Source organism: Pomacea canaliculata, linkage group LG9 (genome assembly GCF_003073045.1).
Source record: "Pomacea canaliculata isolate SZHN2017 linkage group LG9, ASM307304v1, whole genome shotgun sequence".
Classification (NCBI taxonomy): domain Eukaryota; kingdom Metazoa; phylum Mollusca; class Gastropoda; order Architaenioglossa; family Ampullariidae; genus Pomacea; species Pomacea canaliculata.
Genome location: NC_037598.1, coordinates 8,361,287 through 8,419,341, shown reverse-complemented (window position 1 = coordinate 8,419,341; position 58,055 = coordinate 8,361,287). Strand labels below are relative to the sequence as shown.

The 58,055-nt window shown below is 40.0% G+C and overlaps 4 protein-coding genes across 6 annotated transcripts in view; 1 reads left to right on the top strand and 3 right to left on the bottom strand.

Moving 5' to 3' along the window:
- LOC112571885 (protein Wnt-7b-like) overlaps positions 1–12,662 on the bottom strand; it is an 84,529-nt gene extending 71,867 nt beyond the window's left edge. The window contains exon 1 of the mRNA XM_025251235.1: positions 11,492–12,662. Coding sequence (XP_025107020.1) covers positions 11,492–11,580 — 89 coding nt within the window. The 5' untranslated portion in view covers positions 11,581–12,662. The remainder of the gene's footprint in view (positions 1–11,491) is intronic.
- Positions 12,663–27,576: 14,914 nt separating this feature from the next.
- On the bottom strand, positions 27,577–33,738 carry LOC112572134 (ataxin-10-like). The gene is made up of 8 exons (XM_025251688.1): positions 33,549–33,738; positions 32,313–32,472; positions 31,885–32,084; positions 30,978–31,156; positions 30,527–30,604; positions 29,653–29,857; positions 28,397–28,502; positions 27,577–27,665 (listed from the first exon to the last, which is right to left on the bottom strand). The coding sequence occupies exons 4-8, from the start codon at positions 31,001–31,003 to the stop codon at positions 27,577–27,579; spliced, it is 504 nt and encodes a 167-aa protein (XP_025107473.1). The 5' UTR covers positions 31,004–31,156; positions 31,885–32,084; positions 32,313–32,472; positions 33,549–33,738.
- A 29-nt stretch (positions 33,739–33,767) lies between these two features.
- On the top strand, positions 33,768–37,842 carry LOC112572112 (3-hydroxyacyl-CoA dehydrogenase type-2-like). The gene is given in 6 exon segments (XM_025251645.1): positions 33,768–33,899; positions 34,877–35,041; positions 35,520–35,684; positions 36,431–36,587; positions 36,590–36,667; positions 37,070–37,842. Coding segments are annotated over 6 exon segments (780 nt in total). The 5' UTR covers positions 33,768–33,875; the 3' UTR covers positions 37,261–37,842.
- Positions 37,843–41,377: 3,535 nt separating this feature from the next.
- Positions 41,378–57,771, bottom strand: LOC112572776 (fibulin-1-like). 3 transcript variants are annotated; one of them, XM_025252646.1, is made up of 17 exons: positions 57,551–57,769; positions 55,706–55,953; positions 53,863–54,134; positions 53,290–53,431; positions 51,061–51,276; positions 50,065–50,184; positions 49,370–49,564; positions 48,614–48,745; positions 47,161–47,301; positions 46,408–46,596; positions 45,898–46,035; positions 45,516–45,641; positions 45,009–45,134; positions 44,642–44,761; positions 43,935–44,075; positions 43,402–43,543; positions 41,378–42,464 (listed from the first exon to the last, which is right to left on the bottom strand). In XM_025252646.1, the coding sequence occupies exons 2-17, from the start codon at positions 55,779–55,781 to the stop codon at positions 42,074–42,076; spliced, it is 2,667 nt and encodes an 888-aa protein (XP_025108431.1). In that variant the 5' UTR covers positions 55,782–55,953; positions 57,551–57,769; the 3' UTR covers positions 41,378–42,073. The 3 variants fall into 3 exon arrangements, with proteins under 3 accessions (XP_025108431.1, XP_025108433.1, XP_025108432.1); XM_025252648.1 differs by lacking the exon at positions 51,061–51,276 and having other exon boundaries at positions 57,551–57,771; XM_025252647.1 differs by lacking the exon at positions 48,614–48,745 and having other exon boundaries at positions 57,551–57,766.
- Between the last annotated feature and the right edge of the window lie 284 nt (positions 57,772–58,055).

The following is a 58,055-nucleotide window of genomic DNA, read 5'->3' as shown; positions in this document are numbered from 1 at the left end:
TTTATGGAAAATTACCGCCACGCGCCCTGGCTGGTAGTGGACTGGGGTGTGGAGTGAACTCTGCTCACTCCTGCTCTTACAGGTGTGTGTGTGAGTTTGTTCTGGGATCTTCTGTTACAACAACAGTCAAAGTAGTCGTCAGACACTCTGTACACACCAGACTGTATCTACACACCAAACTCGTGTGTATACACTAAACAAAAAGTTTGCAGGAAGGAAAGGGTGAGCGTAGTGAAAGGAGGAAAGTGGTGTACATATAATGGAGGGAAGAGTTCTTCAAGGGAGACAAAAAATGAGAATGAAAGAGGAGATGAACCAGAAAGAGAGAGAGAGAACAAGAAACAGAGAAAGAAAGATTGATTAAGACCCCTTTTTTTACTCAGTGCATGTTATCGCCGAAACACAATTTTGAAAGGAAAATAGCCGTAGCTGCAAATTGCTGGAAGCATAGACACAAATCAGCCACGCACTATCATCCACTTTTCGCAGTTTGCAGAATTTTTTTTTTTTCATTTCTTCAAAAAAAAAAAAAAACTGCTGCTATCATCGCACAGGCAGACATGCAAGATCAAGTAACTCCTAATTATCGAGCAGATCATGGCGGCGGCTCTGGCACTGAGGTTGGCGAGAAGCAAGCACTTAGTTACAATCGCAGCCCACTCCTTGTCTGGAGAATTCCACAAGGTGCCTAACTCTCTCCACTATGATTAGACAAAACTTCAACCGCTGCTCCCACCAGTCATCACTCGTCTGCCCTGGACTCGCCCACAGCGAGTTTCTGAACTCAGTAACATACAACGGCGAGTGAAACAAAAGGGAGAGGGGTCCAACAGCTTTTCATATTAACTTACCAACCTCCACAACGAATTTACTTTTTCCCAGGGTATTCAGTAGTGACTGAAGGTACTCGGAACTCTCCTACCCCTTCCCACTTAAGTGAAATGAGGTTTGATGCATATCCACCCCAATTTATCTTCAGGGGTTTTCCGTAATTATTATAGATATTATCAAAATTACAGAAATTGCGGCTATGCCCAAAACATCAATCACTGAACCGAGATTGCAGGTTTTTCACCTGGACAACATGTTTTGGGGGAATCACGACAGAGAAAACAAGGACTTGGAGATGTATAGCTCTTTTCTACTTACATCCAGTCACATTTAGATTATCTAAAAAGAGGCAAGGTGAGCAAAAAGATATTATCATTAATAATGTACAAGAAGGTTAACAGAACAAATTATATTAATTACGTCTATGAAAATGAGTGGAAAATGAAAAGAAAGAATACAGAACTAAAACGATATTTTGTTTCTGTGTATACCAGGATGAGGGAGGAGTGAGGAGATGAAGGTGAATATGACACTGAACCCTAATTTTAGCAACTCTTGGAGATATCGTGCCATTAGAAAATTAAACAGAGCGAAACTCGCAAATGAACTTCTAATTAACCTTCCCGCAAATATATAATCAGGAGAAGTGACAGTCTGTAAGCCCGCGGAATGGAAGTGATGGCAGATGCTGAAGCAGTGGTGTTACTGGAAGATGTGTGTGTGTTGCTGTGCACGCTTATCTTCGGAGGGAAGGAGATAGTTGTGGGGGACCAGAGAGAGAGAAGGAAAGAAGCAAAACGCAAAGAAAATGTTGTCTAATGTGGCTCCTTGCCTCACTCCTCGTAACACTGTCACGAAATTTCATTTGTTCATCGTATGATTTTTTTTACAAATGGAAAACAATTTTTTTTTAAATTTTTTTTATTTTTTTATTTTTTTTAATTAAGCATTGACGACAAAAGCCATGTTTTAAAGTCATGCTGATAGAAGAAAGCAAATCATTATTATTGTTGTTGCTGTTGTTGTTTTGCTTGCAGGTCCTTTCAATAGGCTGGAAAATAACAGGAAGCTATAGGTCAAGCAATGGGTCACGTGATATTACTCCGTGTCATGGCGTCGTCCACGCCGTCGCCGTTAGTTTCGTAGACCGGAAGTGTTGGGTCGGGTTTACCCAGGATTGACTCCACTTGCTTCTGGTGCTGGAGATAAAGGGACGCTAGCATGATGGAGCCTCGCCGCAAGTGCGCAAACACTCAACAGGATCCGGCACAAAGGTGAAACAAACTCCGAGCTTGACGAAAGCCCGGATTGACAAGCTCTCACGTTCGCCTCCTTTTCATCCCGTCGTCAAAGTAGCAAAACTAATCGCCTGCAATTCCGTGTTTGAAAACGAAACCCTTCTACCCCTCAAACACACACACACCCACCCCACCGACTCCCACATCCCCGGTGCAGCCGCTGCAGGACCCGGATGCCAGACGCAAGGCGATGCAAAAGCAATTTAGCGAGCGCAGGGTCCTTCACGCTCCTTGGCTACAGTTTCTCCACCAGGAACTGAGATGAGGATGTTTGACAGGACGAGAAGAACGTTTGTTTAATGGACTCTGGGGTTTGTTGAATGGACTCCGATGTTTGTTTGATGAACTCCGAGGACTAGAAAGTGAGGATCGTAATATCGACGAGAAAGTGAGCAACTGGTCATGAAAGGCGCGTGCAATGAAAGGGAACATGTCCGAAGAGAATGTACGGAAAGAAGGTCTGTGACAACCTGTAGTGATATGGAGCTGTGGAAGTACCCAGATGACTGGGTTTGCTGACATTCATCAGATGATCGGGATTGCGGACGTTCATCACATTACTGGTAATGATGAAGTACCTCAGATAATCGGTGGTAACTGGTATGAGGTGTCGCTTTTTTCTTTTGAAAAATTTTCACAATATTGACGCAGTCTCCTATTCATCGGTTACCCCACTCCCACCACCACCGACCACCGACCACCACGCCATCCAAAATCGCCATACTGCTGGTACTTGGATTATGCTGATGCTCATCATCATCATCATCATCATCATCATCATCATCATCATCATCATGATCGTCATCACCATGATCATCATGAGTGATTTAAGAAATGAGCGAGACATTACAGTGTTAAAGCAAGCCCTAAATTATGATTCAGTGGCCCCCTTGTCCAAGTCTGATAAAACTAATTCGTGCCGCCGTTCAGTCTACAGACAGTTTTACAACCCTCGTTGCTTAATGTGTCCTGCCATACCCACAGTACCCGGGGTACTTTTATCAGAGGAGTCGCGAACAAGGCTGTAGAAGAAGACACCGGACATCGGGATACCCGAAAGTGAATACCCCTTTGTGGAATCTTGCTGTTTCATAAGGACGAAAACACTTTTTCTGATGAATTAAGATTTCAGGATTTAAGTCCAAAATACGGGTGTGTTTGTAGTCAACAATCGTCAATAAAGTACTCAGATATTCCAAGCAGCCCCTTAAGAAATTTTTATCAAAGACCTATCACCTATATTTTTCAGGCAGGATCAGCCTCCATCCTTTGTCTTTGCCCACCAAGTATCCATCTGTAAGAGGAACTGGACGAAGGAAATAAACAGAGGTTCATTGCTTGTGAGTTCTTGATTGACAAAAAGATGGAACTCGCATATTAAATATTGAGAAGCATTGTCCAAATTTAACAAAATGCTATAACCACAGGGCATACAATTAACAAATGAACTATAATTACCAATTATTATTTAAGAAAAAAAAATAGTCGTTGGTTTTTCAACATTATTTCTGAAAAACAAACCAGATAAAAATCTTGTTGTCACTAGACAAGCACATCAGCAAAACCAGACCTGGTTATCAAACAGCCATGGGAGCACAATCCTTGTGGCAGATACAATCTATGTGCAAGCAACACTGCATGGACTTAAGCTCTTATCGACATCTCAGGTGAAGGCAGGTGAGTCAGGCCCAATACTCCTCTGATCTTTGACCGAAATGTTTACAAACTGTCCCCCGGCAGGGGAAAAAATCTCGTTTTCTTTCATCCTAACTTCCACTCCTACCTGCGGATCGCTTACAACAACATTTCCTGTCGGGTATGGACCACGTGACCTAGTACACACAAGAAGTTGATAACACATTTGAGGGCTTAAAAATAAGAGAGAAATTTAAAAAAAAGACAGATCTTGGGTAGGAAGTAAGGCGGGGAGAATTTTAACATTTCATACAGTATCCATGTTGAGAAGCAAGAAGGTTCTCCCTTTCTGCTGTCAGGGAGACAGAGATGATAGAAGATCAAAGAAAGGAAAGAGTCATAGAAGATAGATAAAAATACAAAAAATACTCAGCAATGAACAGTTTTAAGAGTACAAAAAGAGGTGAAGAATGGAAGCTGAAGGACAAAACGGAGATAATGAGGAGGAAGAGAGGCGAGTTTAAAGAAATCGTCAAACAAATTAATAAATAAAAATATTTAGTCCTCATAAATGACCACATGGATTAAAGTAAAGAGGAAACTGCTGAAGAAGACATTTAAAGGAGACAGTTAATGCATGTGTATATAGGTAAAACAAACGCGGAAAAGTAAAGGAAGAAATTGATAAAGAACGTAGGTGTCATAAGAAAAGTCAAAGAAAAAAAATGAATGAATTTCCTTGAAACGACGATCACATGCACTGTAAAGATTTCAAATTGTTCAAAATTCTCAAAATCATAGTTCAAAACACACGAGGACGAAAAAATAACGAAACGAAAGCTAAAAAAACAAAGGGCAGGTTACTCAACATTCTGCCATCGACATTTTTAGTATTTCCTTTCGACGACTAATTTTTTGCCGAAGGCAACCATGAAAATTCGTTCTGAACAGCAGGGGAGACCATTCACGTAGTTCTGAACAGGAAATAACCGCCCACCAAATTCACGTCTGCTCTTTATAGCTCCAATCGAATTGCACGTGAATCGCTGCCAACAAAGTGCGCCACCTGCCGACAGAGACTGGCCGAGGTATGGAGACCCACGCGGGGGGTTCGAGACCCACGCGGGGTACCACAAGGCAAAAAGGAAGCGCGGTCTCGAGGACATGCATCTACCTGGCGGCCATGGTCCAGGCCCATGCATTCCAAGTTTTAAAAATAAAAACAAGAACACCCGATCCTTCAGGGGAGTGTATTAAACATTTTATGTCTTTTTCATCAAAGGATTTCGCGCAATAAAGTTTGTAAGTGGTCTTCTTCCACATCGCAGATGTCTTGGCTACCCCTACTGCCCCCCTGTCTCTCCCTCCCTCTATCTCTCACACACAAACATCAGTCGCAAGCGAAGAAAGCATCACATAGGTTGTTTTTACACATAACAGAGAAACAGGGAGAGGCTTTCGTCTCTCTTGTCTAACCCTCGGAGGTTCAAAGCGAACACGAGGGTCTTGTAACTTGTGTGAGAGAGAGAGATCTTATCACTGATTGTTTCTCGCTCCTTGCTTTAACAGACCTGTGCCTGGGGGACCCAGGGATCTACACCAGCCCCTTCCTGGGCTGGCTTATAGTTTTAATGCACAGAGAGCTTGTTTGTGCAACCACAAAGGTAGGGCTTAATCCATAGGTGTACCCTGAGGGCGGATGTCATTCTACAGGGTAATACCAGCTTTGACCAGACTACCACAGTCCAGTCTACTCTTCAAGAGACCACGTGTGTGAAAATACCAGTCGTGCATGTTTAATTACAGTTCCAACGTTTCCAGACTAAATTGCACTCAGCAGAGGCACACGTGTAACTGCTTGGCAAACAAATAAACCTTAAGAAGGAGAAATATTACTTTTTAATACCTTTAATGTAATCTCTACAAGATTTATATATGCTTCCGCTTTGAAGAAAAGTATTTTACCACCTGCTTATAATACTTTTTTAATAGTTTGATTGATTTATTGATTACCTATCAAATAAAAAAATTCAGTATCAAAACGATCAAATAAATAACTGAACAATTGCAAACAAACAAACGCAGCAGTTAATGAAGATCAAACAAAGCAATGGCAACAAAACTAATTCAGAACAAACAAGTAAAAGAAAGAATAAACAAAGAATAAAGAAAGAAATATGACAAAAGTGTATTATGAAAGTATTTTAAAACGCAGATGGAACGCTCCATCCATCTGTGACTGTGGCAAGTACGAGAACTCAACTTTCAAATGTCGTTTATAAGACCACGAACTTGTATTACTGGACTGCTGGTAGACGATTTTTTCCAGTTAACTACTAAAACGAGGCAAGAGACTACAAAGCTTCCGGTTTAGTCACATTCTTTGTTTAGGCTCGCCGAGACTAACAGCAGAGAACTTCGCAAGAGGCTAAGCGTTGGTCTCGGCAGACAGACAGCAGTCCACTTACACAATCGTGATAAGACGGATCGAACTCGTCCTCAAGGCTCATTGATCCACAAATTTTGCTGGGAAGGAAAAATGGAGAGAGAGAGAGAAATCGGTAGGTGAGAGATGAGAAACACATGTTCAAACCCCTTTTTCAAAGCGACTGTGAGTGTGCTTTAAATACAGACAGGGTTCATTTTTTGTAAAAACTCTTAGACCTTCATGTCATGATGGAGTCTACAACCAATGAAACAACCGGAAGTGGATGATATTTAAACATAGCTTGAGACACAGATTTCATTTCTTTTGTTTAAAGCTGAAAATCTTGCGAAAGGACAAGGACTATAAGCTATAGTATGTGTACAGTTTATCTCTCCCTCGTGTGTGTCACTCGCGCCGGTTCTGAAGAGAAAAGTATCCAAAGCAGCTCGCCTCTCGTTTCATGAAAAGTCGGAATGTTCAGCAAAAGAAAAGAAAACAAAACAAGTCGGCCGTTGTCAGCACGGCGAGTGCAAACAAGTGCGGGCAGCCAATGTTTTGCCAGCCTTTCAAGACTTTCGCTCCAGCGATCGGTTTTACAATCGTTCTCAACATGGCCCCCACTGTACCTCCCGCGTTCTGGGTCAGCCGCCATGTCTGGCACAGCAACACACATCCACACATCGCATGCTGCAGTTCTCACCAGACATCGGGGTACGTCGCTACGGGTGCTAAATTTAGCGCTAAGTTCTTCCTGTACCCGCTAAACACCGGCGGCAAGCGACTACTTCCGGCTGTAGAGGAAGCTGAGGTTAGAAAGTTTTCATTGGGGAAACTCCCGTGCATCTTTTGATCCTCCCGCGCCGTAAAACTTTCTCGTAGTCCCTTTAGAGCCTTCACCCTGGAAAATACTTAATGAACACAAAGTATCTGCTCGAAACCAGAAAAGACAAGATGAGTGCTGGGAAGAAATAAGCAAAGTGGGGAAGAGACGACGAAGAAGAAGAATGAACGCGAAAAATGCGTCAACTGGTTCTTTTTCTTTCTTGATTTTTTTCTTTATTACTTTATTTTCTGTCTTTCGTTTTTATTTTTATTTTTTATTATTTGTTTTTTGTTTTTTGTTGTTGTTGTTGTTTTGTTTTTTTTTTTTTTGCCTTTGATTCTTTTACCCTAGTATTACAACCTTTGGACATGTCCCAGTGACAGCTTGTGGCATGTTTGCTTCAAGAAGGTGGAGCATATGATGCTAAGCACTGTTTCAAACTGCTACTTGTGTAGACTGGTCGCTTTCAATGGAACCTGTCCAAACTTACTTTTGTGTTTGTGTGCTAGTCTCTCCTAAACAAACACAAGTTTATCAGTAAGTCTCCATGTTTGGCCACGCTTGACCAGTGTCCGGAAAGTAAAACTAACCGCCCGATGGTAAACTGTTTCTTTGAGAGAGACAAAGAAAACAATGGAAGGTAAGTGGAAAAACAGTAAAATGTTTACGACTTTGATCGGAGTCTGGAGGAGTTTGGAAGACGGCTGTCCACATTCTTCGAGTTCAGGTGTTGCAAGTTTTTCGTTTATTGAAAATAGAAGTGTATACTTTTCTCATGTATAAAAAAATTATTGTTACAAATGCACTGTTTACAGAAGAAGTCGTGCTACAAATTTCTTGTTTACAGGAAGAGGTGCGTTACAAAGCTATTGTTTACAGAAGCAGGTCTACTACAAGTTTGTTGTTTTGAGGGAGAGGAGTGCTACAAGTTGTTTTTCGTGTTCTCGTGGAAAGACGAGGGCTCGTTCGTGCTGCGAACTCTCGTTAGACATGGAGAGGTTCGAAGCAATTAACGCAGGCAAGACTTTCCGACTCATTTGCCTTTCACCGTTCCCTCTAAATGTCGAGCTAAATCTTTTTGCTTGAGGAACAGCGCCATTTATCTCTTCCTAAAACTGGGGAGGTCTGAACAGACTTGCTGGTTGCTGGGAAGTTGCGGCAATACGCCTCCTCCCTCTCTTTCCTTCTCTGCCTGCGTGAGAGAAAGATGGAGAGAAAGAGAGGAGAGGAGACAGTTGTTGACGAGTAACTATTGTCTGTCCGATGGTGTGCTTGACTGACCGCGAGTCGAATGTTCACTGGAGGTGGATGATGGTGAGTGTCACATCCAGTCATGGACTGAAAAGTCAGACCACACTACACATTATTTTCCTTTTATTTTGTTCTGTTGTAAATAATGTGCTCATTAAAACATTCTTCTTTCTTTCATATTTAATTGTTCTCAAGTTTTCGCAATAACGCTCTTTCTGCCTTGATAAGTTTGTGAAATATATTTTTAAATTAACGGTATAATTATTATTTTAGTCTTTTACAGTCCGCTTTTCTAGAATCTGAATATTATTAATTCTTAATGACCGGTGCCGCATTTTGCATCGCTACTCATTTTTCAGCTTTCTTCTCGTATGCCACCTCCTCTTTCTCTTTTACTCTTTCCTTCTCTCCTTCTTTATTTCTCTCTCTTTCTTTTTTTCTGTGTCTCCTTTTGTCGTTCTGTCTTTTTCTTTCTTTTTATTATTTTTTCTTTCTACTTTCTCACTTTCTCCGTTTCTCTTTCTTTCTATCTCGCTCTCTTTCTTCCTTTTTCTCTTTCTTTCTCCCGTGCTCTCCTCTAGTAAAAATAATGTTTTCAAACAAACTAGCTAAAAATGAAATAACAGGGTTCGGTTAGAGACAGAGAGATATATACTGACATAGTTCTAAAATTTTCCTCATTTTATAGCTATAAAACATCAAAATCCGTTTTGATAACTTTCGTTACAAAAATGCAAAAAAAGTAGCCGATTGAAAACTTGGAAAATGTTATCAAAAAGAAAAGAAAGAAGGAAACACAGGAATGTAATTTCTAAAACGAAAACATTGAAATGTGGACGAGCGAGAGAGAGAAAGCTAGAGCTGTGGCACTCTAAAGGCATTCAACCAATCACGTGTTCACGCAGGCGGCCATGTCTGACGGCAGCAACAGTATGTTGCTGTCATGTCTGCGAGCGTTTCTGGAATTTTCCGCGGACAAAAGTGGCGCGTGGATTGACAGGACGGCTTGTCCGTCTTATTCTACCTTCTAGTTACCTCCCTGTACACACAATGTTGTCGGTGTCGCAGCCAATGCACGTGCGCGCGTGTGAATGAAAATGTGTGTGTGCGCGTGCGCGTGAGTTTGCGCAGTAGGGAGCATAACTGTAGGTTGTCTTTCTGTTCTCAACCCAACCCAGACTCACAGCACTAGAAAATAAAAATAGAGCTTCGTCATTTGCACGCTGCTTCGCTCGCCATCTTTGCACATCCACGCCAAGTGGGACGAGTGGGGCAGGGAGCGAATTCTCAAGATAATGACCTTTAGGGGCTGTTCCTGTTCTGACTATCATTTGTAACTGCGCACAATGTGTCTGGACCTTGTGTCGCGCAGTCAACGCCAACCCTCGGTGGCAGACGCCTTCAGTCCTCCTTAGAAGTCTTCTGTTCCTCGAGGCCAATTCTCGTCCCCTCACGGAATCCCTATCTGCAATACGGTTTTGTACTTTTATCTGTAGTCGGGAGGTCTCCCCTATTGTATCCTGGACGCTGTAGCCTGACCAGGAGGTCCTTGGTTCAAGCCTTAACCCTACCTTGGACCGGAGAGGAAAAAAAATACACCTGCTCTCTTAGTTGCAACTGGTACCCGGTGGAAGACAGTAGAAGGCTGGGACCCGTCCTCCACGCGCCATGTTCTTGAGATGATGAACCACTTGCAGTTCACTGCTTGTGTCAACTCAAAGGATAGACAGATCGCAGATACACATCGTTCCTAGTTCGTCATTGTGGAATTGTTCGTCTACACTTAGTGTCGAGATCAAAGGTCAAGTAAATTAGTAGAAAACGACAATCGTCGTGTTAATAATTACAACAACAACAACAACAACAACTTTAAAGTCAAATGGAGGGAACAACGCAACTCAACAGCAACAACAATTCCTGTTGTAGTGACAATTCATCTGCCACATTTTGCTTACACTGTGAAATATACAGGTGTCGAATAATGTGGGTTCGTGGGGCAGGGTGGGGTGGGGATAGCACAGTGGGGTAGACAAATATTTTTAGCCAATATTTGCGGCTAATGCACACGTAATTAGTCGACTGGCGGAAACACGAGTGCTTCAAATATTTCTTGCGAGCATGACACCCCTCGCGATGCCTTCTTCCTGCTGCGGCCAGTCCAAACCTTCTTCCAGGTGTTCCCAAGAACAGGTAAGCAAGGAGCATCATGAACTCCCACATCTACCTGCGTATTTCAAGCTCCAGTTTCGTACCTGCCGCGCATGCGCACTACGCCATGGCTGCAGCAGTAAACAACTCGTTGAAGCTGCTGGAAACGGACTCACTGTCAACAGCTCGGCATTCATCGAGAATAAACAAATGATGTAGAGGAACTGTTCATGAGTAACACGACATTATATTCTGGCAAAAAAACAAAAATCACGGTTTGGTTGACTTTGGGTAGATTGTGACTGGGACACACCTGTGGGGAACTGCATCCACTTGATTTGCTCACAGCAGGCTGTAAGGTGACATCGCTGCTTCAATTCCTTCTCGGATTTTTTTTTTTAAAGGTGGAGGGAGGTTCTCTGTTTCACATCTTGCTATTTTCCAGCTCACTAACCAATAAACACAGAGCTAAGAAAATTCGCAAACTTTGTTTATTATACATATTTCTTTGGGGAATAAGCTACACTAATTAGACACTGACCTGGAAGCTTTAACTGTAATTCGTTGTAATTTTATTATGTAAAAATTAAATAACTCTCAAAATAAAAAATGAAAGAAAATTAAACCCACAATGTAAAAGCAATTGTATAGAGTAATAAATGAGACTTCCCAGATTAACTGGTGTTGCTCGGCGGCCTGAGTGATCATATCCACGGTAAAGAACGCATACGTTCATAGGAAACTACTGAGAACACTGAACATAACATATGGATGTAATTCAATAAAAAATTACAAGTGGACTGAAAACTTTGGATTCTTGATCAAGAGACATGCTTTATGTGCCAGGGAGCTCGGCGAACGCACACACACACACACTAGAAGACATCTTTAGTCTGTTAATAAAGCTTGAAAACGTTTGATTAATATCACATGTTATCTACAGCAGACAAACTACATGAGCCGAGTGTAATTTGACATGTTGGTGGGAGAGGAGACAGAAAAGCGAGCACTTACTCAACAAGACAGTCCACAGACATTTTTTCCAACGATTATTTAAAAACACACAGACTGCCATACCTCGATCCAGTTAGTCCCGGGGAGCCGACGATGCTGGTGATGGCAATGAGGTACACGCAGGCCCAGTAGTATTCCCACACGATCAGCATTGTCCTCCTTTAGTCCCACTCCTTCGTCTCCTCCTGCCCCATTTCACAGCCCAGATGTAGTTCGAGTCCGAACCCACTCATCAACGGTTTGGGCAGAGGTCAACGAGGGGTCACAGGAAGCAACACGCGCTGTTGGCGAGGAGGCGGAGAGTGGTGTGCTGCAGTCCATAGATGCTCAGGAGCTCGCTGTATGCTGCCCCCAGCTGCACGAGGCTGACCAAGAGGTCTGTGAGGGTGAGTCGGCTGCTGCTGTTGCTGTTGCTGTTGCTTCTGTTGCTCACGCACGACGAAGACGCTGATGCAAAGTGTAGACAGTAGCGGACCTACAAGACAAGCGGGGCAAGAGGATTCGACACTTCAGAAACTGATGGAGGAAAAAAAAAAGTGGTGAGCATAGCATCCTCTGTGTGTGTGCGTGTATGTGTGTGAATAAGAACTGAAATAGAAGCGGACAGGGATAAGGGGAGAAGGGAGAGAGAGAAGGAGAGAGAAAGAGAGAAAGAGAAGGTAGGTCAGATCGTCGCCTCCTGCCACTTCCGTATTATCCACGACGACAAGACTGGAGAGACCCTGGCACTCTCATCATCAGCTGATACACGCACTCATGTTTCCAACGCCCTCCGCCCCTCAAACGTTGTCTGGGAACCTGGCGCTACCCTCCAAACCCTACTGAACACTCGTTCCTGCACCACAAACCTTTCCAAGAAAGACCCTGTCAACGGGCACACCGCACACGAGCATGCGCACTGATCCTCGTTACTGATGAGTCTCTTTTTTTTTTTTTCTTTTTTTTTTTTTTTTTGGCGGTTCTTCTTACTTAGCGCGTACATCAGCCAAGAACTGTAACCATTCCGAGGCGACGAGACAAGATGCGGAATGTTGCGGAGGGTTATCTGCGCGCGCTTGCGTGCTGACTGGGCTGCACGGAGGAGCTGCGAGAAACCTTTGTCATTTTCCCCCAGTTTAAGTGACCACCAAAACGCCCCAAAAATGTCGCGAGATGGAGACTGTTTTCTTGTCCTTTGTTGGACTTGGACTTTGGAAAAAAAAAAAGTTTAAATTTCGCATGTAGATCATCAATGCCCGGAGGAGCAGGCGCACGCTTATCATAATGAAGGAGGAATGTTAAATTAAAAACGATTCGGGTAAATGCTATAATTAAGATAAGAGATTGGAGGAAGTTTAAATTTTCTTTTTCGAGAAATTATGTTCCACTTGGGTATAGCTGAAAATGTCTATGAAGATTATTTTCTTCGGGTGTGATGATATGAAACTCTTTAGTTGAAGCACCTCGCTATTCCGTTTTCATGTTTGACCCTCTTAGGGTTAAATTTTGATACATTTTAGTCGACTGTTACATCTATGAGACATTTTGGCTGACATTTTTGTTGACTTAGGTGAAATGATACCTTCCTGTGTACTCCATCCGTGCTGGCCTCATAACAGGTATAAACTTCATGGTGTCGCGATTTCGCGGTGGAGGGAATCTTGACTAAGTGCATCAGGCGGTCACGTGGGACGAACTGGTCCCGGTCCACCTCAGTCAAACATGCATCCTTCATGCTCGTCGCCTTTCCACGTGTGTCCTCAACAATTTAAGTTTCGTGGACCACGAAAAACCATCAGTTAATAGTCTGCAAACCTTTCACTGGGCTCATGCAAAACGTGCAACTGAAAAGTTACTTGTTTACTTTGGACAGCATACCTTGCCGTCCTTCTTCTTGTTGTTGTTGTTTGTTTGTTTGTTTGTTTGTTTGTGTGTGTGTGCGTATTTTTTTAGGGGAGGACTGTTTGTTTTGTTTGTTTTTTTTTTTGTTTGTTTGTTGTTGTTTTTTTGTTTTGTTTTGGGTTTTTTTCTTTTTTTTTTCTTTTTTTTTGTGGTTATGATTACATGCAGTTGTTGCATACGAAGAGTTCAATTTCTACACAGAGGTTGCCCATTGAAGATAGTAATCCTGACTGGACATCCTGCAGCGATGCAGCGATAAGTTCATTAAGAGAACACCGCGAGGACGACGGCGATGTGGGGTGCAAAGATCCTCGTGCAGATCCCCCACCCGGCGTACCCGCCGAGGCGAATGCTTGCGTGTCCCATCTAGCAGCGGTCGCCGCATAGCGCCGTGCACCTGAACGCAGGTCTGCTGGGCGACATTGCTGTTGCAGCATTCCGCCGCCCCGGGTAGATCTACCCGCTTCGCGACTACCTCGACACGCAGTGGGGTCCCGGCCGTAATCTCTCTGTACGCCCACAACCGCCTCTTCAGCAAACGCAACTCCTATCCCCGCACCATCCGGAGGGATTTGCTCCCGACAATCTATTCTCTTTACCTTCAAGTTCTCTCTCTTCCCCCTTCTCCCCCATCCTTCTATCTCTCCCTTTCTCCTCCGCTCTACCCACCCATCAATCCGTCTGTCTTGTGTGTCTGTCTGTCTGGCCGGCATGGTACTCACGCGGTCCTGCTCAGCATTGTCAGAGTTCCTTCCAGTGTGGCTCCGGCCACTAGGTAATGACTTTAACGTGCCAAGAGCGCTACGCTTGATGACTTTCTAATGACAAGATAAGGAGGATTTTATCTGCACGCCAAGTAGCCCTCATTTTGTCATCCACCACCCTCCGCCCGCCTTCCTTCCTTCTTCATTCTTCCTTCATTTGTTTTATTGTTTGTTGTTGTTGTTGTCCGAATCTCATTTATTCTTTTTTTCCTTCGTTTTCAACCCTCGATTAATGCTCACGAGTCGTTGCTACTGTTTGAGCTGTCGGCGAACTTCCGGCTCTGTGGGGGGAAGTGTAAAGAACGGGGAACTCGTGCGCCGGTAGGCATGCCTGCGCCGAGTCGCTGCGTCACTGTGGTGGCGGAGGGCGCCGGTGATTTACGGGCTGACAGGGCCGCAACAAGCAGCAACACGTGGCCGCCATCATGCGCGTGGGCTCCGCGCCTCTACGCCTGAACCCGCGCACGAACGGGAGAGAAGCCGGGTAAATGAATCCATCACAGAGGCCTGCTGCTCACCTTCTTGCCATGGTGCTACAGTACATCAGCAAAAATCCGCGAATTGTGCTCTGGAATAAATAAAGTGTTATCTTATCTTCAAGAAACTTGAGAAAGTTTTAGAAAAATTGATTCAAACTGCCTGGCAGACTTTAAAGGAGAAAGAGTTCGAGGTTTGTCTGGGGCTGTCGATGGGGAAACTCCTCCTGCCCTCCTCCTGCCCACTAAAAACCGATGGGCATCTGATTTATCAGGGGAGGTAAATCTTGCAGACGGAGGAGGTTGGGTTCTGTCCTTCACATGCCGCGCCCCTGACAAGAAGAAGCTCTTTGTGTGCACTGTCCCTACGGCTGCTAGGCTAGGAGACCTTCATTAGAGAGTAAAAATAGTGAGGTCGAAGGTCAGGCTAGGCAAAACTGTAGTTTGAACATCAAGGCACATCGTCATAATTTCAGCCTCGTCTTGGTTTGGGCAAATGCCGCCCAAAGTGCAAAAGTCACAGGAAACCGATGAAACGTCCGGAACACTGGAACTCTGGTCAACATGCTGAGCTAAGCCCAGTCTTGTTTGCCAATACAAAGTCCAATACATTTGCCAATATAATGGGACTTAAGGACACGACAGAGGTTTGACGCCTCGGCACTGACCCGTTGAAGAAACGAAAAAAAGAGATGGACAGATGGATCGAAACTCAGGGACAATCGGGCGACTGACAAAAAAATAAAAAAATAAAAAAATAAAAAAATAAAAATAAATAAATAAAGGGGGACATCAAATCAATGGATATTAATTGGGAAAAAACTAGCGAAGCAAGTCACATGTTTTTAAACATTTTACCATTCACCTGCTTACCAAACTAACAGAACTCCGAGCGTTATTCATCAGATGAAGACGGTAACAGGGGAAATAACCCCACGTCCTTCGAGAAAAGGAAGTGACGCCAGGAGAGGGAGGCTCCCTTTCGCTGGAACATGAAAGGGAGAAAACTAAGCTTTGATCAAAGCAGTGGGGCGGAGGCGTGGCGTCAGACGAGCACACCGGAGCCAGAGTGTAAAGCCCGCGTTTGATGGCCCGAGCCCACCTGACCTCGCCTGGAATGTGTCGCTCCTCCAGGCCACACGGCAAAGGGCGACAGCGCCCCGCCGGTCTCGGCAGTTGCCAGCACCATCACTCCGCCATGGGAAGCGAGAACACAGCGACTTACCGTTGCTAAGAAGTGCAGAAGGAAAAGGCAGCGGATGCCCTAGAAAAGGCGGGATGGATAAATAGAGTTGTAGCTACTAGTGAAACAGGTGCTGTCCTATCTCTGTTTGTGTGTAAATGATATAAACACCCCAAAAGGTAAAACAAAAACAAAAGTACAACAAAGAAAAACTATTAAAGTACTCCCTTAGTCCTCCCTCTTTTCTGGTGACTTTGAATTTTTTAAAAAACGTATTTAAAATTGTTAACACTTAATGCAACTTGTGTAACTGATTTCGGTTTGTTACTTACCTGTTTCTTTTAGAAGTAACTTGTAAAATTTCAAGTGAATGCTGTTGAAAATAATTTAATAAGGTAATATTTTAATATTATGTTAATTGGAGGTGGGAAGTAAGTCGTTAAGCGAAAAACGCCATGTTTGTATGAATGAATCATACACTCTCGCACCTGGCTCCCTCTTTCTTTTTCTCATGTTAGGGTAAGGACTATGCGGAACAAGTACGTTTATTTCTTCTATCACCCTCATTAATAAAGAATTGTCATTGTCGTTCTCTATCAGTGTGTGTGTGTGTGTGAAAGAGAGAGAGAGATTTATACATTTGCTTACTTGTATGAGCATTTCACAGACACACGCACTCACATTTACAGACAAAAAGCATATTCATCCATTTATCAGGAAGACTACCTTCGTAGGCCAGAGACAGCGGACAGTATGTGCACCAGAAAAAAAAAACCAGAGAGCAGACGGCTCATACAACTGGTAGACAGACCAATAAAAAAAATCAACCCACCCTTTTAAGCCACACCACCACCAACGTGGAGACGCAAGTATTGTCCGATCGCGTGTGTTAAAAAAAAAAATACAGACGACGCAAAGATTAACATGCTTTCACGCGACCACAGAGGTCTCGCTTCCCACCCCGTGTACACCTAAATATTTGCAGCTTGTGGGAGAAGATTAATGAAGGCCTTGCAAAGCGGTACTACTTAAGCGGATCTTCTCGTGAGAGATAATAGCTTGAGTGGGCCCTCTAGCTTGTCCCTGATCTGCCTGAAAGGCCCTCGACAGGGTTTCGAGTGAACTGGATGACACTTTTCGACTTGTAACTGCTACGAGATATTCCCCTGGGTTATGTCTCCTTTTCTTTCCGCGGGATTGTTCAGACGGTAGATGTCTTCAGCTTGCAGTCATTTGCTGGTGGACAGAAGTTTGCTGTGTGAGTACCCCACTAACCTGTCGGTACTTTTGCTGTAGTGACCCCGACATAGACTTTTTTTGTGCCCTTTAAAGGATCTTCGGGTCTTTTAAACTAACGGCGAAGAGTCTCTGACAATTTTTGTCAATACCATGAAGACATATTCCACTCCCCACAAACTCTTCTTCTTCTCCCTCAACCAACCGTCGTCTGTTTCGATTCTACCAGTCCCACCCTCTTTTAATATAGTGTTAGAGTTTTGAAATTGAGTGTCTTGGAAACATAATTTGGAGAGTTATGATCGGATGATCGGAGCACATCCTTCAGAAATGTTCTTTACTGAAGACAGAAAGGTGTGACATGGCTAATGGGCACCGCCATACAAATAAAATCTCTGTGAAAGTAAACAGGACTTGGATGATGATGTGTCATTTGTCCTGAAAACTGGCCTGAAATGATACCTTAGTGATAAAGAAGAAGTTTTCGATTCTCCAAACGGTTTTGCTCCGTGTGCCGATATCCTTAACTCTCAACTTTTTCACACTGAGGTCACTAGCTTTTTCCGTGGGTGGTCACAAATAAAGTAATCAGATGCTAAGACATTTAGAATAAAGTATACTCGCGTGGCTGATTGTCTGACAAGCAAAAATGATCAGCTGTAATGTGTGTGTCACAGGGGATGTGAATACAGTTGATTTCGACTGTTAGAAAATGCTCATTATCTTAAATATTAAGCTGGATAGATTGATTGGTTGATTGATTGAATGATTTTGTAATTTTTATACTTATGTAATATATTATGATAGGGGAGAGAGAAAGAGAAGGAAAAAGAGAGTATATCGATATTCAACAGTGTTCAACACATTCATTTAAAAGAGAAGAAAATCATGACCGCACCTGGCAACAGCATCCGTGAGAGCAGGTACAGTGACCTCTGTGTGCAGTTAATCCAAAGGGGGATCGACACCAACCGCCACCATCTTGTGTCCTCGGCTTGGCGCTCCTGAGGGTGAGTGGCAGTGTGGAGGCGATGACTAGGGCCCACTGCAGAACATGCCTCAGATACTGGTTATCTCCACCACACTTACTGACAGAGAAACCGAACCTCTCACATACGATTACAAAACTTGTGATTTTCCAATGGATTTTGTGGTCAGTACTCTTCAAAGACCAGAAGAGGAAGCATTCGGCAATTTTTGTTAATGTCGAGATTTGATCATGATGATATTGTGTTTAGCTAAAATTTTACACAATGCGATTGTTCTCTCTTTTCTCTTTCCCTTTTTGCGTGAAGACTTGTTTGTGTGTGCGCTCGCCTGCCTGTAAATCGACTCAAACGGCGATCGAACTTCCCAAGTGCGGGTGGACAGGTTTGCATGTGTATTCAAAGTACATTAAAGAATATAACGATTTGATCTGGTTTTACTGATCACTTACACTCCACTAACTAATCATTAAATTAATGGCACAGAGTGAAAGTCTTATTGCTTTTTGAAAGACATGCTATTCTCAAATCGAATGGATGCATAACTGAAGAAAGAATAACAATAGCGACTTAAAAATTATGTTATCACATACATAGACAAAAGATGATGTTAAATAAACGCAGCACAGATTAAGTCACCTCCAAACATTCAACAAAGAAACCTGTAGAAAAAACTATTAAATTTCTTTACATTTTAAGTGTCTCGGCAATTAATACACCAGTGGGAACCACAGAAGGACAGAGAATGGGGAAAGTTCAATTTTTAAAAGCCAAGTTGTTGAGTCAGTTTGCTGAAATGAAATAATAATCTTCATTTGGCTGCTCCATCTAAAAGGCTGCAGCTGTTGTATGCCAGACACTAAACTTCCTTCGTTTAAAAAGTCACTGTAAGAAACAGAAGGCAAAAAGGCATGTTCCTGCTAACAAAATGTAAGCACACTCGGGATTATGATATAAGATAAATTCCTTTAGAAGTCGATCCTTAAACAGACTGAGTAACGCGTAGAACGAACAAAAGCTTTTGCCAGGAGAGCATGGATTAGGTCTTTATCTTAAGAAAAGAAGGTCCGATAATAGCGTCAAACGATCGCAAGCAGGGACCGAGAGAGAGAGAGACAGAGAGAAGAGACGCCCATGTAAACACGAGGTAGATGGTCTGACATGGGGAGGTGCAAAACGCAACCTGATCCGATACCTAAGGAATAATGCCAACTTCACTGTCACGACCGAAACTAAGCTTTCCTAAGCCTCTAAACTGCCTGCCTGTAGATGTGCTGCTGATAAAATTCAGCTAAGCGACTCCTGCTCGCTGAGACCCGCCTCATTGTGATGCTGAAACAACGCCTGCGGTTTTGGCTTGCCTGCCGCCGACGCCAGCTTTGGCGACACAATACAAAGTCGCACGAAAATCCCCAACAATGGTGCCAACATCGGCCGCCTTCTTTTTTTCCTTTTTTTTTTTTTTTCTATCCATGACATGCGGTCTGCCCGTCTGTCTCAACTGTCTAGGCGCGGAGGGGGTAGGGGAAGGGGATCATCATCTCAATGACAAGGGAAGCAACTGCAATACTCGATGAAGACATTCCTTGTTCTCTACCCTGAAGATTTCATTTCTCGGTGACAATGAGCTGAGACACTAATTAACTGTCACAGCTAATTTCAAGTAAACCTTTACATTAATCTACACCATATTCGCTCGCTCTCTCTCTCACATAAAATCATCATTATAACATATAAAGAAAACGTGATTGAATTGAGCATATTCCAAATTTATTAAAGTATCAGAAAACTGAATGCACAACATATATAGTATATACTGACATGACCAAATCCAGGAATATTTTCTCTTCATTTGCTGGCCATACAAAAAATGTTCTAGGCTGACAGGAAGAAGAGATACAAGTAACCAACACTACCAGCAAGATGAAATAGTCTGAAATTTTTAGGTTGAAATCAGAGACAAGTGGTCTTGTATTTCTCTTTTTACTGAAGCTAACCTGTCAGGTTTGATTTCTCCAATCTCAGGGTCTTTGCAACATGTCTTCCTCCTTGCGTTTCTAAGAGCAGTCAAAATGCTTAGCAACATAATTACGTTACATGTGAGAACCGGTACAGAATCAACTGAGAAAATAAAAACAAAAATAAAAATGCATGTAATAAAAGAGACAGATTATTTTTTAATGCATCACAAGCAAAATATTCCAAAGGGATATTGTATACATTCGGATTGAAAGTCAGCGCTAGCAAGGTTACTGCCGAATTTACATGCACGTAATGGTGCTAACCTCCTATCTCAAGTTTGTTTTATGTCAAATCTCGGCGACTAGCAAGTTTTACGGGTACATTCCCCCTCCCCAGTCCTGACAGTACAAAACAAGATGTCTGGATCGAAAGCGTTGACAGCCAATTAGAAAAAAAAAAGGAATGTCATTGCTCAAGAACTGGAAGCAAACTGTCAAAAGAAAATAAAGTAAAAAGATAACGTATGTCGGTTGTCGATATTGCGAAGGCCTTTTAATTTCACTCTTGTCGTGAGAAGACAAATATCTCGACTTCAGAGATGAATGCCATGCCGCGAAATCGAACGTACGATGATATCCGAAAGTAGTCCGTTATTTTTCACGGCGAAAGCAATCCATAACCTTTCATGGTAAAAACAGCCCATGACCTTTGGAGGCGAAAACAGACCGTTGAGCTTTCAAAGCGAAATATAGCTCATGAGCTATCGCGTGGAAAGAGCAAAGCACTTCGATCAGGACAGGGACGTGTTTATCGGTGATCATGATCTCAGTCCATCCTAGAAAGAACGAAACTACGATCGGCGATGACTACTTATCCTTCTGAACAAGGTTCAGCTCGAGAGAGATCATCTTGCATGACTTTTGTATGTAATGTACATCGAGATAAAACATACGTCCACAGGTCACCACTAGGCAATGTGAATCGTTATCACTGCAGCAGCAACTTGCCGCGTTGCTAAAAGCCATGCAGTTTTACAACAAATTGAAAAAGAAAGATGCCGACCAAGGTTTAAAGGCCTAACGCATTGACTGTCATCTATGAAAGCTCGGAAAAAGAAAACGTTTCTAAGCCTTCCGGTACCGTGAAAGTCAGTACCTTTGGCCACATGACAGTGTTAACTCAGAAAGTAATACATCTCATTGGAAGGACAAAATTGCACCCATCAGAAATATTAATAAAATGTTTTTTTTTTAAACAGACATAAAACGTATTTTGTTTCCCGAGGCAATGTCAAGTCTCAGTCGCAACAGTTCAGGAGTTTTGACATTTTTCTACATTATTAATTAGGTGAAGGAAGAAGTGTTTTCAAGTTCAAACAATGTAACTTTACAAATCTGTTTGGGTAAAAATGTTGCTGAGCTTCTCAATCAACTGTTCTTTTCTAAATTAGCAGTTCACACATTCACACACACACACACAGAGGTGCATTAATACAGTAGTCGATACTCAAGTTTCGCTCCCCTTCAGGCATTAATTCAATACACTCAAAAAGGACTACAATATGTAAGAAATGTATCAATCATTCAGCCTCAAATATCAGCACATATTTGGATGACCGATGGCCTGATAGGAGAAAGGATGAATAGTTTGTGGAAATGTGAACTTTTTTACTGCATTTTAGTATCAGCAGTCAAATCAGTAACGGCTTACGTGCACAAATTATAGGTAAGAGAAACCAAGCATGTCAGCGTGAAACTAGCAAAACTGGAATGATAAATAAACCATAAATATACTCAAAATAAGAAATCATTTAAAGCAAGCTTTTTGTTCTCTTACCAACATAAGCATTCATTTCCTTGCCCAACACATCATAGCTTTTAATCTCCACTTCTTCTTTTCTCCTTCATTTTTACTTTTCCTTTTCCTTTCTGGTCTTGGTAACCGTAAAATATATCTGTAAAAACAAATGTTGCTACAATAATACTGACATTGCAGTTCTGTGACTTGAATGAAACTGTTTAAAATGCTTCTTATCCATTGCACTCTTCCCTCCACACACATCATAATACGGCTGAGACTAAGACAGATCTCTCCTTCAATGTTAATATAGTTCTACTCGCAGGTATTGATCATATGGTATATTTCAAAGGTATATTTCTCCTATTTCCTCCTACTAGTCTATGCATCTACGTACCTACATATGCACAATGTGAACAGTAACAGAAATGTGGTATTTCACCTAAAAATTGATACAGTATTTGATTAACATCATGATTGCATACACAAGTGTACTCTGGTTAATATTTGCAGGTTTGATACTGGTCTTTATCACTGTGGAATGTATAATTTCACCTGTAGATTTAACTCTTTCCCTATCCTCTCAATATCCCCTTTCACCTTAAGAAAAGCCTCACTTTCTCACTGGTCACACAGCTGAGAAAAGAAGATAAAAGATCCTGTTTCTACTGGCAAGAAAAGCATACATCACATTTTCTGACGTTCTACCACTTCACTACTACAAAAGCCTCAAAACTACCAGTATGAAAAACATCCACAGCACTAATACATCTGTCTCTCCAACCCTGATTTATAGTTTTGTAGTTTTCAATAAGTTAACACCTCCCCATGACTGTAGGCGGTGCTCTAATTTATTAAAATTTAGCCACTAAATTGATTTTTGAATCAGCAAAACAGTCTACAGCAGAATACATAAGACAAATACATTGAAGATAAAAAAAATAGGAACAAAGCAATGAAAGGGGTTGGGTGCATAGGAGATAAGTCACAGCAACATGAAAAAAACAATATACCATCCTTCTTTATACTTGTACAATCCTGTGTTAAAAAGAAATTAGCAAAACATTCAAACCCATCTGTTGACTGAAAGAAAATCCTGATGCACCAAAACAATTTGCAACATTTGTCCCTGCATGTAAGCTAGCAGACCACAAGCAACTCGGAAAACTGCCCATCCTTTCAACAGTACTCTAGGAGACACAATTTCTTCGCAAAGAATACAGAACATTTTGACTGCATTTCTCATGCAGCAACTCCTGAAAGGAACTGAATCATAGTGAACCACACGACAGAACTTTTTTTACCTTGTGTAACTATATTGTATTTTCCTACAAGCTAGGAATGTAGCACAGAAGTAATATTACCAAAAAATGTCGATAGATTACAGCCATATTCTGAAGTTCAGATTATGTTTCAGTTTTTTATGCAACAGAGGCAAATCATCTACACAGGCAAACTTTGCCACGTGGAAGACTCCTCCAGATGGTCATAATGATGTACAGATTTTTACTAAAATGATCTGGATGGCCTTCACTAACCCACAACAAGTATCTCTTATCTGAATACCTTAATAAATGAGCAAATGAACAATTAAGAAAGAAAATAGTTACGTTATCTATATAATCTCAGGTCATTTATTCCAAGCTCATTTAATTTATTCTGGTCAAATTTAGAGGCTTTTTTATTGTACGGTGCACATAATTTGTAACTGTTCTGTAAGACAATACAAAGGTTTTTTTCACAAAAAAATTAACAGCCAAGTACATGTTTGAAAGACAATCTGACAGTCAGATCTGATGAGAACTAAGCCATCATCAGAAAATAAATATGGGTGAAGATGAGATAAGTAGTACTTCTATATCTCTTTAATAAAAAATGTCGGTTTTATCAAAGCAGGACAAAAATCAATGGGTCTTGTTCAAGTAAGATTCTCATTCTTGCACTGGTTATGAAATGATAATGTTATGCTGTGACTTAATTCATTAATTAAAGGCAAAATGTAAGGCATAAAGTTTTGATGTACCGAAAAAAAACTCAACCAACACAAACCTTGAACAACAAAATGTCATAAACAAGTCTCCATATCTTATAAATTAAGTATACTGAATGACTAAACCTTATAAAGGTTCATTTACAAAAAATGAGTGAAATGTGTTCAAGAGATATGGTGAGATGAACTGAAGTGATCTCACATGATCTAGTGGAATGTCAGTCATCACATTCTTTTTTCTAGATGTCACCTTTATTGATTTACATCTGACTGAAACTTATACTGTCACTTGTCGGCCTTGTGATTTGCTAATAATAAAATTTAAAACCTGCCTGTCATCTCAAAATGACCTTGCTTACAACAAACTGTCACATGCAAAATAAACAACACCTCAAAAGTAAATTTCTTCATGACATAATTTGGTACAGTTTATAAAGACACAACACTGTATGGCGATGTGTCATAAAGGTCTAGTCACTAATCGTGACAATCTTGCATCTTTACATTAGTATTGGCTCAGCCAATCATTACACTGCTGAGTTCAGCTACTGCTACTTAAAGCTATTTCACAAGACTCATGCATCACTTATCACAGTAACTGTACATTAAAGTGAGAAATTTTGACTTTTGCATCAGTGTTTTAACACATTTATACATTAAAAAAATTGCTTTCAATACAAAATACATTTTACAAAGCAGCTAACGTCAAAACTCAAAGGTCACTTTTTCAAAATGTTAAGCATGTCAAGGAAACTGTACTTTAGTTTACAAAAAAACATTCGCAGATTTTGTTTTACATACTGTTTCCTGGACATGCAGTTTTAAAAAAATGCTCTAGTCTGTTCCATGCTTTTCAAGATTTTAATAAAATTATACACCCTCTAGTTTTGGGTCCTGAACTGCCTTTAAAAAAAATTATCTCCCATTTTCATTCCTGATCACATCTGCTATGAATTCCCCTGGTTCTACAAATCTAGATTATCATATGTAAAATAATGAATAATTTGTTAGCCCTCATCCAGACTGGATGTTCTTCAGCAAACATCACTGAACCAGACAACACTCTGGCAACCATATTCTCATTTTAACCAAGTAGACAAAGTAATCAGCTGATCAAAAAAATTTTTAATGTGGTTAATGACCACCAAGTAATTCTAATCACAGAAAAAAAAAAATCTATGACCAAATGCCACAAATAAGAGGCTTGATAGTGAAGTCTGGATTTTCATACTATCCATCAGCTTCATAATAAGAAACAGATCAAGTTCAAAAGATCTAAATTTCCACTAGCTTTGTCCAGAGGAACCCTCAAGTTAATCATTTTAACAGCTTTTGACAATGACCTGACAAGGGGTCTCATCAAAATTAGCGTCCCACAAGATCGAATCCAATTGACTAATACTTTTCTTCATTACTTCTGAAAAAAGTACTGTGCATTTCAAGGCAACAGCTGATGTTCATCTTCATCATCACAAACAGCTTTTAACTTCTTAATAAGTTTTTAAAAGAAAAGGTTACAAAGAAATTGACTAAACCACACCCATCCTCTATTCAACTGTGTGAAAGAATATGATCAAAAAATCTAACTACACATGTTTTGAACATTTATAATTTATAACTAATCTAATTTTATGTTGAAAATAAATGATCACATTGCCCAGCATGATCTGTGAGAGAGACTGCAAATCCAATCTATTGTTTTCAAAAATAATGTCTGTAGAAAACTCAAAAAGCCAAGAGATTTTTTTTAAAATTCTCATACTAGTTAAACTGTGAAAGAAAACAGCTAAATTTTCAAGATTAATAATTTTACTGGAACCTTGAGGTATAATTTGTTTTGCAATAAAGCAAGCCTATGGCTTTCCATAATCATCACGTTTTCTGATCACTTTCAGCGACAGAAGTGGAAGGTTTGCTGCACTTTATTACTTCCCACAATCAAGATTTTCTTCTTGGCAGATATTTACGACAGTCTATAGATAAGTCTATAACTTTATATATATTCATGGAAAATTACTATGGATTCTTGCTTGCTTGTTTTTTTATTGGTTTTTTTTTTTTTTTTTTTGTCAAGGCAGGTAAAAGCAATTAAAAAAACTTATAAAACAAAAAAAATGACAAATTGTTTAAAAAAAACAGAATGGTTGCGTTTTTCTTACTTTATTTCAAATTTGTCTGCTCCCAAAAGAAGGCTGCAGTGCCAAATATTGAGTACAAAAAAAGGAATACTGTATTGCTTTCAAAGTGGGATTTTTCCACTTGATGCTACTAATTTGACACAGGATTCTGTTTTATAAGCACCTCTTCAGTAAGCCTCCCACTCTTTTTCTCTGAAAGACAGTTCATAATTTGTAAAGTAGAAACAAAAGCTTCAGTTACTAATAATGCCAAATATAGGCAAGACTACATAACTATTGGTATCCTGATGGTTTACTCCCTGGAGAATCCTCAGTAGGAGAATTGGGTATGCTGGGTGGTGGTCTGATGATAACCCGCTCATCCTCCACATCAGCCACGATGCCATGCTCTCTCAGCAACTCAACAGTGTTGGCAACACCTTGAAGTTTCAGGGCACGTATGAACTCTATGTTCTCTCGATTCCTCTCACAAAGGTTACGCACTGCCATAATGGTCCACTGGGTAATGACTGAACACGGTTAAGGTTAAAGTCTAAAATGTCAAAGATACACTCAAGATTCACTCACCCATAGCCTAATTGCACAAACCATTAATTGCAGAAAAATATATTATCTAAAATACAAAATAGCTAAATTTACTATTGCTATTTTAAAGTCTGTAAGTTATCTTACTTGTTGTTTAGTAACTGATCTGCAAAAAATGGCAAGAACATTAAATATAAATAAGGCAACTTTGACACTAAAAGAGGTTGTAGGTTCTCAACTGTAGGTTGAGAAGGGAAGTCAATGGGTCTAACATCGCCAAAACATCAATGATCTAAAGATATAATGCAGGGCTTCTGCTAAGGCTAAATTCTTTGGGGTCCCAGGGACCCCTTCATCAGATTTTTGAGGGGTCCCAGGCTAACTCTAAGGGGTCCCTTTCCAATGTGAAAAAAAAAAAAATCAACAAATCAACATACTTTGCTTAACTACCTTTCAAGCACACAAAGCACTGTAATGTCTAGTCAGAAACGGCGAGATTTCTGTGCCATGAAGTCTGTGCAAGCATCTGTGATGAGCTTATGCTCACTGTACTTGGGGTGCTCAATTTCTTTCCGTTTCTGAGACGATGATTTTAACCATGCTGTCAACGACATCTTGGAAATAAGTTAATGGCACTCTTCCCGGTAAGGGAAAAAACTCAGTGCAAGGCAAGTAACTGTCACCTTGTAGCAGACGACAATAGATTGGGCTACGATGTCAGACACTACACTTACCCAATTTTGTATCTGTTCTTCGCCAAATTTGAAGGGGTCTCCTGGGACCCATTGACGAAAATTGAAGGGGTCCTCCGAACTTTTAATGCGTACTGTACGCAATTTTTTGTGTAAGCAGAAGCCCTGTAGGATGTATGTCTTTAATACTTGAAAGAAAAAGGATACAGGGATTGCGATCATCAACGATAGTTTGCTCTAGAATGAGTGGAATGCCATTCAACATGCGAACCTGCAAAAAAAAAGTAGATTTCAGAGTTTTTCTCAACATAAGTGACATCAGCTTGTGACCAAATAAAAAAATTGCTTTTTACAGCACTTTGTAAAGATTGAAATTAAACAGATTTTAAAAAATTCTTTTAGAATTTGTAATATTCATATAAAACAGTACCAGGTTCTGATTGTCCAAGTTTCTGAAGACCATGTTGCCAATGATCCGCATAAGATCCCGGCGCAGCCCATATGCAGGGTGGTTGCGGTCAATGTCTGTGTCGCTGCTCGTCTTCGTCAACACTGCCAGTGGAGCAGAACCTCTCCTTTCCAGCCTCATGTATGTCCCGTAAAAGATCTATCCATAATTACATGCACTTTTATATACCCATAATGCTATTCCTCATATTTCTAGAATTAAATAAAACACACATGCGCATAAGACCATTTATATATTACGGTGTATTGAGGGAAGTACAGAATCTATCATACACTTATAATCACTGCCTACAGAGATGCAGTGTATCTCTACGATCTTGAGGCCAAAACAAGACAAAAACCCAAATGAAAAACTAAACCCTGGTTATCACTGCCAACTATAAAGTAAGAAAATCTTGGCCAAAGTGATCAACTATAAGTTAATTGCCTTATTCACACGTACATTGGCTTAGGGGTAAGAAAGTTCTATTACATGAGGGTGAACAATTTCAAAACCTATCATACTAATAAATAACGGTCAGATCAACTATATTAGTTATCAGTAAAATCAAAATGTTTTGCAAACAAAGAAAATAAAATGAGAAAAGAAACCAAACCATAAGAAATAAATATTTTTTGAAATGCATTTAGAAAGGGTTTAATAGAAGGGTTTAATAGAACTGCCAATTTCTTTGGATAAGTTTCAAACTTTGATAAAACTTCTAAACCCTCAGAAGCCAATTTCTAATGAAGGGGATGTAATTTGAAGCTATGAATCTAGCCATGCATTTTCTTCCCATTGCAATAGTACATCTCATGCTTGTGTAACGTATCCTTGCAAATAAGCTGAATATATTGATCAAATTACAAATATTGTGACTATGACATTACCAACTGCAAAACGTAACAATTTTGGTGTATCTTGTAGTCTGTTGTAGCTATCAAAAGCAGTGACAATGGACAGAACTTCAAGCTCTTTGACCAACACCAATAATCCCTGCAAATAAAAATAAATAACCGATGATTACAGTGATGCATTTTTGTATTCTGTAAAAAATAATTTATGTTGATAGTGCTTAATATTATGCGAATAGAATTTTATCCAGTAAATGAGCCAAATCTCAAGGTCTTGGTGAGAATCACAGTTTTGCCATATGTATCAGCAAATTCTGGCTTTCTACATAAAGCTCACATGACATTTTTCTCAGATATTTATCTAATATTGTTTTCATACCTTTGAGGGATATCCATTCCTGTTTTTTCCCTTATCAATATTTCACCCATATTGCATTTTCAGCTTGGTGATATGTGTGTGTATCACATTCTGTTAAAGACTCAATTACTCTAAAGCCTATTCCCAGTTTGTTACTACTACCAAGAGCAAAACATCTCTCTTTGCCCCAAAGCTTTATTTAACTACCTTAGCAAAGTAGGTTCATGCTTTGACCAAAACTTCCCTTTTACTATGTTAGAAATATTTTGGTTCATACACATAGCTAGATTTACACAATGAACATAGGGAAAAAACTATCTTCAAATAAGTAACATGCATAATTCAAATGAAACTTTCATTGAACATTTACATATTTTGTGCATATTTCGATAAGAAGTGTGCTTTCTGGAAATGACACTATATATGACACTGTGTACCTTTAATACTCTTTCAGTTTTTTTCTTATTAGAGATATAATAATAACAAGCACATCTATTCAGCGCCTTTTCCCAGCATCAGCCGGACTCAAAGCACTTAAAATTGAAGCATGCAAGCACACCTTTTTTTTGCAGTCCTTTGCTCCTTGAGGAGTAACAAGGACTAAACTAAAGCACATCTTTTAAAGGTGATATATCTTTATGAATACACATGCAAGCCAATGCATAGCAGAATAGAAATGAATAAAATCTACTATAATATTTACTCCAAAAGAAAGAATGCCTCCAGAAATATTTTTAACATTCCTCTTATGTGACATATGCCTGTGACTGATCCAGTTAGTTTTAGAGTGGTATGTGAAAAATGTTTGAAAGTATACAACATTCTCTGAAAAATCTTTGGAGTCTATAAACTAAACTCTGTATTTGAAATATCAGACCTTGAGAAAATCACTCAGCATACACTTGCACAGTCTTTCTAGAACAATTCTACTTACTTCATTGTGGCCAGCATCTTTGTACTTGAGCTTCTGAAACTCAGCTCGTTCATCACTCACACGGTTAGCGAGGAAGATCAAGTTACTCTTGCATACTGGCAAGTCGGAATTGTCTGCTACTTCAGATGGTGCAAGGGTTGTGGTAGCACCCAAATTTTTTTCCCAATCCAGCAAGCGTGATTTTAATATTTCTAGCACAAAAAGCCTGTTGAAGAAAATGCCCATAATTCAGTCTCACATATTTTCACTATTTGTTTGTTGTGTATGCTTCTCAATCTGTGATGCCACTTGTGCATGCTAGGAAGTGTGCATATACAGTGTAGGGCAATTAAGCCATGGTCCAGTAATCCACGAATTTGCTTAAGCTGCACAAAATGCTTGGATCCCAATTTTGTTAAACTACGGATTGTACGGACTGGACATGGCCTCTAAAACACTCGAGACAAGTGTTGACAGCTGTCATTTTGGCAATGTCCGTGATTGACATGCTATGCACTATTGCAGATTAAATATTTAAATGCCTTCAAGGAGGTATTTATAGAAAGATTAGTCTTTTATCAATAAACAATAAAATAACTTACAATGAAATTCAAATATTAATCTGTTTTATCCACACTGAGTGTCAGCGTTATGGAGGCCACCATTGTAACAGATTCACATCTTACAATGCTACAAAGTTAAGAGAAAGAATTGTGATAAAAAATTATTTTTTCATTTTTATTGTAATTTATGCATTATCAAAAAATATTCAAGCTGGAGTTAAGCAGTTTGGACCCCAATCACTGCAGTTTAATGGCCCAACAATGTATATGTAGCTAGTGTCTCTAAAAGTCATGAACATGCAAACAGACATCCACACACATATCTCTCTTACCTCTCTTTGGGCTCTAATTTGCAGTACAGACCATCAAACAATTTTGTCACCTTCAGCATTTGTTCCACCGCAAGCATCCTTAAAATAGAAACATTAAATTTCCACATTTCTTATAATCTATCGTTCTTTACCTAATTTCTGCAGTTGTTGACTGCATCAGCATTATTAAGGTATCAATAATTGTGCACAAAAGCTATTACTATCTTACATCTTCAGCCTGTTACATTTCTTCTATAAGAGACAGCCTTTATTCTGTTTTATTTCAGTTTCCCCTGGGGATCAATAAAGTTGTATTGCATCATAAAAAAAAGACATAAAAAACAGTTAAAACAACAGCTAGTGACAGACTTTTTCTTGTAAGCTGTTTTTTTCTATGATATTTCACTTGCATCCCAACTTTACAAGTAACAAAGATTTACTACACATTATTCAAGCTAACAGTTTGACTCACCCATTTTCTATATTTTCACGTTCCATACAGCTTGAACAACAAGCCGTAAAGTAAGGTTATTGTTCTGATCATCAAGAAAGAAGTGGTTGGCCCTGGAGTATGCCAGAATACAGTTGCGTACAATGAAGCAAGTGCAGTTGAGCAGTCTATCACTACTAACCTCATTTTTCAGTATGCGCCTGCAGAAAAATAATCATAAAGTCAATAGTCAATACACCCAAGCCCTAACTAAATGAAGTGCAATATTCTGCCATTTAAAACTTTATTCTAGTAGTGCCCAACCTTTTCTCGCCTGAAGGCTGCCCTGGACATGATATAAAATCTTGTGGGCAAGAACATGGTGGTTTTGCCAGAATCATGACGTTAAAAATTATGTTGGGTCTGGTTCAAATGAGTGGGCCATTAGGTTGGGCACCCCTGCTTTATTTTCATGCATGTTATGTTATTCTTCCAACACATCTTTTGTAGCAACAAACAATCGGTTCACTACTTATAAACTACAAACTTTTCATCATGGAAAGTATGCTAATTGCATATCAAAGATCCCAACATCCAAAATTAAATCAGTTTCTTTGTTTCGTACAAAGACTGATGAAGTCACTGTAGCCATAACATGGGATGTCAACATTACTGGTATCTTTAAGTGTTGGATAAACTTTATTATGTCCTTAAACGAACACTACAATCACTACAAATTCTATTTACAATATGCTCAGAAACTCATACAAAATAAGGTATAACAAATTAGTTATTAGACAGATCATACATTATCTCTCTGCACAATGAAAACTGACATTCTGACCATAGATCTGCTTGGAATACTCATCTGCGAATGAAAAAAAAAACAGAGTAGGAAAAATAATTTCTTATTATTACATGATGTCAAGATCTATTTTGATGTACTCACAAGAACTGACAATGGAAGTAGTCCCACACATAAACTCGGCTGTCTACACTGCTGTGACCAGAGGTGGCATTACAAAGAAATTGCACAGCAATACACAGTATTAGATCTCCTTCATCGTCACTATGACGTTCAAACACTGCGTCCAAAAGCTTGCGAAACTCAGCAAGAAAATCTAAGTTCGATCCTAGAGCATCTTGAAGCTGAAAGAAAAATGTCTTATTTAAAGAAAGCTATGATCAATTTTTTTCCTTTGCTTTTTGCCTAGTTGTACATGAAATTAATATCCTCGTCAGAATCACAGATTTTATTACACATGAAAAAAAATACTAATACTTACATCAGCATAAGTATATTAATTAATTAAGACAATTAATATTCTGTAAATCTAACAAGAAGTTTTTAATGTTTTCTTTCAGTTGTTGACATACCAATCTGTTACTGGCCCAACAGTTCCGCAAGCACCTGAAGAAAGCTAGAAGTGCTTGTCTGTAATCACTTTTGCTGAGTGCTTGTTGCTGTTCTTGTTTTCGCCAAAATTCCGCCATGACATAATTGATGTTTTTCATGAATTCTTCTATATCCTTTATGCTGTCAAATAAACATGCTTATTATACTGTGCAAAACTGAGAGTAAAATGGAATTACAATGCTAATTATGTGCATTGTATGGATAATTATTATTTTCTATTGCTTAGTAATAATATGAACTTTTCTCTAATATAATGTAGATAAGATGTAACTGATTATGGGCGGTCCATGACAGAGTGGTTTTTTTTTATATGATACCTAAGAATCAAATTGCTATTACATGCCACAACTAAGCTGCACACCACTTAGTGAAATTCATATTCATTGTATTATTTTATATGTCTTGTGTAAACTATGATTAATGTGGTAATAATGAAACTAATTCCCACAGTATAAATGTTCAAATGTGATTGAATAGCTAAACATGTATTTAATCTTTAATTATTATTTGCTGCTTTTCATAGTAAGCAGTTACCACAACTGTTTTTAGATGAACAGCCATAACTTAAATTTTCACATATGCCTCTAAGGTAAGTTTCTTCTGTAAATGAAAATGTTTACTGATGATAATAATAAGGCCATATGCATCACACCATTAAATGGACATTGTTCTTCCTGCTTGAGCTATAATTTACAACAAACTATTACACTAAAACTTCTGCCTCGTTCGTGTGATTTCTAGTGCTTCCACCAACATTTTGTAACCTATCACTTTGTTTGTAGACTATAAGTTTGAAATTGCATCATTTTTTTGCATCTATTTAGTGGTCTATTTATTACAAAAACCAGAATTTGATGGCACATTGCGTGAAAGGTTAACAAGTTTCTAAGTAATTATTATTCGTGGAAAACATCTGATTTGGTCAAAAAGGTGCTCATTTTTTGTAAAATAACAGTGTTATTAACACACATTCATCGATTTATCACAGATCCGACATCGGTGTTTCAATCACTATTTCTGCCGTTAAATACGTGAAAAATATATTTCTATCTATATTTCATATAGCATAAAGTACTTGACATGAAAAAAATCCCTAGATGTCTAAGGATGACCCTACTTTACAAGGGTTACTCCTGCGATGCAGTTAATTCTAAATGGTTATGACAGAACTCAGCGAATTAATGAGCATGACTTACCTGCTTTCATTCCCTGTATTTTTGTTTAGATTTGCAAATTCTTCAGCAACCTGTTGTATGTCAAGTTCTGCTGCTGCAAAAGATCCAAGAGTTAGGTTTACAATGCAACTTTCCAGTTTATCTATCAACTTTTGGGTGCTCATTTTCTCGAATGTAGCTTGAAAGCGTCTGCTCTATCGGCTTTTCAAACGAGAGTGGTCTTTCCTTGTCAATCTATAGCCTCCTCCGAAGTGAATGCATTTCTCTTATTTTATTGGTCTATAACAAGCACGGGGCAGTGGGGCGAGTGGGTCGGGAGGTCACCACGTTAACTTTGAACCCGTGAACATGTCTTCCATCGGTACTCTGAAGGTAATGTGTGAAACGGCACGGTGTTTTCTGCTGTCCGTCACGTTTGCTAAAAAGCTTCGGCGAGTTTATTTTGTGTCTCCATGTAAATGTCGAATGACCAACTGGAATAGTTTTTCAGTCTCTCATTTTATTATCTTCGCACCTTCAAATAATCCAAGGCCTTTGCCCTTAGTATGATGATTGGTCTAAACTTAGCTACTTAGTGAAGGATTTAAATAATAATAAACTAACATAGTACAGAATCACGCACTTGATACAGAAGTAGGTTAATGTGTAGTACACGAAAGAACAGAAAGATGGGCAACGATGAGAATGAAGTACAAATGACAGAAAACAGAGGAAACAATAAAGACAAAGAATAAGCTAAACAGAGGGATATCGGAAGGACAAACAAATCGAAATATATAAAAGGACAGAGAGAGACGTGTTAGTGGTAGGCATTGTTTAGGAGCAGTGCTGATGAAAAAAAATGTGTCAAAGCACGTTTATGAGACCTAATGGTGAGTAAGTGGCAGATCCGAAACTTTTCATTGAAAGGGGAGGTGAATTCCATAGCCAATTGTCAGTAAGCATATGTTGTTATTTTGGTGCCAAGGGTAGACAGCATGCACCTGATCAAACGAAGAGTCAACGATTCTGGTGTGGATGTAGGGGAAGGCATTGATTTGGGGCAATACATCAGCATTGTCATTAGCATAAAAATGATGCTGTATACAAAATTACAGCAGTGAATTTTTGGGGGATTATTTCATTCCTGAAACTGCTGACATATGATCTGAGCTTAATCAGATGCTATCCACTTTAGAATTCCCAAACCATGAAACAATAGTTGACCGTTTCTTTACCTCATCCTCAGCAAATGTCCCCAAATAGATATAAAACTGTTTAACTTCAGTCTAAACCAAGTAGTATTTCAACCCACTAAGAGAGGTTTTGTATTTGTGCGTATTCTTTCATACATGCATGTGTATTTTCAGGGACTTGTTGGCCTTGTTACTGGTGCAGCATCAGGTTTGGGACGAGCCACAGCAGAGAGATTTGTTCAGCAAGGTGCCAGGGTAGTTCTCTGTGACTTGCCTTCATCCAGTGGAGCAGATGTTGCCAAAGGACTAGGTGATGCATGCGTCTTTGCACCAACAGATGTAAGATGATACCATTCACTTCTACAGAGTATAACGAAATTAGGCTACCTCTCAAGCACCACGATGAACTTTGATATTTCTGGAACTTTGACTGCCAAGCCTAATTTAAAATGATGCAAAAAGAAAATAAAAACAGAATCCCTGGCACACATCTCCATACCCAACTCCTTTTTGTTCAGGTGGATCAAACCCAATACCTCTGCTCAATTACCTTAATGTTTACTACCCGAGTAAAGTATTTTTATGTACTTTTAATTTTTTTTACTTTTTTTTATTTATTTTTTTTTGGCACTATGCAAAGATAACTATTTCAGAAGAGTAAATTTTACCTTCTATTGGAGTGGCAATAAACTACGCTAAACATTTACAATTTCTTTTTATTTATCTTAAATGTAAGTTAATATGCCTTGTAGCTGTGTGCAAAAGTTGCTTTGTTGAAATTTAATTAAACAAAGTACCTGTTGCCCTTTGATAAAAGGTTACATCAGAGGCAGATGTTAAGAAGGCGCTAGAAATTGCCAAGGAAAAATTTGGACGCCTGGATGTTGCTGTCAACTGTGCTGGTATTGGTGTTGCCTTCAAGGTGTACAATTTCAACAAAGAAAGACCACATTCATTAGAAGAATTTAGTCGTGTGATTCAGGTAACTTTTTTTAAGGTGTTTCCTCCCTTTTTTTTTTTTATTGTAACATCAGAAATATTTTCTTCATAACTCTCTCTACATGGCTTCTCTGATTTTGAAAATAGTAGCTTGAAGCTCACTCATTAAAGAATGTCACTTAGTTTGCTATCAGGGCTTTTTTCAGCATCACTTTGCATCTTCAAAATTATCAAAGTAATGAAGACAATTTAGCATCTGTGGACAGCAATGTCCATAGTAAATGGCAATAAAATTTAGGAATTTATGTAATATTCTGCAGACAATTAAATGAACTTTAGTCTTTTTATGCTAAAAATATTTAAGAGACATAAAGCAAATTTTCTTCTTTGTGACCTTAATGTTAATCATTTAGCAGACTACAATAACAATAATTATTCATAATGAAGTTAAAAACATTTTAATTAATTAACTTTTTTATATCATAAATGTTTATTCATTTTTCTTTAGTTCGGTATACAAGTTTACTTTGGCGTTACATTTCATTTGATCAGCAAGTTTTTATAACACGTCCCTAAGCAAAGCACAGTACCATAATGCCCGTCCCTGCATAACAAGAGGTAACACATATGGGCTTCTTTGTTTGGTGTGTGTACATTGTGTGTGCAGGAGAAAAGGTGACCAGGTTTAAACTTTTTAAATTATTTGCTGTAGCCATGAGCTATCCTTACTTTTATTTTTGGTGCAAAACCAAAGGCTGAAACATCACACTTTTTGTTATGCTTATTTAGGTGAATACCATCGGAACATTTAATGTGATACGATTGGCTGTAGGACTGATTGGGAAGAATAGCCCCACAGCTGATGGACAGCGGGGTGTTGTCATCAATACAGCCAGTGTGGCAGCATTTGATGGCCAGATGGGCCAGGCAGCTTATTCAGCCAGCAAGGAGCCATTGTTGGAATGACGCTGCCACTTGCTCGAGATCTTGCAAGCCAGGGAATTCGAGTTTGCACAATAGCTCCAGGTGTGTTCCTATTTATTCAAGTACCTTCCAAGACAGCAAGGTTTTTAGTTCCAGCCTGATGAGAAAATGCGTAGGGGGCAGTGAAGGGAATCCAGCCTCAGTCTATATAGATATATTTCTCATATTAAAGTGGACACAAATGGTCTCAGGGGCCGACTATATGCTTTTGGTAAGATGTAACTAAAAGGTATAGGTAATGAAAGCATTTTTTCATACTGGAAAACATTTTTCAGATTGGCTTAAAATGGTCGTATTTCTTAATGCTTGATTTGAGAAGATCCTTATCCATGTGAGGTGTATTAAGTTCACAGTGTTTGATAGTTTTTTGGGGGTTTTGTTTTTGATAGTTCCTGTACTACATTCATTAGAATTATTGTTAACACCTTTCACTTTGCTGTGCAGGTCTTTTTGACACACCACTGCTTGCTAGCCTTCCAGAGAAGGTTCGGTTATTTCTGGCAAGTACGATACCTTTCCCAAGTCGCCTCGGCAATCCTGGTGAATATGCTCACTTGGTACAAACTATTGTTGAGAATCCACTGTTGAATGGTGAAGTGATTCGGCTAGATGGAGCCCTACGAATGATGCCATAGCATTTAAAAATGTTTCCGACGGAGACAATTAGAGGACAGTTTTATTGGAATAATAAAAGAATGTGCTAACATTGTCATGGAGTATGCTTGTGCAGATGTTCATTTGGGGCAAGTAAACTATTGAGTTTTTTAAATTTTCTGATTGATATTTGTAAAAATCTGAGACATTAAGAATGTCACTTGGAAATTGGAAGCCTTACAAAAAATTAACTCACTTTTGTCTAATGTTAATTTTACATAATGAAGGAATGAAATTTTGATATTTTTGCTTTTTGTGTTTGTTCTTGAAAGACTATTTTATTCTTGTCTAAACTGTAGACTTGGTGAAGTAAAACTGACAAAGAAACATTTTGCTCATACTCCTGTTCTTTCAGTGACTGTACAAGACTGGAATTTTATTTAGCTATATCTCGATGCATTGCTTTAGACCAAACCTTTAATGTATTTGAAAGCATATGTCGATGTTGATAAAAGCGTTAACATTTTTGTAAATTGATTTTTACTTCATAAATATACATTACGACTCATGTACTAGCCAATGTGTGCACATGGTTATGCAATAAAAGAAAGCATAAAAGGAAATGATTTCTTTTAAACTGCTTGTGCAAGTGATTTTTGTTAAATAGGTCAATTGACGTTTCACAGACCATTGTCAAAATTGGTGGCATTGGGATAGAGATATACAAATCACATATTTCGGGAACATGGGAAGAATTAGCCAAGTAACATACACATGCATTTCATTATGGGAATCTTCCCATTACTTCCCATTACAATCATAAACATTATTCTGTGAAGACACAAGTCTTCGCCGATATTGATTGTGCATTGTTAAGGTTATTTAAACTCTGGGATTTAACCCTTTTTTCTATGACATCTCCCTTGAGGACATAGCTCTTCAGTGGTTTACCTCGGTAAACCTTTTCAAGTTAGAGATCTGAATGGAAAAGGTGGAAAAAGGATGTAAGTGTAAAAAAAAGTCCTGATCATTCTGTTAGTGACAAGTAGACATGAGAAGATTGAATATAGTAAGGTTGAAAGTTGCTAGGATATGGTGGTGTTCAAGACCAATCTATAATCCATAAGATGCACCTCGTATACTTAAATATTTGTGCTGAATATTTCAATGCATGTAGAAAAGGAATCTTGACACAGAGAAAGTATCAGTAAGTTAGCCTCTATGAATTGTTACTCAAATGATGCTGGATTACCAAACCAAGAAAACAAACCCCAACTCAACATGGCTAAAAGTGTATTCCAGATTTTATCAAAGTTCATTTACCATCACAAAAGAATAAAAAGACTATCTAGAAAAACATCTTTCTTTCAAAGATCACAGACTTTATAAAACCACAAAGTTCATGAAGTAATAAGTGCAGGAAGACTGACCAATCCCTGGCACAGCTGTGAAGGAAGATGTAATTGAGAGAATTTACAGCCACCAATGGCTAAGACTTCAAAAACTGATTTTGTAATTTAAAAATATAATATCAAATTATTTATGGATATTTCTTCTTTTAAGATATGCCATAAGATTTTGCAGACTGTGATCAGTATTGGCCATTTATCAGTAAGGTTTACAGCATGTTCTTTTCTGTAGTATGTATGGGATGGAGGCTGTCATCTGTAAAATTTATATTTACTATAAGCAAAACTGAAATATACACTAATTAATATCTTGCTTAAAGTATGACATATTTGTATTAGGCAGATTATTTTATTACACTGTCAAAAGTAATTATATTGAATAGAGGACCTCAAGAAGGTTTGCCTCTGGTACACACTTTACTGCAGAATCATGTACTTCATCGTATAAAGGTACAATAAAGTGCCTCTCCCTTTAAGGCCCACCAGAACATTTATGGACAAGCTGCGTCTGATTTCAAATGCAAGGGAGAGAATATTTCTCTTAAATTTTTGAGACAATCCCAAAGCTTGCAGGAGTATGGTATCACAAGTTTTGAAGAAACGGTTGCAGGGTAGAATGGGTTTGATATCCAAAGTCACCACAAAAGCTAAACCAAAGAACACTCATGAACGACGTGGAGCTATTAACGAAGCATTTCACACTCCTCTCGTCTGCTGACGTGGTTGATTTTGTTAATACACTGTTAAAAGAACTCCAGCTTTTAGTTTGGGGAGAGGAGGAGGGTTGTGTGTATGTTTAAAGTCCACACTATGCCCTTTTTTTCACTCACTTTTACTGTCCTTCAAAAAGCAAGTCTTCGTTTACCCAAAATTCAAACCCATGCCCACACTTGGATGCAAACTAGTTGTCTTTGTCATCGTGGCCTTGAAACCGGCCTCAAAGTCAGTGTAGTTTCACAAGTGGTACTCAGACACGTACACACAAACGTGAGTGATGTGTCGGGAAATGACAATGTTTCCTGTGAAGTCTCTGTTGATGAGCAGCAGCGTCATGTTGTACTCGACTGGACCAAACACTGGCTTTAAAAGGCGCAGAGTGCTGTTCGATCAAAAGTGTTAAATTATCACAACACATATTTAACGTTAAAGCTAATATTAACACGTCTTAACTCGTACATAAATGACTAGGAGTGGGGTAAGTGGACAGGTGTGAGGAAGGTATACAACTGAGGTATGACGGGTATATGAACACAACTCTTTCAAAGGTAGCCATAAAAATAAACACTTCAAAGGCTTACATGATACTATAAATAACACTAACAGTTCGTCAATTCGTTCTATTATTTACTCATACATACTTAGTTTGATCGTTTTTCTTTCTTTTGTTTGGTCTGTCTTTCATTTACTCACTGTTTATTTATTAATTCTTAATTACCTTGATCACCTCTCACCCTAGTGTCAAACAGCCTCCCTTCGTTGCCGGCTATGAAAGACAGAAATAAGTTTGGGAAGATGGAGTAGCCAACGGTCTTGATGTTGAGAAGAATCATTGGTGACGCCAGGAACTCGATGGTGGGGAGGTCCAGAAAGTGCCAAGAAACCGTCTTCGTTTTGTTCTCCTGGCACACCAAGTCATCTTCCGCACACTCCATGCGGCCGCACACGACTCCGTCTTCCTCGGCCACCAACTCCCTGTCAGATGAGCGGGCAACAACACACATGACGAGATCTCGATTGCTTAACACCCTCCCACTCCCTTCTCTCTCCCTTCCCTCCAACCGAGACCAAAGGTAGCACGCAGCGGAAGTGGAAACTTATCCATCATAATTCTTCAGTCGGCTGCCTTTTCTTTATTCGCGCACGGAAGGTTTATTTTCTCACTTCTTGGGCACATATTGTCGAATTGATGGTGGTTAATTTTTGTTTCGTGGAAAAATTACAGTATGCGTAAAGGCCGTCTTTAAATGGGCAAATATGATCGAACGTTTGGCAAAGCTGCGTGTGAACGTCACAGGTAACCAAGGTTTTGGGGTCAAAAGTTCGAGACTATAGACTTTGATTAAGGCGCTAAGTTTTTAACTTGTTTGCCAATACAATGGCACATCGGAAGCTTGACGCTAAGGCCATTAGCCCAGGTTAAGAACGGCCTTGAGGTTAAGATAACATTTAAGGTGGTGGTTACGATGCGTTTTGACTAAAACAATTGCTAAATGTCTACCATCATGCAACTATAATGATAATGCACTATCCTTGGGGGTTAATAGTTGCTAACAGACGTCTGGCCTTGGTAAAGCTAGCTGCTTTCTCTTCTCGACCTGTTCTCAGAAAAGTGCCTCCTAAAGTTTTAGTGTCGTTATGATTTTATTTTCATTCCCATGCTTACACCCTCCACCGAGCTGCCATCTCCACAGTATCAGAAATAGGAACTGAAGCCACGCTCACAGATGATGTTATGCCTCTACCTCCTATTCCACGATTTTGACATGTTACATCGCTATGAAAGGGCGTTATGGGAGGGAAAAGTTCTTGTTAGCTCTTTAAGTAAGGAATCAGAGGACTGCTACTTACAATAAGAACGTCCAAGGCTGTACTACCATGCATGCACGTGTGCGCGTGCGGGTCAAGGGGATCCCTTTTTGAGCGCTAACAGAAATGAGACTCGAATCATGCGAACGTTTTGCCACCAAAGATCACCACAGTGCCTCGTGCACACTGAGGCAGACGCACATGCACCTAAAGCAAACACATCTTTCAAAATCTGTGTACACTCGGCTTGAGCCGTGTGAGCTTTTATTTTACAAATTTAGGTTCCTTTTCAATGAGGTATAGTCAAACTTTAGCACTGCTTATTTATAAAGTTTTCGTCATATTGGGAGACAGGAGTCTTCTGAAGTCAGTCAAGTTTATGAGACCAAGAAGTCCCTGAGATATTATGGAAATCTTCAAATATTAATCCAAAAAAATGGTGTTGCTATTCCTTAAGTCCTACTTGTTAAATACATTGTTGCATCTTCTTGCAAGAAATAATAATTATAATAACATCTCTTCCTATCTCCATTCCTGAGCCACATACAATGGATACAAAGCATCTAGCGTTTACAAGATCTCAATAAAGTGAAAATTGTAAAAGCTCAGAGATAGCTTTTTCGCGGTTTGTGGGTAGTAAATAGCAGAGTAGTTTTAATCAAAAGTCGATATTTTTTGTACTGAGACAAGACTGTGAAATAATTTTAAGTACAACAATAGAGGCTGTTCTTACTAATGTTCTTTGAGTTGAGAAATACGAGAACACAGAGAGTCAAAACATTTTTGTTTGTTTTTTTTAAATGGTCCCAGCAGCGACAGACTATTGTCCATTGATGAAAATAATACAAATCATGAGCTTGCTCTCGCTGCTTTACAGCCGCAACCAGCACACCCGGTGCCAGCCGGAACCGGAAATAACCTAAACCCCATCGTCCGTGACGTAGAGGAAAATGCGCGACTCGGCCACTCCCTCGTAACCGGAATAGAAGCTGGTGATGTTCATGTCCAGGCGCAACTCAATGTCCTGCGGACCGTCTACACGCGAGATCAGGCTGACCACTGCCTGGTCGCGACTTTCCTCCAAGGCAAAATGGCGGACATCGGCGGGCAGCACCCCAGCCCGCAGGGGACGCGCGGATAGCAGATGCAGTTGCCAGGCGTAGTTCTTGTCAGGGTCGCGCGCCCCGGTCATGGAGAACAGTGGCGCCGGCACGATAACGTTGGAAGGGAAGGTCAGGAAGTTGTACGACTGCGACAGCAGTCCCCGCCGACACTCCAGACAGTCTGTGTCCACCCGCTTACATCGAATGCTGCAGTGAAAGAGGAGCAGGGGGTGTGCCCGCAGCACGATGCAGCACGCCGCGCCAATGAGCGCGAGATGATGATGACGTTGTAAGGCGGGTGCGTGGGAAAGGGAAACAAAAACAGAGGCAAGAAGCAAATATTGGAGGTTAGAGCCACGACATCAACATGCTGTAAGCGTACATTTACAAAACTTTTTCAGCTTTCGTACAGTGTGACCCAAAAAGAACACTTTCAATTCCTTCTTAACCAAGTATAATGTGAATAGAAGAAAAGACTGAAAATTTCAAGGATTACCCAAGGTTTGTTAGTCAGTTTCTGTTTGAGGAAGTCCATTACCCTTTAGTTTGTATTGACAGTTATTTACCATTTTATTTATGCATTTACTTATGTATTTCTCTACTAGTTAAGCACCAGCCCGCGAGAAGAAAACAAAATTGTAATAATTTCTTTACAATTTCAGCTGATGAATACATAGTATACAGTGAGGAATGTTTTCAGTGCTCTTTGAGTCACCCTGTAGATGCAGAATCGTTAATGTTTTTTAATTAGTTCAGCTGTTAATGAATTCAGCTAAAGCTATAGCAAACTAATGAACATTTAATAAAGGATTGTAATAAGCATGCATTCAAGACTCACCAAATTCGTGTAAAAACAGTTTACAGTTTCTAACACTATTCAGGTTATTACTCAGGTTATTAGATATTCTTGCAAATTTCAGTCGTGCTAAAGACATAATTCAACATTTTTAAAAAGATGTAATGCATATTATGTTTCAACTTTTGTTGAAAGGCTGTTAACCGAGTTAAGATTAGAATTTCGACAATGTTTGTCACAACTCTGAAACATTCAATACGAAAGTCACTTCATCAAAAGAACGGTCAACAACGAATGATAAAGACAGTGCAGTCACAGAAAAAAAGCGCAGGTGTGACGTGCTCTCACCTGTTCTGGCGACCTGTTGCTGTGGTCTTCGCGAAGCCATCTGGGCAGCGCACGACCGGACACTTGTAGTGGCCTCGTGTGTTGATGCATATGCTGTCTTGGTGAGGGCAGAAAGCTGTCCGCTCGGCACACTCGTCGATGTCTTCATCGAACATACGGACCAATCGTCACACTCAATTTCTTTCGAATTATAATCAAACGAAATATTCTGTGCTAAACTCATTCACATGCTACGCCCCTTTCTAAGCCAATACAGCTTTAAAACAAAATGTGCTTCTTACAGTGTGGCACGAAATTTCATATAAGCTGAAATACAAATTGATTTTAAAAGTATGACCAGTTCTAAATAATTACTATGCTCTTTATCTTTCGATTTATCACTTCTACCATTTATCTATTTACATTATATATAAATATGTACACCTGTTTTTAGTGCAAAGATTGTATGTAAATAATTTAGGGCGACATTTTGTTCTCCTTCCAAGATAAAGTTCATCCCTCTGCAATCCTTCTTCAAGCCTACAGTTACCTACCTTGACAGGATCGTCCGTCATTTAAGAGCTGCCAACCCTCAGGACATTCGCAGCGGTAAGATCCAGGTGTGTTGATACACCCACCTCCACACACCCCACCCCTCCCTCCAGTTCCCCGAAACTGGGTACATTCGTCAATGTCTGAAATAAACATTGAAGCTGAGATGAGAGCAATCTTTGCATCAATCAATATTTGTTGCAGCTTGCAACTTTTCATTTTGTGTGGTTAATACAACGTTATTTGGATTTATAAGCTCGTGGAAATAGACACGGCCATATTTAGAGTCAAATCTTCAGAGATCACAGACTATACCTACTACGATAAAATTGTCTTGCAGCACACAGCTGTTATCCTAAAAACACAGGATGTATGAATTTATTATTGTAATTATTGTTACTTTTGCCCTTTTGGTAGAATTTTAAATGATAGGGTTTTCAACAAGTTATATAGTTTCCTTTTATTTTAACAACGTAATGTAGAAGCGAAACCGTATACTCGTCCTCTATTCAAAGTACAGTACGATCCCAACAGCGCGAAATACGTTCAAAACTGGCACAGTTCTCACTCGATGTCCACAGACCCATGCCACGCACCTAAATGGAACTGGAGTGATTATTGAAAAAAAAAGTTTCTGGAATTGCTTCTTGAAAACAGTTTTAAGTTTTAGAAAGATGTGCAACCAGCCTTAATGACTATCTGTACTTACCTTCACACGAACGTTTATCTTCACGGAGCTGGTAACCTTGGTTACAGGTGCAGAAATATGTGCCCTGTACATTTTTGCATTTATGTTGGCAGATATTGTCCGTGAGACATTCGTCGATATCTAAGACGAAGAAAGCATCACACAATCAAAACATTACTAGTCTATAAGTTCCTCTAAATCAGGTCTGACGACATGGACAACTCAGATTTATGACTTTAAAAAGCAACTTTGCCAGTTTCACTTTCTGAAAAAGATATAACTACCTGGCAGCGTTGTCTAAGTTCCCCATGTGGCAAGGCAGCGTGTACTTGTTAACTATGGTTACCTTGCACTTAGGAGGACGATAAATAAAACCGTAGTAGCTTACCTAAGCACCCTCCGCTCTCATCCGACACAAGGCCATCTTTGCATTCGCATTTGTACGAGCCAATCGTGTTGATGCAGGTTGAGGTCGTGGGACAGATGGCGGCACCATACGAACACTCGTTCACGTCTGCGACAAGTTAAAAGTGTCGGAAGTGGGTCGTTGATCAAATGCAGTATACCGTAGGGTCATATACTGGCAATGAAATCTTCTAAAGGTTTTGGTTTATGTCTGAACTGAGCACCTCGTGGGGTTTTTTTTTGTTTCTTTTGTTTTTTATTTTGCGCACGAACGAACTCACTCTCACACACACACACCACAAAAGCACACCAGCACGAACGCACATAAGTAAAACAAAAATTATACAGGCAAACAGGGAGAGAAAGAGTGAGCGAGAAGGATAAAAAAGAGAGAAAGGGAGGAGGAAAAAAAGGTGAGCAAGAGAAAGAGAGAGTGAAAGTGTGACTGAGATCTTTGCTGTGAAAATAAATCTTTAAACTCTGAACCCACCGACGCATCTGCCGCTGGCATCATGGCGGAAGCCGCGAGGGCACTGACAGAAATAGCTGCCCTGTCGGTTGACGCATTCCTGGTCAGCACTGCATCGATGTGTTCCTGAGGTACACTCGTTGATGTCTGTGCTCGAAAGGCAGACAAAGATATGGATGAACACGCATAATATTTACAGCCTATACACACTCGCTAGAAAAAGACCTTCTAGGAAACTTGCATTTGCTTTGTGGGTTCTCAACGAAAAGTTTCTAGGTTTTAAAAACAAGGGTGCAAGATTTAAAGGTGACGGATCAAAAGATCGACATATCGAGCGATTTCTATTGATCCACCTCCTTGAAATCTTCGCCGTAGACACGTTTGCAGAGAACTGACTACACACCCTGGCAGCCATTGTTGGTGGTGGGCTCATAGCCTCGCGGACAGTTGACCAGATTCCGACAGTGGTAGGAGCCGACGGTGTTAACACAGCGCTGATGTTGCAGGCACCTGTGGGAAGACTCCGCACACTCGTCTATATCTGTAGCACAGGAGTTAGCGTTGATACGATGATACGAAACAGCCAATAATAATAATAATAAGCAATAACAGTAGTTAATGTAGTAGTAGTATACTATATATGTTGCTATATCTCTTTATGTTTCTGTTTGAAGCCTGTACAAGAAAGAAAAGAGTAAGTTATATCAAATACTTTGAAGTAATGGATTAATTGAGAAGAAAATCTGTAGCGACGAACAGTCTCTCGCACTTAGGATTTCTGCTTTGTTTACTATTAGTGTCCACAGATTCCAGTCCTCTTGGTGACCCAGCGTCACCTATTGTATTATTGCATCATCTCGACCATTTCAGTATCTGAAACTGTCAAAAGCCCCACGATCTCTCTCAGACCTACCAACACAGTTGCCCGCCCTGTTGGGTCTCAAGCCTGCCTGACAGTGTATCCTCCGGCACTCCCCCGACGCAGAGTCGAAGCGATAGCCCGCTGGACACTCCTTTGGTTGACAACGGAACGACCCCTCGATGTTCTGACAGATGAAGCCTTCAGCACAGTTGTGGGTCCCGAGAACACACTCGTCGTTGTCTAGATGGTGAAAGAGTAAATGTAAACGATAATACTAATGTTTTGGCGAATAATGGGGTAGAAATGAAAAGGTTCATCTAGAAGATCTGACAATAATCCTGATCAAATGGTTACTAAAGGTAACAATTAAAAAATCCAAGGCTATAAGTCTATAAGTTCACCAAATAATAGTACAATCCCCAAAAATGTACCATAGTTTTTGTGTAAAAAGTCCAGAATGTTCCGATGTCATACAACTTTGTGCAATACACTCGCTAAGAATGGAATATCTTTCGACAAATACCCATGTTTTGAAACGTTCCCTTCCAATAAATTTTAGAGAAGGAACTATAATAAAAAAATGAAACAAGACATAATTATTTTCTTTAATCATGATTCTGACCTTAAAAAACGTAATAATTTGTATTCCAATAATCTTATTAACAAACTGTAATAAAAGTGAAATGACATTATATGGGTTTTTAAACATAAAAACACGTTTACTTTTAATGGAATTACACAATCATCTTGAATAATACTCAAACATTCCTACACTTTGTGGGAACGAGGGGAAAAGATCATTACCAACGCAAGCTTGTGTCTGATCGTCCAGCGTGTAGCCAGTTCCACAATGATGGATGCGGCGACAAGTAAAGCTACCCACAGTATTTTCGCATCGCTCTCCCTCTTTGCAGTCATCCAGGCCCAGGCCGCACTCATTGATGTCTGCAACCACCGAGGTAAGCAGTGGAAGCGATTATAGGATGGCAATAATGACTTTATGTGCGTAAGATAATTAGAATTACACTCACTATGTATTCATATGAGTATCTCATTAAAGATTGATCAAGATTTGCAGTAGGCCCATATTTCGTAACCAAAATTTCGTAATTTTCTTTCATTATTGTTCCATATTATACGAAGCTTGAAACAAAATGATTAGAGTGCACAAATTTAACTATAACTTTTTTTAATATCTAGAAGTTAAAATAATGCTTTCTCTACTTTGCCATGCTAGCAAATGTCAGTAAACAAAATGCACTATATTCATGATTCAAACACCACAATCCAGAGGAAGCGATCGAGTTATCCCCCTTGGAAGGATTTTTTTTCTTCATTTCCTTGTTTAGCACAACATAGCCCCGAAAGAGACTACTAACCTGGACCATCCATGCACTTGGTCTATATTTGTATCTATATGTATATTTATATCTATGCCGTATCTATGTCAGTGCCTATCTACATCTATGTCTATGTACTAAATGCATAACAGACCAGTAGAAAATTTTCCAAATGAATTTAGCACGTGATGCTTGGGTAAGATCACGTGCTTCCAATGCATTTCGAGCCGCAGCAGTTTTTAATCAAGCCACTGACTAAGGTAAATGAGTTAAAATTGTGAATTGAGAATCCAGTGGACACAGACCTAACCCCTCAGAACGGACAGCAGACGTGAAACTTTCTACTGGTCCATTGCAACTATATTTCACAATAGTACATTAGGTGTGCATATTATAATGAAGGCAGCATTATCATAGGTTAGGAGCTGCACACTCGTCAAGCAGCATATCAAGTAGTTTCCAGCTCATCGCAACGATCGGCACATCCAACAGAAGCTGGTTTGAGAAAACCCCAGCATCGATACAGTAATCTTTTTAGTCTACCACAACATCCATGCAACAACATAAAGCAGCTTTAATTCCACAAGTTCGATATAATAGGATAAAACTGAATCCAGCTCAACACAACATCGATACAATAGGTTAAAGAAGCTTATCACAACGTCGATATAACAGGTAAAGAAGCCTTGAGTTTAACACATCATCATTGCAACAGCTTAAATCAGCTTGCAGCTAAACACAACATCGATACAGCAGGTTAAAGCTGCCTCTAACTAAACACAACACCGATACAACAGCCCAAAGCAGCATCTGGCTCAAACAACATCGACACAATAGCGTGAAGCAGGTTGGAGCCTATTACAACATAGCTACCTCAGCCTGTAGCACCTCCAAGAAAAGGAAGAGCAAGCCGGTACCTTCACAAGACCGGGAGGCTCTGTTGTATGTGTAGCCTTCATCGCAGCTGCATGTGAATGACCCGTTGAGATTGACACAGTATTGAAATGCACCATAACAGGTGTGCTCCTCCACTGTACACTCATCGATGTCTTGAACAGACAGTTAAGCGTGGCCTGTATCTGTTAGTGCCTTTCATGATCACCGTACTCATCGTCATGTCTTAGGACATCTCTAGGATCACATTAGTTCATGAACAATGTGTTTTTGTTATCTTTTGCTTCCGTCTGCGGCTATTTCAAGGTTGCTTTAGAAAAGCATAAAATTTGTTTGTTGTTTTATTGGGGACTTTGTCAATTAGTGTTTGGATGTTGTCAGTGTACTCTAATGACAAATAATTCTGGCTAAAAATCTTTACAAAGTCTGCATTGATTCTGGAAACCACCACCTCCTTAAAAATCCCTTTCTAAACTGCATTTCTTTTTGTTGCTTATAACATTTCAGTGGCGCAGGAAGATGCTCTGTTTTCTGGGAGGCAAACTTCATGCTGACAGTGAACGACGTTCACATTTTTGCCTCCTCAGTCTCTGTTGTTTTTTTTTTTTTTAAAGGGTGGTTCCCCACCCCATCCCAACCCCGGTTATTAATCAACACTAGTTGGTGAATGAAAGAATTGGTTCTGTAATTTTTATTTCTGGTTTTCATTTCTCACTTAGCAACGTACATTCGTCTCACCCTTTTCAGAAATGTTCACTGTCGCCAGTGAGCGTTTTTACCTTCACACTTGCGGGTCACGCTGTTGAAGGCGAAGCCTGACAAACAGGTGTTGTCTTCTTCGCATTGTCCTGTCGTTGGGTTTCGCGAGCTTCCTTGCGGACAGTCATTTGCGAGACAGGAGTAGCTTCCTCTTGTATTGACGCACTGTTGGTTGGGGGCACAGCGGTACGTGCCTTCAGCACATTCATCAATATCTGAAAAATAAAATAGAGTGCAGGATATGTCAATGACCGTCAATTCTTCGAAATCTGAAACCAATTGTTCGGTCGAGATGTTGACGCTCGGTAATACCTAATGCGTGTATCACAATAAATAATTAGTACATCCAGGAGGTTAGCACTCTGAAAATGAGATCGAGTAAACTCTTCGGCATCTAGGACTGAGAATATTTCCAGACAGTTAATAATCTTTATTGCTAAAGAGGGTCACTTTAGGGTGCGAACTCTTACATCTAAAACGCTCAGCTAATTCACTCAATAACATTCATCAATATAAAAAGGTGTATAGAGGCAGCAGCAACCGTTCGATGATGACTTTTTAAAATCCAGTACTCTTTTCTGTCTGCTTGCATGCTCAAAATTTCTTGTTCACATTATCACGACGCTTTCTCGACATACTTCCTAGTATTTACACGTCTACATTCTAAGATATTTGCGATGTCACCTGCTACCCTAACTTCTCACAAAAAGCTTACCGTCACACGTCTGGCCATCGGCCTTCAGGCGGTACCCGCTGTAACATCTACACTCCGCGCCGCTGGCGGTTGTCACGCATCGTTGGTCACAAGGGTTGTTGTGGATACAGTTAATTTCGTCTGTCAGAAAATGCTCATTATATTAAATATTGCACATTTAGAGGATTGATTGGTTGATTGGGTGACTTGGTATTTTTTTGTAGCTATGTAATTATTTGTGTGTGTGAAAGAGTGAGGGAAAAACAGAAAGGGAGGAGAGAGAATGAGTTTAGACGCATTCAAAAGACTAGATGATCATAACAGTAAACAACTGCTTGCCTTCCTTTAAAAAAAAAACTTTTAAGGCAAAACGTAGTATAAGAGCAGCACTTCCATCTTCTTTATCTTTTTTCTGCTCTTTCATTTTTACTTCTTCCTCTTCATCATCTTTTTCTGTTCTTTTCTCATATCGCATCATTTCTATTTGCTACCTGCCGCAAAGGCTTTTCGAGAATTCAGTAGCTTCAATACCCAACAGCCATTTAAAGCCTAGGTGACGGGTATGGATGCAAGTGTCGACATAATATTGGAATGTGCCATTGAATAAACTCACGAAGCTTTTTGGGGCACGCGCATGTGCGCTTTGTAAAGAAACCGATCTTTAACTGACGACAGAAGAAAGCACAAGTGTTTAACCAAAAAGCAAACAAACAAAGAAACAAAAAAAGCATGACAGACATAATGATCAGATTTTTTCCTTCCATTCGTTCGCCTGTTTGTTAGTACTGTACATGAAATCATGCATAGTTAGCGTTAGCCCTGCATGCATGGTTAGCGATTTAAACAGTTGCCTGGCTGGCGGTTTATGATTTTTCATATAAATATCTGCATAGTTTGGATTTTTTCCCCGACTGTGTAGGGATTTTTGTGCAAGCATTCAGATAAACGTTTTTTCCAAACCCCTTCCGCTAAGGCACCGAAATTTTCTCTATCAGCTCAACGAAGTTGCGTACACACCGGAAACATCCACCTTCTGGCACGTGCGCTGGTCTTGTCCCAACGAGAACCCAGGAGGGCAGTCACAGATGAACCCGTCAGGTTTGTCAATGCACAGATGCGAGCAAATGAGGCCTGGAAACTGGCTACATTCGTCAATATCGGAGTTGCTCGAGTTCCCGGATGTCTGACCCCCCGTCTCACCTCCTCCAGGGTTTGAAGGGGAGATTCGTTTACCTGGCGAGGAAATGAGTTGTTCATTCTGGTTACATAAAAAAAAAAAAAGACTGTGCTTTCATCAACCTCTAGCTCGCTTGCTCACGCCTGCACCTGTGCACCGATGCACATGCCCGCCTTTCAAAATATATCCACTGACAAAGCCAGCATAACCATTAATATTCACCGCTTTCTAATATCAATTTTTATTTTGTTTTATTGCAGACCGTTTTCAAAACTGCAGCTTAACAATTAAAATCAATACGTACGACACAACTGCGTGACTGTGGGACATTTTTTTACCTTGGGAGAGATAAGAACATGAAATCTATCTGTCCATGTTTATCCCATTAAATGTAAGATGTGTAAGCGACAGAAACTGTTGTTACTGGAGGTTTCTTTGGGTTTTTATTTATTTATTGAAGTCTCTTATATTACAGACGTCCGTTTCGCCCATGCGAACAAACTATTTGAACTATTTCCTGGCACGTGTGCAAAAGCAAGGCCGGTGGAGAAGGGGTTGAAGGAATTGGGGTGGCCGGGGTGGGGGACGTCACGGCAGTATTTACAGAAACTACACGAAAACCGAATGAAAGCAAACTCTAAACATACGCTTCGCGGAAACAGGCTAAGACAACCCGGGGCTTTTTACAGACAGGAAGTTCAGGCGAGGAAGCCAGAGCAAAATGCGACAAAGAAATGCACCAACAGTTGGGTACATTGTGGGTGGAGAGACGTGGTGTGGGTACAGATGAAATGGGTGTGTGTGGGTTGGGGGGAATTTTTCGTGCGCCAGTCCTCTGTGTAGGAAATACTTGTGGACAGGAAACTTGGGCGAGACTGAAGTGAAACTAAAGAACTGTCTCCTTTAGAAACTAACAGATAAAAATATTCTCTTAAGTAGAGAAGGATAAAAGCTAGAGAACTGTCTTCTTCAGTGTCAATATGGCCTTTCGGAACCCAGCGTATGGCAAAATTAAAATGAGCAGGACTCTGCGACAAGACGAAGACCAGAGTACATCATCTAAGTACTGCAGATGCACAGATAAATAATGTCAAATGTCCTGTACAATTTTTTTTTATATTCCAAAACAGAGCCTCTAACCCTTCGGTCGTACTTTTGGACACAAGGAATGCTACCGAAATTCTTGGTGATGTAATATTAGTGAGAGGATTATCTTGTAAACCACAGCGTGGTTGAGCACTATCGTTTGTCCGATACGGATAACATTTTGCAGGGATATTCCTTTTGTCTGTCCTTGGTTCGAGTATTTTGCTCTAAATTAAAAAAAAAAAATCCACTACACAAGGAAATATTGACACAACATCATTTTCAGGCTATCTCTGTGCGTGAGTGGGTGAGTGAATGATAGCTGACATCACCGCAATATTTGTCTCCCTTTCGCTAGAAATGGTCGCCGGGGTCCTCTCTATAGCTGCTCTTTGACTGATATGAGCCTTGAGAGCCTGTCAGACGAAAGGACATCATCCTGGCAACGCTAAATAGTTTTGTTAGTTCACAACAACTACTACAGTCAAATGTTACACAGAGAACGCCACCACAAGAGAGTCGAGTTCCGCACCAAAGCTTTGGGTCAGAAAACAAGGCACACTTCTCTCATCCACTAAATAACTAAAAATTGTTGGTGGTTTTTTTTTTTTTTTTTTTTACAAAAAGGATATTATTTCTACAGAAGAAGCAAGTCTTATAGTCTACATTACGTGCAAGTAACGCAACAACAAATGAAAAAATTAAAAGTACGAACGGATGCAATTACAATTTAGGTACACTAACATGCAATATGAAAATTTTCCGATGGTTCTGTATTCGCCAGAGTCGCAAAATCAACATTTGTACCAACTAAATTTATTACAGCAAACAACAACCACTCAAGGATTTGTTAAATACACTACAACAAATGTGTTGTTTTTCACTTATCTGGCAGCTGGGTCGAATACTTTAACAGAGGGTGAACAATAATAAATGGATTCTCAAAACTAAAACATAATGAACACAACATGAATGCCTCATACCCGGTGTTGTAGCGTTGTCGCTGCGCCTACCCGTGCAGCACTCTGAGAACGTGGCGTCACAAGGTTCGCCAAGGCCCGGCACCTCGCACGATGATCTCCTCCTCCTGGCATCTGCCCCCATCTGACAGCAGTGGCAGCATTCCTGCACACGGACTTCTCATTAAGATGGCCACATTCCAAATCCTGTACTGTTGAGGGCAGAAACAGTGGGGTGATAATTTTCAATAAATATCACTTTAACTTGAGAACTACTTCCGTTCCACGTAAATTAATCAGGGTTTTTTGTTTGTTTTGTTTGTATACATATATTTGTACTGTGTTCTATTAACACGATCTTTCACCTCACATATTATCCTATAAAGTGGAATCGAAATCTGGCGGGTGGCCATATGATTAAATGTATAGTAGATAAATTATAATAATGTTAATGGCATCACAAATTGTTTTATTTAGTATATAATGACTACAATACTTAATTGTAATATGAAATATATAACGCATAATGTGTGCGTGTGTGTGAAGATTAAAAAAAAAACTGCACAAGTGGAGAGTGCACAGGTGGTAAACTCTGACCCGGAACTGCTCCGCGCCGGGGTCAGAGTCCCTGACCGCGCACAGCTGCTGGTCCAGCGCCGTCTGTTTGCCGAACTCGCACATTTCCTGTTGCATGTGCTTCAGACAGCACACCTCCAACACCAGCAAGCAGGCGCTCTGTGACTCTGGCGCAATGCCAGGCACAGGGCCTGGAAAACCTGTGCAGCGAGAGCTGGTGTTGGACCACTGCACACCCAGCATGCAACACTGGTCAATCATTCCTGGCTGGAAGAATCGTCGATCGGTCTGACCTGAGATTTCAACACAAAGTAAAATTCCAAATATACAGAAAATTGCTAATGAACGCATACATTTTTTATAAAAATCGCAATAGATTAGCTAATAAGAGAAAGAAAGAGAGAATAAATGGATGAGGCTGGTCTCCTTCCATTAAAATACTACAAATAGGAAAGTTTGCTTTCCGTTTTTATAGTATATTTATAATGCTGTTTTATATTGTAGACACAGATCTCAATCCACGAATAGCTAAAAATGACATAAAACGATGAAAAAAAAAACCCCTAAGAGTTCCCAGCTGTACCTGGTGATAATTTGTAACTCATAAAGGTGGAATAAAATTCATGTAACTCATAAAGGTGGAATAAAATTCTTATTCCAAAACGAATGTTCGCTATTAAATATGACGAGAAAACTTCCTGTCGTATTTATTTAGAATGAACGCGCTGAAACCTGACGAACACACACAGTAGATGGGCCAAGACATTATCGAGAACAACTACTGCAGATGAAACCAAATTGCCACCAGAAAAATGTGTTTCCTCTGTTGCTTCTTTGAGTTCTTACTGACCATTGGTTGCGTCGTGTGCCTACCCACCGACATTAATCATATATACCATTCGCCTTGCCTATCGAACCAGACAAAAAGAGCCATGAGAGGTTTCTGCACATATTTTAAAATAATATTCCGCCTCTGTCTAAACTTTAATGGCGCTATTCATTTATCTACCTTTTCTCTCTTCTTGTTTCCATCCTCTGTATGTTTTTAACTGCTTTTAACATAGCAATGAAGGTCAAGTCAATGTGAGCAAGAGTTTCATTAAAAGCGGTTCTTTGTGCGTGGTGCTTCAAAACAGCCTTTGCAAGAAATGTAAGAACTCCCTCCCTACCCCATCCCCCACCCATCCCACCAAAAAAATCGGTGATCTGACTTACGAGTGCTTTTAAATAACAGAAGCGCGTGACATGACCTTATCATGGCCATCTATGAACCACAAAGTGATGCCTTCCTGGCAGCATGACCAGTTCCTTTAAAACCCTTCACCCCTAGCTTTCCCCTTAACCTCTCTGATCGAGTGCCAAGATGTGCATCAACCCCATGCTCGTTACACTTATTCACACAGCTTTTCATAAATATTCTAAACACTGGTATACAGGAGCCTCCTGTGACAGCTATCTTCTTTCATAAAGAGTTCCATACAATGTAGATGTTTTAACAAACTGCGTACAAAAATTTCAAGTATTCACGAGAAAATAATGTATGTACGTTTATTATTTATTTTTGTACATTTATTTCACCCTTTCTTCTTATGAGTAGTATATTTTAGGGCGAGGTCTAAGCAGACCGTTTTCCTCATTATATAATTCTTGTCAAAAAAGTGTTATTACAATTATCATTGTCACTATTATCGGTGTCATCTCTCTCTATCTCTCGGCCTGTCACATGCACAGTCACTCATCATTTTTCGTTCGCTGGGTCGAGCTTCCGTGTGAAATAATCAAACCCCTCATAGAGTTCTAAATCGACATCATTCATGTCCTCCTAATCAACATCAGCTAGTGGAGGAAACAGCCAGCCACCCACCTGCAGCAAGTCCCATCATTTCAGCTGCGAAGCATCCCACAGCAAACAGGGCAAGCCCGTACGACAGCGGCTTCATCGTGAAAGTGTAGTCCTCGTGTTTTCTTCTCCGGCGCAGTCACTCCAACGTACCGCGGACCCCCCGGTTCGCAAGTCCAATACCTCGTGCTCTGTACTTCGAATGTCTTCTGGTTCTCCGATGCCACGGCGCCCAGGATCAGGAGTGGCTTGGTATTTCCCACCGCCGATATCTGAAAAAGGCGTACAAACAACTAAGTGGGGAAGTGGTTATGAAGGCTAAAGAAATATGAACGGCGTTAAGAATCCAAACCAAAGGCCTAACACTGATATTTATGTTTGCACAAAGAAAAAATAACTAGCATCTGTTAGCGGTGCAGCAGGCAGGGTGTGATGCTTGGATGCCAGAACAAAATCAGATGCAGAGATTACACCTACATTACACTGTTAATACGTTCAGCTGCGGTAGGCACCTGCTTCTACATTCCTTTCTGCTTATACAAACTATCAGATGAGACAGATATTATTAGTAAGCTAGTAGGCAGGCAAGAAGCCAGTGGGACGAACATACAGACAGATAAAACCTGCAATCTACGATTGAACCCTATGGCATTCAGATTTGTATATACGCGGGATAATCTCAGATCGCTGGAGGACGGGACGTTCCCCTGATACCATTTGGGTATTTGGATATCACATCAGGCCGAAGCAAGAAGCGTCACATCCAGACTCTCTTTGCTCAGCTTTGAAAGAACGGGGCGTAGTCGCCAAGAAGGGTATTCATCATATACAAGCTCCCGGTGTCAAAAGAACCAACCAAACGTCCTAAAAATGCTAATGACATAGACAGGGATGCACGAAAATTATAAATATTTCTGGGTTAGAGGAGTAGATGTCTTTTGGTCTATTGCCCCAGTCCAAGCTCGTTTTCGGAAAAAAGTTCGAAAGACTCGTAACATACACTTTTAGCGGCAGCTCGCACATAAAAGATGAGTTTCCCGAGCTCTGTCACCCAAAAACCCCTCATAATTATTTTTAAAAAATACTTGAGTTCTTACAGACATATCTATTGGTTACATTTATATTAATAAATAAGTATGCTTATTCGCTCGTATAGTCATTCGAACGCTTTTATTTGTCAAGGCTTTTTTGTGTGTGTTTCGCTTTAGTTGATATTCCAACGGCGTTTAATGAGGCATCCCTTTCACGTTTTGTGCTTACAATATCCCTTAATATTTACTATCTCGGATTGGTACTTGTTTGACCATAGAATTGCAGAGCATTAAACAAAAATAGACCTCGATCCATGCTACGGATACTAGGGGTTAGAGTTCAGACAAGTCACCAGTGTCATGACTGGGTCAACTAGCTGTAATTTTGAGGACGCCCGTTGGAAAGCCAAGCGAAATACTTATCGGTTTTGTCCCGTGAACCAAGAGGCAGACATCTGGTAGAATTGTTTAATATAGTTCATACCATGGAAAGCAGATTTTGGTTTTTGTTTGTTCAGATTAAATAGAAATCCCACTTTGTCTTAGAGACAGACAGTCGCAAGAAACAGTACGCCCTTCGTAAAAAAATTCCACAGCATTTCATTTATAGATTTACAAAGAATGTGGGCGTTATGCACTGACAGTGTCAAAACTCGCCCGAAAGACGAGCATACACTACAGACCGAACATACATGCATTTCAAATGAGTTATCGTTGACGAAACAGAGAAAGCAAGTTTTAACAATGATAAAAAAACTTGATGCTGCAAACATTGTAAGCTGTCTTCAATTTTTCTAAAACGAAAACAATACAGAAACTCAAGATAAAAACTGAGTACCTTTTTCCTGTGATGTTTTGGTGGTGAAATCGCCACGTGCACTGACGTGACATTCACGATGACCCGCACGCCTCTGTCGTCGAAAGAACGTTGAGACGCGGAGAGGGCAACAGCAACGTTCCGTACTGACAGTCTGCGACAAGGAAACACGTGACACGGAAACTCGTGGTGCCGGTCCTTCCACTTTCACTGCCAGCACGCGTGTGGCACGGTCTGTGCCCTAGACCCAGCACGCGTGCTAGTCGATCAGCTCTCGCCCAAGTGCCTCAAGAGCCAATTAAACTGTCATGATGTAAGTGGCATGTCGACGTTTGTTCTATTGTACGGACAACTTTCGTCTTCTCTTTCTCTGGGGCGCATGGAGAGGGGGTTATGTATGCTGCTTGTCTTTCTTCTTTCACTCTCTCGCACTCTCACTCACGTGTTTGTAAAAAGAAAAATGATATACTTTTTTTTTTTTTACTCCATGCACGCTTAGTTCCTTAAGTTTAGTAAAGCGAATAAT

What these genes read in the sequence shown, in the direction of transcription:
- LOC112572134 (XM_025251688.1), bottom strand. Translation starts at nt 31,003, where the DNA reads ATGGAACGTGAAAATATAGAAAATGG. An exon ending in CGTGAAAATATAGAAAATGG is followed by an intron (nt 30,605 to 30,977) that starts GTGAGTCAAACT and finishes TTCTATTTTAAG; the next exon opens with GATGCTTGCGGTGGAACAAA. An exon ending in AAGATGCTGGCCACAATGAA is followed by an intron (nt 28,503 to 29,652) that starts GTAAGTAGAATT and finishes TTTTATTTGCAG; the next exon opens with GGATTATTGGTGTTGGTCAA.
- LOC112572776 (XM_025252646.1), bottom strand. Translation starts at nt 55,781, where the DNA reads ATGAAGCCGCTGTCGTACGGGCTTGCCCTGTTTGCTGTGGGATGCTTC. An exon ending in CGTGACCCGCAAGTGTGAAG is followed by an intron (nt 48,746 to 49,369) that starts GTAAAAACGCTC and finishes TGTCTGTTCAAG; the next exon opens with ACATCGATGAGTGTACAGTG. An exon ending in GCAACAGGTCGCCAGAACAG is followed by an intron (nt 42,465 to 43,401) that starts GTGAGAGCACGT and finishes CTTTCACTGCAG; the next exon opens with CATTCGATGTAAGCGGGTGG.